Raw genomic sequence first — 72,089 nt, forward strand, 5'->3', positions numbered from 1 at the left:
AGGCCAAATACAAGCTTTTGCATAAAATTTCCAACCTTTGTACATCAGATGTTCTGCTATATATAGAGCTCTTTACATGCTTAGATTCCTCTTCTAGGAAGAGGAAAATTCGAATTCTACCTGACCTGACACCTAATGAGACTCAAAACTAACTATTAAATTCAAATGACACCTAACTAGCAGTCCTAGAGACCTAATACAACTAGGAGTGTAACTCCTTATTATGATTACAACAACCTTATATAAACATTTAAAACATTATTTGACACCTAAAACTCCATGAAGTCGAATTTGATGGTGCTCATAACCTTCCAGCTGGCCCTTGATGACTCATCCTTTTGTTGTTCCTAGAAACTAGGAGACTGTCCATTGCTCTGTTCTGGCTGAAAAATAGGTCTTGGGACAGAGCTCATAACTTCTCGTAAAAAATGTATTTGGAAAAACCGAAGGAGGCTTTTGTGAACCAATCCATTCTGAACAAAAACCTCTCTTGGTTTTTTGAAAAACCTTCACTACCTCCCAGAATGTGTCTTTGAAAAACAGGTGTAAAACAGAGAAAAATCCGTTTTCTGAAAGTAGGGTCTCAATGAAAGCTTAGTATCTACCAACTGAAAACACTTATGAATAAAGTGAGATAGGTTATTGTATCGGGAGAGTTTATGAAGAGAAACCTCCCTCAGAATTCCAAAATACATCTTCTTGTAACCAGAAACGGATCTTGAAAAAGACTGCTAAAACCAGAAGACAAAGCTTGACTTTCAGCAGTTTCGTAGCGCAAGTTTAACCATAAATTTCTCCCACCTCAGAATGGAATTGAAGAAACTGAAAGCGGTTTATGTAGTTTGGTATGTTAGGAATAAAATCCTCTTTCAGTTTTCAAAATTTAGTTTTCAGCTGCTCAGAACCCCTTCTGGAAGTTTACTAGTAAACGCAGAAAGCAGAGTTTTTTATGCTGAAACAGGCTTTTTCAGGGATTTCGTAGCGCACTACGAAAACACTGATTTCGTAGCTAGTTTGAAAATTTCTCCAAAGTAATGTGAGATATGACTTCCAAACTCATGGTGAGGCTTCTAGGACATGGAATGAGGCTGTCAAACTTTGATGGAAAAGAGATATGACCTTGAAAGACTTCTAACCTTATGACCTAACTCTTAAAGCATGAAATGACCTAGAGACCCTTTAACACCATGACTAAAAGAAGGGTTTGTAAATGAGAATGACACTAATTGTGATGAGCTGACTCAAAACTTATAAGACTATGATTAGAAACAAGGCAACTTACCAAAGCTTAGAGACAAAGATTTTAGGGTGATAACAGGTTCGATAAGAAGTTTGCAGGGAAATCTAGCTTCGATGTGGATGACCTAGTTCTGAAATGGGATAAACCCCATGAAGACAAAGGCAAACATAAGAAGTTCCAGTCCCTGTGGATCGGCCCGTACACAGTTCACGACAAGCTTGGCCCACACATGTATCATTTGCGATCACTCGAAGGGAGGATTGACAACCTTCCCATCAACGACCAAGATCTCAAGCATTATTTCCAATAGGTCAGGCCGCGCCCATGCCATGTACATAGTCTGCTTGTTGCTTGTTGTTTTCATTCGGTTGGTTTTTATTATTATCTTTTCTTTTGCTTTGCTTTATTCTACTTACTATTTTTGTTCATGTTCATTTTGTTTGTTTGATGTATTACTATTTTTGTTTCCGGAAATAAGTGTTGCCAACTACTACATTATAACTTTTGAATAGCGTATGTGGCTGAAATTTGAAGAGACTTGTGACACTGCATCACTTGGCTAGTCTTGTGTCCATTTTCTCTGTGATTCGTTACAATCTTCGGCCAATGAAGTCCTGATGGAAAATACGAACTGTCTGTAAGGGAAGCTTTGGTCCAACCGTGAACGTGTGTCCACATTGGGAAACCCCATGCCTGTACTCAGCCTTTTTCTCTCTGTGTTGAAGCTAATCCAATTAATAGAAATAGAGAAGGGAGAATATCTAAACGAGAAAACCTATGTCAAAGGTCTTACATGCTTCTCTGAAGGAACAACCTCTTCTGCTCTCAATAAGTCGAGATCCCTCTTCTGCCCCAAAAATAAATAAGTGCCTATGCACAGGTCTCTTTAAAAATAAAAAGGCAAAATAAGAGAAAGGCTTCCTGCGTAAAGAGGTGAAGCATGCAACTCCACCGGGGTACTGACCAGGCTCGCTGGCAGTGGAGAAATGTGTGTGTTCCTACTTGACTTCGCCGAGGTATTGTCTAGGCCTGCTGGAAGTAGAGAAACACCAGAGATGAAAACTTATACTCTGAAAATCTTCAACTCGCGAGCTAAACTACCCTTCCTAGATTTGAAACACTAAGATCTAAGCTGAACTTTTGATTGTGTTTGACTGAGTCGGCAAATGGTGAACCATGTATGTCCATGGGGTAAGTGGGGAAATTGAAGTAACCTACACATCGATTCAATACTCCATGAAAGACCAAGGCCCTGTGTTAGCATGAACCAAAATAGAGAAGCTCGAGTTCTACCAATGTCTCGCCAAGTGTAGCGGCTACAACCACCCTCCAAAATTTTGGCCTGCACCGATTTCGAATCCTCCCTTCAAGAGTTTCACTTGATGACTTCACACACCCGGGTTCACTCCATGAGCTCATGTGAGTCTTTACATTCACCTTTCTTGTTTATTGCACTCAAGTTTTTGCATGTTGATGTCTAAGTCATGCTTGCAACTGTGTTTTGGTTATGCTCAAATCCTTGCTTTGTATGTGTTTGTTGTGTTCGCCATGAGGAATCTGTCACACTCACACACGGAGTCACATTCACTGTCGCGCAATCGTCATCTTGATCATGAACGATCAATGACGAGTGTCACACTTGTCGCTTGCATCGTTGGTAATTCATGTTGAACATGTGTGTCTAGATGGTTTGGTCATTTCGTCTTCAAGTCATGCAAGTGTGTGTTCGTATGATCACCTATGCATCTTTCGCCTATTCACACACTTAACCAATTTTTGTTGAAGCACTTGCGACCAGACTCCCCATTGACAATCGAACCATCACCATGCTTTCAAATTGAACAACTGTCAACCAAAACAACGCAGAAGTACCAAGCTAGTTCTTTCAAGCTACATTGTCCGCAAGCAACTCTGTCAACACTCACTCAGACAGTCGACCAACTGTTCATCACAGAAATTGCGCAAAGATGATCAACAGACCAGCCTCCTCGCCTTAATGCAATTTTCCCAGCCAACTGATCCGAGTAGCAGACTGCCTATTCCCTCTAGGAATTGCGCAGTTTCTTCTTCCAGTGACTAAGCAGCCAACTAGAAATTCCCTCTGGGAATTGTGTAGATCTGGCTGCCAGTAACCCCAGCAGCCAACTTGAGTTTCCCTCTGGGAATTGCGCAGATCTAGCTGCTAGTGACCCCAACAGCCAACTGGCAGTTCCCTCTGAGAATTGCGCAGATATGGCTGCCACTGACCTAAGCAGCCAATTGGCAGTTCCCTCTAGGAATTGCGCAGATCTGGCTGCCATTCTCCTGGTTAGTGCCCCAGAAAAACTGCGCAATCCCTACCTTCTCACCTTTCCTATAGCCCAACCCATTCCTCTGGAACATTGTGCAAATCTGGTTGTCTAGCCCCCGCTAACTGTTGGTTTCGGAAAATGCACAGAGCAATGTTGCCTTGACTTTCAGTAGCCCAAACTATTCATCCTAAAATTTGTGCAATTTTTCCTCCTAGCTGAGCCAGACCTTACAGACAGTCACTGTCAACTCAGATCGCCTGTCTCCATCTCTCAGTGACTATTGCACAATTTTCATCAGCAGTTTCCCAGAGCCATCATCCCGCATCACATCCCAGTTGCCTCTCCCGGTCACCTGCATTCGAATGATCATGTGTCATGGTAAACTACGAGGTTTTAGATTTGATGTCGTCTCATCATGAGTGACTGCAGGTACATGTACACCAACAAACATGTCAAGATGACAAAAGGGATGAATGAAGGGAGCACATGCAGATGGACAGGTTCACCAACGGACGAACGTGACGAACATGCACCTTCGCGAACAAGTGAGCCTGTCGAGCCTTCCAACCTGAAAGCAAGGAACAACATGCTAGAGATTCATCAAGCGAACCAATGACCATCGAAGACTCGGCACACTTCACTATGCGGAGGTGAAGCTATGATACACCATGAAGACATCCATCACTCAGCAGCACTGTAGCTCGACATGCACTTCAGAAGTAGCATGAATGTACCAGCATTGTCATGTCAATTCATGAGTCATGTTTCCCACATCTCTACTATGAGCTTGTTTTCAATCAATGTGATGTAACATGGAAGTCCAAGAGACCCACTTGTTGAACATAGAGTCATGTAAGTTGGAAAGTCATGGAAGTCGAATGGTCATGAGGGTAGTCGAACAACCACAAGGGTCAGTTTCACCCTTGGCTATAACTACCCCCCTCATTTGTACATGAAAGGACTTTTCACCTCAGCGCCTCCAACATAGCCAAGAGAGTCTATAATATTTTCTTTGAGGAGTAAGTAGTGGATCTAATGCCCCAATGACGGGGTTACTGATGTATAGTGTAACGATGTGTCTTGGAACTTTCGCTTAATTCAAAAGCCTGTCAACAGGCTAGCATGTTTTCACACACGTATTGTATTTGTTGTAAGATTGATCTTTAACACTTGTAATGTATGTTTCTTTAACCAAGTGTTATACATCTGAACTGATTCATTTGTTGTAATGCATAATATATTAATGGAAATGTGTTGTATATGTTGTTAATGTTGTCCTGTCCGTTTCGACTGCTCTGTCGAACATCAGATAGACCTTTCACATGAACCTTGTTGTAACAATCGTTGCACTAGTCTTGGACTGATTCGTGAGTGTTGTACATGTTAGCTTACCTTGTATGTCGTGACTACCACATCCAAGTGGACTGCTCCGCCGGAAGCTATGTATGTCCTTTGCATTGTGTGTTCTTAGCCGAGTTGGGACTGATCCCTTTCAACCTGGAACCCACCTTCACCTTTTCCCCCTCACAGTGAAAAACCATTGACACAAGTACACTTACACTCACCAAGCACGCAAACCTCACTTCTCAAAGACAAAGAGAACCACTCTCCTATGCTCACAAACAAGAGTTGAGGCAAATCCTTAAGGCAATGGAAACTGGGCCATCATACCAGATGGGACTCCCACACCAAACAGTGTGAGGTCTAGTTGGGACTTCATACAAGGGTGATCCCCTGAATGTTGGTGAGTCCAGCATTGTCAACATCACCCGAAGGGTAAGCACACGATACAAGAATATTTTTTTTCTACTAAGCACACCTCTATTTTGAATTGGTATATCTTGTACATTCCTATCATATTTGATTTCGTGAATGCCTCCAAGAAGAACCATTCAAATTTCATTGCTTTCTCCAATACTTCAATGTGTATACATGGGGGAATCAATCTTATGCTTGGTTGTTGAAGCTTTAGTTGGCCTTAGCCTTTATGGGCATAGAGGGAGGAGCCTTAGCTACCTCCAACTTGGAAAAATACACAAAAGTTTCTTCGAGGGAAGACATTTTTGACAAATACAATGAACTTTAAATAATGTTCCACCACCTACATGTAGTCTATGGATGGATATGTTGCAATTAAGAAGGAAGTTATGGTCAAGTGAGTTGGAAATGCACAAAAACCTCTATCTCTTCCTTAAAATATCTATGCTTGTAATATCTCTTGGATCCAAATATCAAACCATATGATTCTACTTTATAGATAATATGAATGGAATATACGACCAAGAAGTTCTGTGATAAAGTTGAAAAGAGGGTCAACCAATGCTTCGATCTTCATTAGACGTGAAGCATGATTGCCATTGCCATCATGGTACCTAAAGCATTAAATCCCTCTAGTTAACATCCTTCCATTATAAGAATTTGTGGACCTTGTTTTGTGCAACTACTAGGTTACAAAGCATAGCAAAGGACAATAGGAATGCACTGAGACCAACCAAGGAACACAATGCCTATCAAAAATTAACATTAGATTGTCATGTGTAAGGTGTTCTACACTTGCTACAAAAGGTTCCACAACTTAAGAGAAAATAAATGTAAAATGATAATATCAATAATATATTTTTAGTTAATAAGCATAGGTGCATGTATCTAGAAATGGTAGCTGAAATTTCTCTTGTTCACACTTTGTAATGTAGGTAGCCAATAATGCTTCAATTACTCGTAATGAAATGCATGAACACTTATTGGTCTATCTCTATGAATTATTAAAGTATTAAATATTTTTATCAAGCTACATGATAAGACCATTATATCCAAATGTAGTTATCCCTTGTGGGCTAACTTCTTTTTAAAAATAAATTACACTGGAAACGTGAAAAGGAAATAATGGAATAGCTTGGAATTTACAATATTTACTAGAAATTAGAAATAGAATGATGAGCATCACCTTCAAATTTCAAAAAGTTTTTCACCTTATATGATATTGATTGAATCATTATATTATTTTTCATCTATCTTGATGCTTTCATGTGGAAAAGTTGGAGGAGTCAACTTGTAGGGTCATTTCTACCAGTGGGTCCTAGTTTGGAGAGTTGAGGTTTAAACCTTTTGGCACCATTTTGAGGCATTCAATGACATTTTTTAGGTGAGATCTTTCTTTCTTTAGCATGGACCTTGGGAAACTATTTGACCCTTAAATAAATTGTCAACATACAAGAATCACACCAATCAGAGTTTGTAAGCAAAATTTATGTCTATTGCAAGTTGACCTGCCATGTTGATCGTCATGGTATGAGTGGATGCCATGTTAGCTCCGATTACTCTTGCATATGGGGCTAGCTAGATGTGGAATTTGAATAAGATTGTTAAAGGTTAAAAGTTGTAACATTACTCCTAATTGGCTATCAAGCTATATTATATATTGAGCCACTAGGAGGAGTAGGGGTTCCATTCTATCCAATTGTATTTTGTGTCATAGTTGAGTAGACCAATTGGGAGTGGGAAGATAGAGAGAAAAAGAGAGGGGGTTAAAATTTTGTAAAACCATAGAGGTCATAGGTCTCAAGTAATTCCATAGATAGTACCTCTTTATTTGTACTTTACACAATTTCCATCATAGGGAAAAGATAACAAAGCAACCTAACCTTCTAACCAAGTTTTCTCCCATAAGAATTTCCTAGGGAAAATAATTATGTTATTTATGGATGATGTGTATATTTATTTCTATTTTCTACATCCCACATTTTAGCTAATATAACTAACTAAGAACAAAATAAACTAACTAAAAAATCTAAAATTTAAAAATAATAATAATGAACATTTTAGTAATTTTATTGCATATATTGTGATGAACTATTCTAGTAAAATATCCAGAACAATTTACAAATCATTATAACTCCTTTCAATTCACATAGATATAGAAATTCCCCATATCTAATCAATGGAACCTTAATAGAACTATTGAAATAAACTCATAATTATGTAATTTGAGTCTTTTTTTTTTCTTTTTTTTTTCTATGTGAATGACACCTAGCCAATTTCAATGTTATTGACTCTATGGTAGTTTCCTTCATGATAACATTACAGGCTATGGAGATGTGAACTTATGTTATTCAAAAAGTGCATTTAGGTACTTATTCTAATACATTAGTCCAGGAAAAAAAATATTAATCATTCTTTCTTTCATCTATATAATTGTTTCTCCTACATTTATTCATCTTTATTTGCAATTTCTCAAAACTTATAATGAAGTCTTAGATATTGGTGAAGTTTAAATACATAGATACACAAAATATATTTCCCATCAAGTTTGGACTTAATATAAATTCAAACTACCATTAATCATAGTGCAATGCACGAGTTTTCACATGACTTGTTATGTTATTGAGTATAAAGTTTACAATCTTGCACAATAAATGTCAAAAGTTTCAAGTGTTTTGAAGTAGGATTGTGAGATATTCATAATTTATTTTTTCAAGAATAGTGACTATTGGTTTTTTCATTGTAAGATGAAGTGATGATGACATGTGAGTAACATCTCATAAATAACAATGAATCTCAATCGAATTAGTGGTTTCTAATTTCCGATTGAATGGTTCTTTATATTCCAATAATTTTTAATTAAAAAAAAAAACACCAATTAAAATTGATTCAGTGATAAGCAAAATTTTCATAGATCTTTTGGCTTGTCTTCTACAATAAGAATTTAACTTGGGAAAATTTAAGGAAACGATCTTGGCACGGCCCCAGCAGATGTGTTCTTTGCAAGATGGAGGAGGAGTCCAACTTCCATATGTTCTTCTCCTGTAGAACATCCCTACAAATCTGGTATGAACTCGCCATGTTCTATTCTTTTCAGCACCCTAACTTCTCTTCTGTGGATGCAACTTTCAAATGGTGGGGACGTCAAGATCCAAAAAAGCGCCCAATCCTCCCTTCAACAATCTGGTGCCTGTGGAAATGGAGAAATTTAATAATATTCGAGAATTCTAATATTTCTTCCAATTATGTGCTATCTTCTGTCTTAGCTCTCCATCCTCCTATCGCTTGACTGCTGATCGTCAGGAAGATCCAGTGCTTATATTTTTCTGATTCTGAAGGTTGTAATAGCTTTGGCTTGGGGTTCTTGTTTCTTTTTTCTCCTTCCCTTCATGGGATCTATGAGACTATGATGATGATATCTTTTATCAGTTTTTTTTTCTCCTCATAATGTGATGCATCAGTTCATGCTTTTCTCAGATGCCTTACTGTCTTCAGTACAGTCAGGTTTCTTACATGTAATCCTATCAGAATATGTTTGTAATATTGCCTCAATATTAATATACGCTTTTCTTTCTGAAAAAAAAAAAAAATAAATAAAAAAATAATAAATAAATAAAATTTGATTTGAGAAAAAAGATATCACATCCTCCCCTCATATGTTTACTCACTCTTATTAAAATATCTTTTGAAATACTCATTTTCCATTTTAAAAAAATTACTATAATATTTAAACATCACAAGTTGGAGATATGTACTTATTATTCATCCCATTATCCATTATTCATATTCCCTTGATTTTCCCACTCACAAGTATGGGCGGATATTATTATTTCATTTAATAATAAACGATACAACTGATTGATGGTTTACTTTTGCTGCCCTAACTTAGAACCGTTTGTTCTAAGGACGTGGCAATACTTCTAAATTTACCGTTAGAATTTGATGTAAATGTAATGGTAAATAATTGCATAATAATGATAACAAATTTATGTTTTTTAAATGCATTCAAGTAAAACTAAGGAAATTAATTAATTTAATAATTTTTTAGTAATGAAAATTATAATATTTTTTTTATAATTTTGAAAGTAAAATGTTTATTATTTAAAAGTTTAATGTAAATGGAAAATAATAATAGTAGATTTATGTTTCTAAAAATGTATTTAAATTTAATTTATATAAATAAAAAAAGTTAATGTTAAAAATTTATCAAATTGATTTTTTTTTATTGTCTTTTCCTAATTTATTATATATTTAATTTGATGTTTTATTTATCTTTAAAAAATTTGGGCGTAATTTTATTTTCTCTAAATATTTGATATAAAAATATAGTTATTGAAAAATATTAATATATATTAACGAGATGTGTATGCATTAAATGTCTTTGGGTTCGTGTTATAAATAAATAGAAAATAAAAATTAAGTTTTAATTTTGTATGATAATTTAGACGATGTTATGAGTCTATATTTTTTTTGAGAAAAACCCACATTATTATACCTCAAATATTAGTGAATCTAGTCAACGACTTTCTACACATAGTTTGGGAAATAATTTAGTTTCTAAAACATGGCAACTTGACAATGTTTGCTCAAAGTTTGTTGGATATATCATCTACGAGTATCAATTTCTTGGCCTATAGGTAGCGTTCAGTTTCAAGTTTCAACTTTGTTGCATATAGCTTGTAGTACTCATATTTTGCACTATTATGGGAAAGTATGCTTCCAAGTTAGTCATTTGCACATTGATATCCAACTGGTAAGAATGCCACGAAAATGGGCATGTAAGTCCATATGTGGTAGAGTAGTGTGTATGTCGGGTTTAATGCCTAGCCCATGCACTTTTCAACATGGATTCATAAGAAGATGTTGAGATTGATTAGCATTACTTAATTGCAGTGGCTAGGAAGCTCGAGTCAACATTTAGCTTGACAACGAGTGTTTGAAATAGTAATAAAGACCTTGATATAAAAAGAGTAGGATCCCCCATATTGAAAAATGTAAAAATTGTGTTCTAAAGATGTTAGGACAATTTTTTTTTAAAATAAGATTATATCAATAAACCATAGATCTAGGACATAATCTAAGCCTCTCTTTAACCATTTTCATACTAAGTAAGAACATCAACCATGAAATATACAATAAAGTCTCTATCCATAACAAATAAAAACAAGGAGAAAAACCATGGATTATAGAAAACATTTTGATTGTATTGAAGACAACAGATCATTGAATTAACAACCAAGTTTCGTACATCATTCAAGGAATTTTTAGTAAGTTGTTTGTATTTAAAAGCATGTTAATATAGTCAAACTTATGATGTGATACGCAAGAAATGTAATAGGACTTTTTTTCCAAATAATCTTTCCCTTCGTTTTTAGAGAGTTGAAAGCATTATAGTCTATGATCACTGACACATGTTATTGTTGCATTCAAACCTAACAAGACACATGTCATTTTAAATTGCCCAACATACAATAAATTACATTTGGCAAGCCAAAGTTCATAGATACTCTAAAATTTTCATTTCAATAATTTCCAAGAAACTTTAATGTAAACTTTGAATGCTCTATTGATTATAATAAGAAGATGCAAATCTCTGACTCAACTGATGATTCAAATCAAGGTCATTACAGTAATCAGGCACACTTTTGTGGCTTGGGTTTGATTGGAGTGCCTAAGAATAGAAGTGAGAGCGATGAAAAGAAAGTTGATACGAGTAAGAATAAAAGAAGGTAGTCCAAGGAGCCTAGAGATGATGGGGAGGATAGGCCTAAAGATCATCCTTTCATTGTCACTAAAGCAGGAGAATTGACAAGAGGGGAGAAATATTTTCTGGATTATCTTTTTGATCTCTATGAGTAATCTAGGAAACTTTTATTAGAAGTACAAAGGATTGCTAAGGAAAAGGGAGAAAATTCCCAAAAATTGTACTTGATCTCCTTAAAATGCTTCTTCAAGACAACTTGTAATGTTGTTCCATGTTTATGTATTTTAAGAAAACTATACTATATTGTTGAAATTTTAAGATCATAATGAATCCTTTTAATGAAAAAGGAAAAAGTTAATTATGTTTTGAATTGAAGAGAATATTTTCACTGAGAAAAGTCTAGGTGCATTAAGCTTGACCCTGGTGGAGGTGGGGAAGATCCATAAACTTTTTTTGTGCCTGTGTAATGATTAAGTTTAAATGGTGCAATGTGTGCATTGAATATGGGTGGTAATCCATCTAAACGTAGGGTCTAATATGCATCAAATTAGAAAGCTCAAGGATGGATAGGATATATATGTGGAGTTCACACAAATGGCTGAATTTGAGATATGAAAAGTGAAAACTCAATTTTACATGGGTTTGCACTAACTATTTACTCTTGGCACTACTTGGCATTCTCACGAACATATATAAAAGTGTGAGTATAGAGCACCACTGTGTGTAGAGAACATAGTTGATCTTGGTTGACCAAATACAAGAATCATTGGTAGATTAGTTTGTATAATTACAACTTTTGTTCTTGTTGCATGTTTTAAGATAAAAATATGCTAAACATTTTGATAAAGATCAGAAAAGCTATGAGAAAGGCAATTTTCCTCATGGATAAGGTTCAAGTTAGAGATTACACACACCCTCATTGATGGGTTTTATATTTTATACAAATGCTACAAAACCGTATTCTAATTCCGAATCATCTGACTAAGAGAGGATATGATAAATTATTCCATTCTATCCTATGTTTTGTCTTGAATAAACTTTAATCATCGTTTGCATAAACTTTTTTACTGAAACTTTTTCCGTTTTAACAATTACTTAAACAAAATATCATCCATGTCTAAGCAATACTTGTTTTATGAAAATAATAGATGATTTCTATGAAAATTTGTCAGCTTTTACAATTCTTTCTATGGATCCATGGTTCTAAGTGTGGGTGCTTGATTGATCACTCTGGTTGTAGATTACAAATCAAGTGTTTAATCATGCCAAGCACAATGGTGTTTTCTACATAAACAAACCTAAAATGTGAATTATGTTCATTGCTATGCTTTACTTTTCTTGGACAGTAATAAATCCAATCACCTCAGAAGAATATGTAAGAAGTGGGAAGAAAATGTTGCAGCATGGCACCAGGAATGCTACTATTCCCTCGTGGCCATAACAGGAGAGAATAATTGTGATATTAAGGGTATATTTAATAGGAACAAAAAGCTTAAGATTTGGTATGTTCCTACTAAACTTAGGCAATTGTGTCATATGAGAGAAGCAAAGAATGCCAATAGTTTTATTGGGATTAATGTGTATGATTTAACTTAAGCAGTTGTGTCACATAAAGAGAAGTAAGGAGCGCTGATAATTTCATTGAGATTAATGTGTGTGATTTGAGCTTCTTTATCTGCATATGCAACTCCATGATTATTGAGCATTTTAGATCAAATTCCAATTGTCCATTGTCAATCCTTGTGATTGGTAGATTGCTCGAGAACATGCCAATTGGACAGGGAATTTCTCTCGACTAGAACATACTCTATTGTTTGATTCAATGTGTCTATATATTATGGTAATAGGTGTCCAAGTAGGAGGTATGTTGTTTTTGAAAGAACAATACATTTTGTTTCATTTTATTTTTTAATTGTTGGATTTGTAAACTCAATCTAAAGAGTGCCATTTCCATCTTTCATGTATGTTTTGAAAATGGTTTCGACACCGATGACCAATCCATCTTGTATATCATAATTTACACCTCTTAGTTCTACCAAGGTTCCTTTTTTAAGTACAATAGTAGAAGGAAAATCCATTTTTATGTTTCCGTAGATTTTTTTTTTTTTGAATCTATTTTCTTGTCAATTGATTTCAAAGTGATTGTTTATGAGTTAATGAGAGATAGCATTTTTGCATTGTGATATTGGACATCTTTGTTTAAATAGAAGAGATATGGGAATGTTGGGTCATTTGGTGGTTGTATGTAACACTGTTTATTTAACTAAGAAATGTTGTTCTTCAAACATGTTCTAATTTTGTTTAGAATTGATATGAAGTGTTTGTTTTCCTTTCACATGGCTTTGTGAAGCTCAAAACATCTGACAATGTCTCTACAAAAATTGTAAGCAAATGTCATAGTCTTACAACATGTTTGTTCAAATATCCATCGATCACTTATAGGATGTGCTTGGAAATATCACCACAAAATATAATATCAATATTTCCAAATGGTGTTGTTGGTGTATGCATGATTTCATGGAGCCTTTTGTCAATGTTGTATAACATTTGAGATCCTATTAATGATGCCTCATCTATGAGAAAAAGTCTAAGTTGTTCATATTCTTTGGTTAATAGATCCAATGTATTAGAGCTTAATGGCATCATATTCCATGATGACAATGGAAAATGCAATGTTGAATGCATTGCAACGTCATTTGCAATATATGCAACTTTGCCGATAAATGCAACAACAAACCCTTTTTTTAGAGGATCATTTTGCAATTTTTTATTGTAATAACACAAAAACGCATGATATATTTATTTTGCAGTAAATGTTAAGAGGCACATTTATAATTGTGCCAATTAGCCTATTTGGGATCTTTTATAACCAAGCCAACATATTTACGCAACATTCATTCTTGGTCCAATTATCTTTTCTTCTAGAGGTGTTAATAATGTAACATATTCAATCTTTGATTTTAGCGAATATGCAAAGGTGATGCAAAAGAAGGTATTTTTTCATTAGAAATAGCATTGTTACAAGATAAACAAATTTAATCATTGATATTGATCTCCTTTGAGCCTGTGCAAGGTACAAGGGATCTAAAAATGGACAATGTGTTATTGCAGATGGCTTGTATATATTTTTCAAAGTGAAATCTCTCACAAATAGAGCATGCAAATGTAGGTATGTCTTGAATTGATTGCAAATATGCCTTAGTTGCTTTGATCGAGTTTACATGGTTTTTTTGTTATTGCTACAACAAAGAGCCATGAATTCATATTTTTTTTTTTTATATCATGGCAGGTGAATGCAAGATTTTCCATCATTGTCGCACAAAGTAGGTGATATATATTTCCTTTTTACTTTGGTCGAAAACAAAGTTTCTACATTTTGATTTAATAGTGTATACAATTTTCTATATTTCAAAGAGTTCTTTTTTTCCATTTTCTAGTTTTGGATAGTTAAAGGCACGGAACGAAGATAAGATGCAGTAGGACAACATGGTCATTGTCAATTATCTTGTGAATGTGAGTGACATGATACTTATTGAAGCTTTTTGTATCTTTTCTACATACAACAATTTCATAAATAGAATGATAACATGTGTTGTTGTCCATATTTCCAATTTGTGAAAGAAATTGGTAATGTCCATGTGATGAAGATATGGGAAAAATGCATCAAGTATAGAACATTGTTTGTAGAACTTGATGGATGAAATACTTTATATATGTTCCTTGTTTCAATATTCCAAATGCATATATTGATGTCAAGCATTTTGGGCAACCACAGATTGAATTTTTTTTTCCTTCTACATGCCCATTTGTCTATGGTAATGCTAAATTAATAATGTGAGTTTTCTAGTCGACGATGCAATTTTATTCTTGAATGAATTTGATACCTAAATAAATTTTCAAATATATTATTGTTATATTGTCATTAGCAATATAGCAATTGTAAAAAGTCTGTGCAATTTCCTTTCTCATAGAACATGTGTCAAACCATGTTGCAAATTTGCAAATGGATTCAAACAATGAATCATGGAAATCATTGGTAATTGTTCCATTGACTAAAAATCCTTGTTCAAACAACAATTGTTGAACATAAAACATGTCAAAGTGTTTGGATAGACAATGATATGAACACTAGTATGTAGAAATTCACATGGGAATCATTGTTTCAGTCCTTGTTGATTGATATAATAACATTGGTTCAAATTGACCACATGCAAGATTTTAGTTGTGGAGAAAAATATTATATACATAAACAAAGACATTGTCATTAAAACATAGGTATTGTTTTCTAGTTGTGTATAACCAAAGGTTTACAAAGACTCACAAGCACTTGGAGAACCATTTTATGCAAAAAACATCTTCCCATAAGCTAATTACAGATGAAACTTGTGTAATGGAATAAGGAGTATACAATCCTTCCACATATGCTTCAATGTTACCGACATTGTGAAGGATTTGAAAATATTTTGAACTAGTTCACTTTGCATTGAAGAAATAACAATCATCTTCACAGCTCAAGCAATATCGGAAGTGGTTCACTATTCCTTCTCGTATTTTTGCTGAGCTATATTGAAAGTGTGAGACAACAAAATGAATCAAATAAACAATTTCTTGAATAATAGTGGAAATGTTGCACCCAAAACAGATTGAAACTATAAATGTTCAAATCAATTTCTTGCATATTTGTCTCGTTCAATGCAAATGTACTTTATGTTTGCATATTTTAGACTCTATTGTATTACCGTGGTAAGTTATTTTGTTGCAAATTTTTTCTATAAAAAGAAGGGTTTGAACTATGTTTTTTTAAAAGCAACAAACACAATAGCAAGAAAATTTAAAGGCTGAACAATTAACTATTTGGAATGTGGTAATCCCCCCCACCACCCAAAAAAAAAAAGAAGTAATTTCCATATGATGGGGCAAAAGCAATAAGACACAGTGTGAAATGTTGCACATGACTAATTTTGCACCAAACACAAAACATCAAAACAAAATCAAGTGGAACAAACAATCAGTGACTCAAATTGTATATGCAACATTTAAGCCATCTATAAAGTTGTAGTTGCACTAAAGGGTTATTTCTTGAAAACAAATACTTTTGCCATGAATGCATAACTGGATTTCTTAAGCCATCCATCTAATCAAAATTAATGAAACATTAGAATATAGACAACAACCTCTAACACATGAGAGTTATCTCAATAAATCTATTTATAAAAAACATCCCCAATACAAAGATTCCCTAAAAAAACATTTGCAATTATACAAGAACATCAATAAAATTTAGAAAAAAAATATCAACAATGTCAAAAATTCCAATTCTAAATATATTTTGTATCAAGAAAAATACTTTTTATACATTTTTAATAGCCTTGCATAATATTATAAAAGGTAATTACTTAATTAACAATAAGATTAACTAATAAACACTAAACTATTAAGCATAACTTATTAATTTTAATGGATTAAACATAGTTAATCTAATTAAATGAAACATTAATGTTAATTATAAATGTTATTTATAATTTTTAAAACATAATTAACACTATAATTAATACTTAAATCCAATTAATTGAGCTTATAATAAAGAAAGATATTTTTTACTTATTTTATAAATATAATTAACTGATTCTATAATAAAATAATCGAAAACAATTATTAGATTTTATTATTATATATAATTAAATATTTTTATAATAAAATTAAAAATGATTAATTAATTATATAAACATATATAAATAAATAAACTATTAAAAAAAATAAAAATGAAAAAAATAAAATATAAATCCATACACTTGTCCTTATGCACAACATGGCTTCCAATTAATTAATTATATAACCTATATATATGAAAAAATATAAAAAGAAATATTAAAGAATAAGAATACTAAATAAAAATAAAATACAAGTCCATACACCTATCCTCATGCAAGATAAGGTCTTGCTTGAAGCCTACGTGCAATGTTTTCCTTTCGTGGGTCCTCGTCTTTATCTTTGTATTTTCCTTTTTGTGTAGGATTGACATTGAAAATTTGTTTTTTCTATGGCTTAACCTAATTCAAATTGATTAAATATCTCTGAGAGAGCGTTTGCAACTAGAAAATGCTTAAGAGGCATATCAACTAGATTAGCATAAGCATATTGGCTGGTTTGGATTTTTTTTTTTATTATTATTGATTTTGAGCAGGAAAGGATCCTAGATCATATTCATCTTCATGATTTTGCTAGTGTGGTCAATGTAGAACCAAATCAGTTTAGGATGAGTGAGGAGATATTTGGATAAAGACTTTGGGCATTATTTTAGTTGTTATATGATAAAGGTAATTATGAAAATTTGATGCTTAGATACTAGAATATAACTATATTGTAATTCATATGGTATGCCATTACTAAACTTTCATGTAATGTCTATGTTCAACAAGTAGGTTTTCCACTATAAGCAGAGATGGATAGTTCTATACTCTTCTAGAACAAAATATTTTGGAATGTTGAACTGAAGGTTCCTAATATCAGGACATGGATAGCTTTATGTTATTCTAGGAAAAATATTATGGAATGTTGAGTGGAACCTATAAAGTGATTTCTTGTGGATAGGATCTTTATAGCCATCTACACAGTAGTGTTATTCATCCTTCGAACCTCCACAAATATCGCTACATTTGCAGCCCTACAACTTTTTTATCAACTAAAAACATAAAGAATCCCCCAAAAAATGAGAAGGGCACAAAACATTATTTTCATTCAAACTCAAGAAAGAAAGAATTTAATCGACAATGTACTTAGAATAATATATATCAATGTTGAAAAACTTGGCTCAATAAAGGACTTAGTGAGATTGGAGCTTAATATTTCTACATAGACTGCCAAAACCTACAAATGATTGGCATCAAAAAGCCTTCAAAATGAGGGTGTTTCTTCTTTTTTTTCATTAATTTTTTATGCCAACAATTTTTCTATCCACCCATGAGTTAGGTCAAGAACATAACAAATAGCAGTATTCTCCTTCTATCTCAGACCTTAACTTGCAAATAGATCCATGAGCTACTTACAATTCAAGGTCTGAGCTACGAGTGTCCATGGATCTGAACTATTGTTGTTGGATTGGGTGGTGGAAAATCAGATCCAAGATTGAATTAACCCACCTTACTAGGTAGAGTTTGACTTCAAACTACTTGGAATATTGCTTTCTTTCAACTATGGAAGAAATGAAAAATAATAGCTAGATGCATGTCAGTTGTTGCATGCAACCTACAATGGGAGCTTCCTTCCATTGGTATTCATTTTAAACTATGAGAGTGACATGAGATGGATGATACAAGATTGAGGTCTCAAATTTGGAACCATGTTTTCCCTGAAACCATACTAAAATTTGATTCAATATGACATAACAAAACATCATTTAGCTAAATTCAACACAAAAGATAATTTATCAGTTGGATCTGATATCACATTCCAAAATTTCCTTAGGATCTAACATCTTTTAGTAGAAATATTTACATAATGAAAAATATCAATAACTACCCCCAAAAGTTCATAACCAAAAACAAGGCAGTAATCTAGAAAAATAAATATTGAGTTGCATTGCAATAGTTTTTTGGGCATTAATTCGTAGATTGTTATTATTCGTAGTAGCATTCAACTAGAACATTGTTTGTGGACCAAAATGCATAAAGAAGCATAGAGAAACAACAATATGCAATCACATTGATAGAAAACAATAACATAAAACATAGTCTAATTAGATGTTAGGTAACCAAACAACAACATTACTTTAATTTTAATGAATGGTTCTTGTCAAGTCTTAAATTCCGAGTAGGCCCAATCAAATTAAAAACCAGTAAACCTACTGCTACACTGACATTCAAAATTTCAAGTTGGAAAAAACTATTAAATTATTCACCATGAAACCTATCCTTGCTCAAATAAATATCAACAGATATCGATACAATATGTGGAAGAGTTCTTGGTATACTAATCAATTGGGAGAAAGATCTACTCACAAAATGTCCCAATCCTCTTGCTTCACTGCTCAATACTAGTATTGTTGGAATGTCCTATGCCACCTCATTCAAAGGTATTGCATCTTTAGACACAAAAGCACCCAAAACTCGACATCTATTTATCAGGGAGGATTCTAGTTCTTAGAGTTTCATAGCTATTAAAGTCAGCATTCAATTGAGCTTTAACATACAAAAATAGTGACAAGGAAGTTGGGAAATAAGATAAAAAAAAATAAAAGCAACCTCCATCATTGTATTAATTTTCCAACCACCAATAAACTATACCAATAAATATTGTATTATACGTTGTTGTAATTATTGATGTCAGTATTATTTCACTGACTAATAAATAAATAAATAAATAAATACAACTCCTGAACTTTTTTATATAGTTAATAAATTGATTTAATTCAAACATTTATTCAACCTTACTTGGCGGGAGGATTTCCTTGCTCCAATTTGAAACAATAACCCCACGCGTATCTAGGGTTGTCGACCATCCACTTATTTAACAATGTTTCTTACCAAATGAGTGTAAATCCAAGTAATATTAGGGAAGATATCACAAGCAATAGAGATGGAATAATATTAGGGAAGATATCATGAGTGATAGAGATGAAAATATTATGGGTGTCGCCTAATGGTGTGGGTCTCCTCATAGTAAAAAGTCTCGCAAAACTGCTAGGGCGAGGGATATATTCCAATAATATATGCCCCCAATCCAGTTAAAACAAAGTATTCCTCGAGAAGATAGTTTTCTTAAATTCTTGACATGTCTTGCTGCACGTCGGCCCCGTGACACAATTGATTTCACTTGCCTTACTTCTCACCATGAAACTACTTCTAGTTCATCTATTAACTATACCACAGAGCATACCCCATAGTTACAATTACCTAACCTCATGGAAGTACTTGTAAGTTGTTATTACTTGATAGGAGGTCTAATTGAGCTATATTAAATTTCCAACTACCAATACGTTGCACTAATAAACGTTGCATTAAATGATGTTCTAATTATTGGTGTTGGTATTATTTTAGTAACTAATAAAAAATATAAAAAAATTATAGCTCACGAACTTTCTTTTTTGTACTTAATAAACCAATTTAAATGAAACATTTATTACGCAGGAGGATTTCCTTTCTCCTCTTTGAAACAAAAAGGCCACACGTATGGGTTGTCTGGGGTCGTTGACCATCTGCCTATTTATTTAAAAATATTTCTTACCAAATGAGTGTATTATGGGTGTCACCCAATGGTATGGGTCTCCTTATAGTACAAAATCTAGAAAACCCGGAAGGGAATACTATAATGACTTTATATAAAAAAAGGAATAATAATTAAGAAACAAGTTAACCAGTAGATCTGAAAAATCGTTGTGATATAAAATAAGCTATTATGTATAATAGATTATACAACTTCATCATAACAGTGAAACCTTACCTTAAAATTTAAACTTGTCATAGGAGAGCCCAAATCCCTTAGTTACGTAGATTTTATTTCTTCCATTGCTCCTCTACACAAATCCTACCCTGTGTTAGGTCTTGGATTATGTATCACATGCAGGAATAACCTCTATCACATGAGTAATTTCCAGAGTCTACATCCCTCAAAACCTTCTAAAATCGTAAGAGCTTTCCTTGTTTTTAGGAAATCATGTTAAGATAGAAATTTTACACAGTGAATGCATCTATAACCATTCAAATCCCTAAGGAAAATTAGGCAATCTCGAGGGAGGACATAAACCCTGAATCCCAAGCCCTAAGTGATGGTGAATCAGGCAACCTTAAGGGTGGATCAAAACACTAAATCACAAGACTAAGCAACGATGAAGAGGAAGAGACTATGCATTTATGGAATAAATTTGAAAAATCCCTAGGAAAATGAAGCGGAAGTTGGTGGATGTTATAAGTAAAGATGGAAAGTCCTTGAAAAGGGCGATGCATACATAGAAAAAACCATTACTCAATTGGTTGTTCAAATGACTTCACAACTCATAAGGATAGTATTGAACGCAAGAAGTTTGTCATAGTTGGCTTCAAGGGTTTTTATTTTTTGGTGGGCCATACCACAACCTAGAATTTAAGATAACATTTTGACTTTTGACAAGCTTGTCAATGTTCTTAGTCACTACAGGGACATTGGAACAATACAAAGTTCTCAAGCAACTTGGTGAGGGTGGGGAGTTTTTCTTAGTGCTTAGAACACTGCTATGGTTGGGATAACTAGATTTCAGTGTGACAGAAAGGAATACCTTGAGTTTAGGCTCAGCATAGATACACCCAAATGGATCATAGATACCCCGCAGGGACATAATAAATAGATAGAGTGACTTAGCTTAATTCAATTTGCAACAATTTATATTCTCCCATTGGTGGTGTAGAAAGAAAGCTTGATGAGAGATATCGTTTGGGGATGTGAAGCACACTTGTGAAATGGCATCAAAGAAATACCTTGTGTTGGACAACTTTACAACATACTTCTTCTAGGCATGTTGAATGGTCATGGAAAAATATATTTGGAAAGTTCTAGAAAACACTAGAAAGCCTTGGGGAATTCGTTAGGTTTTCAATTTAATGTTTATCATTATAATCCCCTAAGAAGAAAGAGAATTTTTAGTGGAAAATTTTAGATTAATTTCCCTTTACAACATGATTTACAAAATAATATCCAAAGCTAATACTAACTTACTAATGCCCGTCATATCTCTAGCTGCTTCTTAGGAGTAAGGTGGATACATAGAATTCATTTGATAAGAGATGTGATCATTATGGCTCATAAGGAAATACACTCCTTAAAGAAAAAGAATAGAGTAATTTTGATCAAGCTAGATATGTCAAAATAATTTAATCTTCTCAATTGAGAACTTTTAGGGGCCTTTGGTTTTAGTCAAGAATGATCAAATGGGTAAGAATTATGATGTTCTCCTCTTTCCTTTTGGTTCTAGATGATGTCTCTCTGACTCTCCCTTTGAATTTATCTAGAGGTATAGGGGGATCCCCTATCCTCTTTTTTTCATATCCAAGGAAAATGGTTTAAGGGGGAATATTATACAATTTGTAGAGTTAGGTGGAGATCTCAAGGGTCTAAGGGTCTAAACCTTCATAGGGACACAAATCCTCTCTCCCACCTACAATGTATGGACAACATGACATTCCTAGGATCTCCTACAACTAAAGAATCTAAATATCTCAAGGAAGTATTGGACACCATTTTCCTCTCTTCCACCATTCATCTTAACAAAGGTAAAATTCTCATTTTCTTTCTTAATACTTCCATGAATATTTAGAATAATATTTTTTGAATTCTAGGTTTCTAAAGAGATTCTCTTCCCTCTAAATATATTGATGTTCCTAGGGTGGAAATGTTGTAATAAATGTCTCATAGGAGGATCTCCTAACAAATTTGGAGTAGAAATTAAATAGTTGTACCTCTTGGTTTCTTTATTTAGCAAGGAGGGTGCTTTAAAAAAAAATATTCTACATGAAATGTCTTCGTATCTTTTCTTGGTGTTAGAATATACCTGTTGGGTCCCTATAATACTAGTGATTACCCCATTACTATTGTAGTTATACCCCTTATTTATATTGATGTACCCATGTAGTGCCCATATTGTTACTATTGTGCCACATAGAAGCCCACTATTGTTATTGTTGTGCCCTACAATATTATTGTTATGTAGGCTTTGATTGTATTGGGACCACTTAGACTCCTATATATAGAAAGGAGGTATTTTCATTTGTATCATCCAAGAATTATTCATTTATGTAATGTAAAGGAGGTTGCCCCCTCGAAGAGGCTGAATTCTAAGTCGTGGATCTCTCTTTTCTATCTTTTTGTGAGCTGGTTTCATAACATTTGGTATCAGAGCTTTGGATTCTAGGGTTTCGCTGCTCCAAACAGGTCATTGTGGCATTTTCGCTATAACTTTTTTTCTGTGACGTTTCAGAAGTCGCAAAAAAAACCCATTTGAGAAGAATTGGTGCTGAACCTTGGGTCCGAATTTCAGAACTTTTCTCGCGATATTTTCGGAGATATGATCTGAGGAAGTGGGTCTTTTTGCAGACTCCTGAATTACATTCAAAACAGGTGACCTGGGGAAAATCGTCATAACTCTCTCTCTGAGGATCGGATTGAAATTTCGTAAAAAGGTACATAAAGAGGACGGACTGTAGTTTTTTGTGGGTGAGTTTCAGATTCAAAGGTGGAAACAGTGACTCGTGGCACGTCGTACAAGTTCGCTCTACTGAACCAGTCTAAAAGCAAGTCACTGTGGGAGATTTCACATAACTCTTCCTTGGAGAATCCAATTTGGCTCAGACTTGTGGCATTGGAAAGAGGACGCAGAAGGCTACTACAGATAGAAATTTCAGAACTGGATGATCTGAAATCACAGAGATACATCAGATTCAATATCAGGCTTCTATAAAGTGAAAAAAGGTGTGTAGTTTTTTTTTAAATTTTTGTGTAAGCTTGGTTTAACGGAATTCAAAGGGCATAGTAAAGCATTATTATCAGAAACCGATGCCCCGAGGAAAGAAAATGCAAACACCTAGTAAGGAACCTGAAAGCTCTAGCATGACTCATGAAGAAGAGGAAGAAATGCTACATGATATATCAAAATTACAAGAACAAGTGCAACAAATGTCACGCTCACAAAAGCTAACAGAAGCTAAGATAAGTGGCGTGGAATCTAAGATAAATGGCGTGGAATCTAAGGTAAATGGCGTGGAATCTAAGATAAAGGGCATGGAAGCTAAGATGGATGGCATGGAAGCTAAGATGGATGGCATGGAAGCTAAGATTGACGCTAAATTTGATGGCATGGATGATAAGATGGATGAATTGAAGAAGTTGCTACAAGAAAGGGTCACTAATGGTGAAAAGGTAGTAAAGGAAACTCATGATGAGAATAAAAGAAATGTTAATCATGATTCCATAGACTCTAATGTTGGATCGAAGACTCACCATGTTCCAAAAATCGATGTGAGGAAGTTTGATGGCAAGGATCCCGCCACATGGATATTACAGATGGAGCAATTCTTCGATCTCAATAATGTGCAAAACACATAAAAGGTACGTATGGCAACTTTATATTTGGAACCAAATCAGTTTGTATGGTATCAATGGCTTTGTTCTCGTAAACAATTTATCACTTGGGCAATTTTTACGGAAGAATTGATAGCACATTATGAGGATACAAAAAGCAACACTTTTTTTAGCCAATTGATGAATCTCAAACAAAAGGGTTCAATAATGGAGCACATTGAGGAGTTCCAAAAATTTAACATAAGGATAAAAGATATTCCAGAGGAGCATAGGATTGATGTGTTCATAGGGTCTTTAAAGGATAATATCCAACACGATGTGCGCCTTTGGGAACCTGATTCATTAGAGAAGGCATTCAGGTTAGCAAGAAAAATGGAAAGCAAAATTATGGCAACTAGGAAGCATACCATTCACAATTATAAAGATGGAAGTGTTGTTGCCCATAGTCTTCCACAACCTACAAGGTTGACACCGCAACAATTGGAAGAAAAAAGAGCAAAAGGGCTTTGTTACAATTGTGATAGCAAATACACAAAAGGTCATAAGTGTGCTGAGAAGAAATTATTCTACATAGATTGTGAAGAGGAAGAAGAAAAGGAGCAAGAAAGGTCAAAAGAAGAGGATATATTCCAGGAACAAAGCCTAGATGAAGAACAAATAAATCCGACCATATCTTGTAATGCATTGGCGGGAATTACCACTCCTCAAACCATCAAGATAGAAGGACAAATCAAGAAGAAAAAGGTGATAGTGTTGATTGATTCAGGAAGCACCCACAATTTTATTCATTGTAGGGTAGCAAAAGAATTGAATTGCTTCCTATATCCAGCACCAGAGTGTCAAGTGATGATTGCAAATGGAGGAACAATAAATTGCTCTGGAAAGTGCCATAATATCAAGCTATCCATGGGAGAATATGTATTGACTAGCCCAATGCTTTCCATTCCAATGGGAGGTGCTGATGTTGTACTAGGAGTCCAATGGCTACAATCCTTGGGTACAATAGCTTTTAATTTTCAAGAACTTTTCATGAAATTTTCTGTGGAAGGAAAGGAAGTTGAATTAAGGGGTATTGCAGGGAAACCAGGAAAGATAATCAGCTCTAATGGTATGACAAAGCTTCTAAAAAAGGAGCAAAGGGGTGTAATTGCACAATTATGTTCGCTAGATGTTTCCACATTAGAATCATCTATTTCTCCAGATCTCCAAAAAGTCCTGGACAATCATTCCAAGGTATTTGAGACTCCCAAAGGTCTCCCACCTATGCGTGATCATGATCATGCTATTCATCTGATTCCAGGAAGTGTTCCTCCAAACATCAGGCCGTACAGATATCCCTATGTCCAAAAAAGTGAAATTGAACGTATGGTTGCAGAAATGCTAGAGGCTGGTATAATTCAACCGAGTCAAAGTTCTTTCTCTGCTCCAGTAGTATTGGTGCACAAGAAGGATGGATCATGGCGCATGTGTCCGGATTATAGGGAGCTCAACAAGCTCACTATTAAAGATAAGTTCCCCATTCCTGTCATTGATGAATTACTGGATGAATTGCATGGATCAATTTACTTCACCAAGTTGGATCTTCGTTCAGGATATCATCAAATCAGAATGAAGATTGAAGACATTCCGAAAACGGCATTTAGAACTCATGAGGGTCATTATGAATTTTTGGTCATGCCTTTTGGCCTTACCAATGCACCTTCAACATTTCAAGGTTTGATGAATTCAATTTTCAAACCATTCCTTAGAAAATTTGTGTTAGTATTTTTTGATGATATACTTATCTACAGCAAGTCTTGGAAGGATCATGTTGAACATGTCGACAGGGTGCTACAACTATTGGAAGAGAAACAATTATATGCCAAAAGATCCAAATGTTTCTTTGGAGTCCAGGAGGTGGAATATTTGGGTCATATTGTATCTCATGAAGGAGTTAAGGTAGACCCTACCAAAATTAAAGCCATTAAGGAATGGAAAATCCCCACATCCATAAAGCATTTGCGCAGATTTCTTGGGTTGACAGGGTATTATCGCAAGTTTGTTAAGAATTATGGGAGAATAGCAGCACCTCTAACAACATTATTGAAGAAAGATGCATTTTCATGGACTCCGGAAGCAACAAAGGCCTTTGAACATCTTAAAGAGGCAATGTGCCAAGCACCGGTCTTAGCTACACCGGACTTCACAAAAACCTTTATTGTGGAATGTGATGCTTCAGGAAATGGAATTGGTGCTGTTCTAATGCAAGATGAAAGACCCATTGCCTTTGAAAGTCGTCCAATCAAGGGAAAGTTTCTAAGAAAAGCTATTTATGAGAAGGAAATGTTGGCAATACTCCATGCACTTAAGAAATGGCGACCCTACCTAATGGGAAGACACTTCAAGGTAAAAACAGATCATGATAGCCTTAAATACTTTTTAGAACAAAGATTATCCTCTGAAGAGCAACAAAAGTGGGTCACAAAGATGTTGGGTTATGACTTTGAAATCATCTACAAAAAGGGGAAGCAAAATGTGGTGGCAGATGCACTCTCAAGGAAGGATGAGGATGTGGAAGCATTGTTGTGCGCTATTTCTATCATCCAACCAGATTGGATAAATGAAGCAAGGGAGGAATGGAAGAATGACGAAGAAGTATGGACACTTATTCGAAAGCTACAACAAGATTCCAGTACGTCTGATACATTTAGCTGGAAAAATGATTCGTTATGGTACAAAGATCGCTTATACCTCTGTAAGAATTCCCAGCTAAAACAAAAGATTCTTATGGAATTACACACTTCTCCCTTAGGAGGGCACTCAGGATTTTTAAAAACTTACCACAGGGTTAAGAAGGAATTTTTTTGGGATGGCCTTAAATCAGATATTCAAAAGTTTGTGGCAGAATGTTTGGTTTGCCAGCAAAATAAAGTTGAAACAATTAAGACACCGGGTCTATTACAACCTTTATCCATTCCAAGCCAACGTTGGGAGGAGGTATCAATGGATTTTATCACAGGTTTACCCAAGTCTGAGGGAAAGAGTGTCATCATGGTGGTAGTTGACAGACTTACCAAGTATGCACACTTTTGTGCATTATCACATCCATTTAAAGCCAGTACAGTTTCTACTGCATTTATGGAAACAATTCAAAAGCTACATGGAAACCCAAAGATTATTGTAAGTGACAGAGATCCCATTTTCACTGGAAATTTTTGGACAGAATTATTTTCTTGTCTTGGTACTCAGTTAGCTCATAGCTCATCTTATCATCCTCAATCTGATGGGCAAACTGAGATAGTAAACAAATGTTTGGAAGGATACCTTCGTTGCTTTGTATCTGATAAACAGACACAATGGGTCAAATGGTTGCCTTTGGCTGAATGGTGGTATAACACTTCCTTTCATACAGCAACAAAAATGACCCCATTTATGGCACTTTATGGGTATCAATCACCATCCATCACATCATATTTAAGAGAAAATTCTAAGGTTCAGGCAGTGGAACATCACATCGAACATCAACAACAAGTCCTCCAACTCTTAAAGGATAACCTTGTGTTGGCACAGAATAGAATGAAACAACAGGCAGATCAGCATCGCAGTGAAAGAAGTTTTGATGTAGGTGATTGGGTATTCCTACGGCTACAACCATATAAGCAAATGTCCCTCAAGCAAGCTAAGAAGGATAATAAATTATCACCAAAGTATTATGGTCCGTACAAGGTGTTGCAAAAGATTGGTACTATGGCATACAAATTGGAGCTTCCTGCAGCTTCTCGATTGCACCCAGTTTTCCATGTTTCATGCTTAAAGAAGGTTATAGGCGACAAGCTCCCGGTTCAAACAATATTGCCAGAACTTGACGAAGAAGGAAAAATTATATTGGAACCGGAAGCAGTGATAGAAACAAGAACTCGACAGCTACGAAATCGATCAATTTCAGAGTACCTTATCAAGTGGAAGAACTTATCCGCTGAAGATTCCACATGGGAGGACGAGAATTTTATGCAGAAGTATCCTGAACTACTCAAGCGTTGAGGACAACACTTTTTTGAAGGAGAGGGGCATGTTGGGTCCCTATAATACTAGTGATTACCCCATTACTATTGTAGTTATACCCCTTATTTATATTGATGTACCCATGTAGTGCCCATATTGTTACTATTGTGCCACATAGAAGCCCACTATTGTTATTGTTGTGCCCTACAATATTATTGTTATGTAGGCTTTGATTGTATTGGGACCACTTAGACTCCTATATATAGAAAGGAGGTATTTTCATTTGTATCATCCAAGAATTATTCATTTATGTAATGTAAAGGAGGTTGCCCCCTCGAAGAGGCTGAATTCTAAGTCGTGGATCTCTCTTTTCTATCTTTTTGTGAGCTGGTTTCATAACAATACCCCCCTAAAATCATCAAGGCTATCAAAGGAGTCCAATATTATTTCCTTAAGGAAGGTTGTAAAAAGGAAATTAAATGGGATTTGATGACTTGGGACAAGATATGTATACCTAAGTGATCTAGAGGGTTAGGGGTATGGTGTGTTTGGTAGCATATGAGTCCCAAATCCACCTTCCTTGTAGCTAGTTGCTTCCTACAAAGAAATATACAAGAAATGAATGTTGTTAGTGATTAAAAATGGACTAGAAAAGCATTGAATTAACTGAAAAAAATAAATAAACTAAACTAAAATAAAATAAAATAAAAAAATTGAAACAAGCCAATGAAGCAAAACAAATCAACAAAGGAGTAGGAAAAGGGTCATGTTTATTGCTTGTTGGTAACGGGAGAGTGACAAATGAATTTTCAAATACACTTGAAGAGAGTTGATTGAGAAATGGTGCTCAATAGCTCGCAACACAGATTTCCCCTTCTTAATCTATTTTGCAAGCTCTTGCTCTCTCAATGAAGCAAAGAAAATTCTCTCAAATGGAAGAATTATCCTAACATTGGTATGCTTGATTGTTTTGGTGCAATTTTGGTAGTACAACAATACAAAGCTTTTTCTTGTTATTTCCTCTCCCTGCTCTTTCATTTGTAGAATTTTTTGAACATTATCTCCCTCCTTTCGCTCAGCAATGATGTTGTTTGACTCGTAAATGAGATGAGAGCTACCATCCTCCTACCATTAAGGCTTCTTGGGGCTCAAGGCTCAAATGGTGAACCCATCACATCAATATTTTGAGTGTTTTTCATGCAAATGCACCTCCCAAGGCACTGATTGGGCTTTCTGCAACCCTCATTTCTATCGAAGAAAAAGTTGTGAGGGTGAAATTAAATGTCTTTGGAGCACCTATGAGGGTTGATTCTTTAATTCAACTTTAGGAAAACATTTTGATTTTTTATTTTCATAATGTTTCTAGCTCAAAATAAGTCCTTTGTAAATGTTTCTTACTGACTCTGAGTGCCTTATGTTGTGTGCAAGTGAGTGTACTATTTTTTCCCAATAACAATTTCCCCATAATGTGTGAGGTTAGAAGTAAGCGTATAGCCAAAATACATCATGTTTTGTTATTCCTGACAATGAGTCATGTCTACTTCTTAAGTGAGAGAAACTTGTTGTTGAGATGATTAAGGGAAAATACCTTGACTAAGAATTGAAATAAAACCATGCTCTAAAGAAATGTTTTTACAAAAGTGTCTATACGAGGTGGGCATGTCCCATGCTCATTATGATGATTTTAACTAAAATATTACAGATACATAGGAAATTCCTATAAAAACAATGTTAAAGTGGTTGATGTGTTGTCAATTGAAGAAGATAAATTCTTTCACCCTCAAGGGCATCTCTAGAACATAAACTACACTGGGCATCCCCATGCTTTAGATACAAAGCAATATTGAAGGAGGTGTGATCTAGATACATGGGTCTTTGACTAAATGAGAGAACCACAATGTTCATAAAGTACAATACATCCTTGACGTGAAAAGTTATGTCAGTATCGAGCATTAGGGGGACTGGTGAAATTAGTGGGAAATGAGGTGTCCTAATGTTCCACTTGAGACTATCCCTAAAAAGGTGGGGAACAACCAAGATACTACTTCAATTTTTTAAGATGAGTGTTGATGTCAGTAGAAAAGAAGTTTCAATTGTCTGAAAATTGATTTTGGGAAATCCAAATGAAGCTAAGGTGGGTATTGTATTATTATGGGTCTAAGGTGTGATAATAGAGATTGATAATATACAAGGGATACAAAAAATTATCCAAGGTTGGAAATATAATGTGAATGGCGAAAATCAAAACAAAAACTTTGAAGGATAGGTCCCTATGATTGGGAGGATGTCCACGGAGGTATATGTATGTTTTGATTGTCATGGTGGATGAGTGAACACATGGTGATCAATAGTTTGGATAAGAGGTGAATAAAAAGTGAGCTCCAAACAATGGTGACTACGGACTGTCGCTAGGTAATTGACACAAAAATATGAGTGAGAACCCCTTTCCAAAAAAAACTTTGTACACTTCCCACAATAATTTAAAAGTGGTTTTGGATGTACAAACATGGAGATGGGTGCCCCAAGAGTACGGTGGCCTACATAATGATGTAGATGGGTATTTGTAGAGGGTGGGGTCCCCATTGGTTGGTCTCAGTGTGAGGTGAGTGGAATGGATATGCTAACTTAGATGGTATAATGCAATTTGAATGGATGGTAGGTCAAGTTCAGAATGCAGTGGTGCATTCATGACGATCTGAAAAGAATGGTGGCCTAAGAGGAGGGTGGTGAGTAGGAAGGTGAAGAAGAGAGATGACTATTATCTTCAAATCATGAAAATGAATGCCTCCCAGGCCTAAGAAAATGGTCATGGATGCCAATAGTGTTATGGGAACTACTGAATGGGGTAATCCATGCGGGTGAAAGCTCTATCGACCAACATGAATGTCCACCGAGTGCAAGTAGATGGTGACAATAAATGTGACCGAGATGATGGACCTTATAGTTAATTTAATAGAAATGATTTTAGGATATGCGAATTTTCTATGGAAACCTATCATGCTAGTGAAGAATGATACCTTCACTTTCAATTGGTGCACTAGGGGACTGAGTTCAATGTAGAAGCTATTAGTGACCTGCAACTTAAAATCCAATACCCCAAGTGAAAGCATCTTCATGCAATAACATATATACTGGAAATATTGAAGAATATGTATCCAAAAATATGGGAAGGCACATTTGGTGAGTACTTTGAGTGTGAAACCAGCCCAAAAATGAAAACTTTTAATGAATTGAAAGGAGGGCACCATGGTGTAGATGAGAATGTCATGGTCCCAATGCCATTGACAGTTTGGTGAAAGGAGCTCGTGGACTCCCATATGATCATCCATAAGAATGGTGAAAATGGCATATATAATGGCCAATGACTATTGAGCTTGCTCATACCATTGGAATAGGACATCATAATGGAGAAGGTAGAGAAAACCATGATCATATGTAGTGTAATTAGGAATAAAGTGGGGTAAGAAATTGGCCTTACCCTGCAAGATTTGTAGTTATTTCACAGATGGCTTGGAATTTCAGTGGGTCAACTCTAATACCTTGTTTGGAGATAATAAATCCCAACAATATTCCCAAATTTAGGAAAAATACACACTAGAGAGGGTTCAAGTGTAGTTTATACTGCCGATGACACTGAAACAAAAGGCAAAGATCCTCTAGATGATCTAAACGCTTCTTGGAACAGACTGTAAGGTCATCCAAATAGGTGAGTATGAGATGAGCCAGATCATGAAAAATGTAATTCATAGCATGATGAAAATTGGCTCTAGCATTTTTAAGGAAAAATGGCATAATATGATACGCAAAAGTACACCAGGGGGTGGTAAAAGTGGTTTTCTATTAATTTATATGGTGTATCTAGATTTGATTGTATCATGAAAAGTTTTCCATGAAGGACAAGGCTTCGAGCATCGCATAAGCATCGATGACTTGATCAATAAAGGGTGTGAGGTGATCATCCTTAGGGAAAGCATTGTTCAAATTGTAGAAATCAGTAAAAACAAGTATAGTTCCATGTTTCCTCATAATGGTTGTGGGGTTGGAAACCCAAGATGTGTACGAAATAAGGTAAATGAAATTGACCCTATGTAGCTTATCAATTTCTTGTTTAATTTCCTCTTCTTTGGATGGATGGATGGAATGGGAGATGTTTTTTCCTAACAAGGTAGGTGTCAAGCCATGTGTTGATGTGCTGCTCTAGAATGGTAGGGCTAATGACAGGAATTTCAAAATATGACCAAGCAAAGACATACCTAAATTCTTGGAATAGAGTTTCGTAGGATGCAACTTATTTAGGAGAGCATATTGGAATGAATAATATCTCTTCAACAATGTTGGGCTTGGTTGAGATATCTACCTTAAAAAAGGGTGAGATACTGCACATGTTCCCTTCTTCAAATGCGTCAAGTGTTGGAATGGGATTTTTAAACCAATCTACATGGCCCACAAGTAGGAAATATTCGGGTTCTTATGTGCAAATGGCATTAGTTGGTGCATAGGTATATGTGAATGATTTTTCTGGGAGGAAGAAAGATTGATGATGCATGAAATCCCATGGAAATTTAGGTTCCGTCATGGCCTCCAAGATGTCCTCATCATAAAAAAAGAGCTTAGAAAAAGGTGATGAATGGGGAGATGGGTCACAAGGTATGGGTTGGAATCTGGAAGTGATAATTGAAAAGCATGGGAATGATTGTGTACTTGTTTATGTAGAAATAAGAGATGTTGATAATGCATAGATAGGTTAAGTCCATGCGGTCATGGGTGGTGTAATCTTCACAACAGGCGAACCAATCTCGAACCATGGAATGATGATTAGATGACTTTAATCATGGTTCCTACATAAGAAGAAATGAAGTGAATGTGGTGTTGCATGTCATCAATGTTAGGGGATAAGAGTATCTCCCTGATGATCACATGAGGATAATAGAAGAAGAATCTTAGGAAGGTGCTAGTGTGATATGATCCAAAGTGAGAGATTCGTCCTCTCTAGGATGAAACTCTTCCTAGTTTTCATGCGAGCGGTTTCATGCTATGGTAAGCTACCCAAATATCTAAAGAAGTAGACATGTGGTTGAGGCATGGGAAGTGTCGGTGTGAAAATATCACATGGGTGTAAAGAAAGTGGTGCAAATTCTGAGGTTATGTATTAGATAGTATGTAGTGCATCTTCACCCATATCTCTCAATGGTGAGTTAGGGGGAACATCCAACGGTGGTGTGCCTATAATGGGTACATGCCACCAGTGAATCCTTGCTTTATCAAATGTGAGAAGAAGAACATATGATTCCATGCCATTTTTTTGTAACATATCCCATCCCTCTCTAAACCTAGAGAGGTGTGGGTAATGGTGTGTGTGGTGTGTATGTTTTGTGCATATATAACAATTGTGACATTTGCACCTTAACTTGGTTTTGTGCACAAACCAAGGGGTTGCAGAAAAAGAATGGAGAAAATATAAAATTTGTTTCAAGATTGGACAATGATTGATCAAATGTCCTATTTATCTCATAGGTCACATGAAGGGGTTAGTTTTGAAGCATTCTATTTTGTTTTCTTCTCCTTCATCCCGGTGGGGACTGACGTAGAATGGTTGATGTGATGGAAAGAAGAAAATGGGTGTGCTACGTGCAAGATTTCTTCCTCAAAGACACAGTAAATCGTTTGAAGTACATCCTTAATAGTTGGGGTGGAGGGAAGTGATGGAGTAATCATATTGGCCTTGTGAAGGGTGAACAATGCATTCTGATATTTAGGTAGATTGGCAAACAATGAGAATAATGTTTGTGATATCCACAAATGGCTAACAAATGGGTTTTTGTAATCCATTATTGCACGATGTGGTGGCCTTCTCTCCTCGGAGGGAGGGGGAAGGTAAGGGTTCCTTTGGGGCATGAAGAAGGGATTTCAACTCTTCTAATGATGGACATTGGTTGGTAGGGTGCCCCATTACATCATATAATGCACATGAGGGAGGTACCCTAGGAGAAGAGGTAGTTGGAGTGTCATTCTTCTTGACTTTATTTTTATCTTTCTTAGTGGTGCTCTCTGTTGTCAACGCAAGTGATAGTATAGGTGGTAAGGTTTTGTAATGGGGGTTTGAGGTAACTAATCTAGTAAATGTGATAACTAATTTCTTACATGGATTGGGGTTCCAAATACTCGATGAGCATCCCAAGAGCCATATTTGGTAAGGTGAGAGTTCCCATGACTTGGTGCGAAATGAGACTAGGTGGAGGATACAGGAAAGGGGTCTGAGTAATTGTGTAAGGGAGTAAAAAAGGTTCACTCTTCACAATGTTGGGTGTTTTCAAATTTGGTGGTTGAGGGCCTTGATTCTGGTTACCAAATGATGTGGTCATCATGCATACAAGAGTTGCAGAAACTTGTGTGGCGATTGTTGGGTATCACGGGTATGTTCTAAGGAAAGATGAATATTTGAACATTCATGGGATGAATCTGGTCAAGGAAGGGACCAATTTTTTGTGGGACCCAACAAAGCGTAACACACTATTTGGGAATGAAAACATCCTTGTCCCATAATGTGTCAATTGGTCAATGGTAATGATTTTTGCAAATTGGGGGAACATCATGGTGTGAAAAACTGATAATTCCATCACCTTCATGGCATACGTATAACTCCATCCAAACAAGATGTTGTAATCAAGAGTGGGATCAAGGACTTCAATATCTAGGAGAACTATCTTTCCATCAAGTTCAATGGGGACATTCTGAATGAGTTTTACATATGATGATGGGTGACTGTCATATGTTCGTAATGGGATGGGGGAAGTAGTGAGTTCAGAGGATCCTAGTTTCTGCCAAACTGACTTTGACATGATACATGTGGATGCCCTCTCATTAATGATGCAATGATGAATATTGACTTTTTGAATGGTTAGTAGAATCTGGAATGCGACTATGGAGGGTATCCATGGTTCTAAATTGTCCAAATCAAAGGTAATTAAGCATGAATATGAAGGGTCAATGGCACCTAATATCAAAAGGAGTGATTTCCACTAAGTTGTACATATCCGGAGGAACTCCAACGCTAATATGCCTGATGGTGATTGCGTGAGGTCATCAACAATACTATAGTTATAATCTTTCTTTGAATTATTGGTTATGAGGCACAATGGTCCTATTGTAACTTATTTTGACACCTTGAAAGTTACAAACTTAAAAAAAATTATATGCCACCTTCCTTCAATTTTATCGAATCCTTGACAAATGCCTTCTTTTAAACATCATTCCATCTAACCCTTTCTATAATTTAGAGATAAGGAGGAAAAATCCTTGACAAATGCCTTCTTTTAAACATCATTCCATCTAACTCTTTCTATAGTTTAGAGATAAGGAGGAAAATAAATTATGAACGGGAACATAAGATTTGGATAAATTTTTATCCAAATGTTTTACAAGAGTAAAAGGGGAAACTAAGAAATATTTTACACATCATGGAAAAACAACACATGGTTTTCAAAACCATGGCGATGAAATCAATTAATGGTTTTATGAAATATGTTTATGAATTTGATTTATTCATAAATGTATAAATGAAGGGAAAACAAGACATGGATTTCAGAACAGGACATGGATTTCAAAACAAGACATGGATTTATGAGATGAAATTATTTGAGGAAATATTTTGATATTTCATTTACATGTTTAAGAAAAATATTTTGAAAACATTTATTAAAATATTTTCTTCTAAATATCTTATGACAATGGTGAATCACTTTAAAAAGTGACATAAAATCATTAGTCAATTCAAGCATTGGAGATTCAAAGGACACCTAGCAAAACATATTAGTCAACCAGATTATAGACATGATTTTAGAATTTGAAGGAGGAAGATCAACAATCATTCTTATTCAGATTTAGAGGCAGAGATATCAACATTTAGAGGACACCTAGCAGTAGAAGATCAACAAACTGAAATCAAAGTGCAGTTTTCCAGTAGATAGTTTGAGCAGCTGAAAAGTTCAAGGCAGAAGACTTGCAAATAGTTCAAAGTTTCCAACAGATAAAATAGAGATATTATTTTATTTTTAGTTCACTGTTTAGGATTTTATTCGAGAAATATTGTAAGAGTCATGAGATATTTATTCTATATATATTTGATCATTTATAATAAACATGGGTTGTATTTTTATGCCAAAACCTTTCAACGTTGTAAAACTTTGATTACATAATTCTTAATTGAAGCCTTCTTGCTTCAATTCATGACAAAACTTGTGTTTCCTGTATGTTTTTCTAGTGTTTTCATACCTTATTTCTGCACATGTTCAAAGTAACAATAGATTTATTATCAATCTCTCTTAAATCCCCCGCAAAGTTATAATCATTTAAAGAGATTAGTTTATTGGACAGTTTATCTGAGATAGCTCCTCTACTTCTTTTAATTGTTGCCTCTTGTCATCTCTTGAATGTGTCTTGTTTTGCTATATAAATCTTCTACATGCATCTAATTTTGCCTAGTTGATTAAGTATTCAGTATAATTTCTTAATTATCAAGATTTTCCTTATATTCTGCTTTCAAATCCTTCAAAAATCATGTTATTATGTCAAACTAGATGATGACACTTTGACCAAGGATTCTGCAAGAGAGGGATTTATTCATGAATAAAGGTTGGTAATCACCAGAAACCACCCAAATTATTTGGCCATTGTGCTTCATAGGTTGTGGTCTAGTGACAGTGAACAATGTTAAACAAGGCCTCGTAACATTTGAAGGAGCACCCTCTGGTTCAAGGGCCAACTTGAACCTAAAGACTGGTCGAGTTGGTTTCTCGACATAGTTTTTGTAGCCAAGGAATTCCTACAAGAAACAAGTACAACAAGTCACTTAACCATCTTGGAGATAGCTTCATTGGGAGGCCGATGTATGGTCAAACATGGTGTAGCAGTGTTAGCAATGGGTACTATTGATACCGAGGGATTTGGTTTAGGAGTGGATATGTAATCATGAATTTGTGTTTGAAGAGGGACTTCCATGCCTTTCATGTAGATGTCACAACTAGATGCATCATTGGAACTACCTCCTATTTGGTTTTGATATTGGGGAGGACCAACCTCATGCTACATAGATACTTCTCCTTGATGGGGAAATAAATTTTTCATTACAACAAGCGACCGGTTTGCTCCCCCTGCCCCTGGCCTCTCTCATGTGTTTCAATTTTTGGATTTGATGGAAATTATGAGTACAGTGCCCATACTCTCCACAAATGGAAAGAGAGTGGTTAGTTTGAAGACTCACATTCTTGTTTTACTTTTTGTGGAATATTTGTACCCTGATTTTGGTTTTGGTTTTGATTGGGAGATTGCCGCTTGTTGTTTGCCTAGGTTTCTATTACGGCTATTGGTTTCCTGTTGTCCTTGATTTCTTGTTTATTCTTCCCTTTATTTTTGTTAGTATTAGGTGCGTTTGTAGTGTTGAGCTGTTCAAATGATTGTTGCTACTAAGGGAATGATAGTTGAATGAAATTAACTCCCCCATTTTTCTAAAGTGGGGGTTATTCTGTTGTGGTGTTGGGAAAGGAAAACAAGGATTCTCTTTATTAGGGTTTGTGTAAGGAGGTTGGGAGGTCGATACACCTTTAGAAGCATGTGTTGGATATTGATTCCCTTGCATAAGAGGGTTTTGAGGAGGTGCAAGTTGGTTAGGATAATATATAACATTTGAGGGCGCTGGTGTTATGGATGTTCTGATGCATGATTGAAAATGTGGTTATGTACCAAACATATTTCCAAATGATCCAGGTGGCTCTAGAGACACACACAGGATAAAGAGGGCTTATGGAATCTCAAAATTCAAAGTGTTTAGATTATGCTCGAACTAGGTTCATATTAAAGATCTCGTCGTCGTGATCACAGTGGTGTGAACGGTTCGTCAATCCGAGTCTGGATGAGGAAGATAGAGCTAGTCAAAGCTTTGGTTCACTTTTGCTGACAAAGTAGTTTAATGGAGACATGATCTGGATTTTTTCCGGCGGACAGAATGTGGTCGACGCCAGCCAGATTCCGGGAGAAATTGTCGCCTCGTTAAAATGACTCCTTTGGCCAAAAATCTGAATTTAAAAAAAAAAGCCTCATGACTTTATAATATTAAAAATTAAAAAAATAATAATATAAAAAGGAGGTGGTGGGCCACCACCCCCACCACCCCACACCTCCCCTCCATACCTGGCATAACCATTGAAACCATGGCCGTTACCATAAAAGATGGGTCGGTCCTTGGGGTGCAGAACCATCCTCAAAACCATGCCACATTATGTGCATGGGCCACCGAAACAAAGGGACAAGTGAGGTGGGTCCAACTCGACCTCCCTTCCCATTAAAAGAACTCGTTATGTAAAAAGGAGGAGGTGGGTTTTGATCGCCCAACCTCCTCTGTAACAAACATATCCATAACCAATGCGCCAACCAACCCCACGTGGGAATATCCACCCGGAAACTTATATTAAACTTCATTTCATCAGTGCGCCCAAGCATGGATGAACCAGGTGTGGGCATGAAAATCGAGACGATTTTTTTTTAATTAATTTATTGCAGGTGGAACCATGACTAAGTGAAATTTCCAGGAGAGTGAAATTTTTGCAGTGTCCAAATTGGACAAACTTTATGTTGATCTTACACCTCTCGGCGACATGAACCCGATGGCGCAGTCAGTTTCCTGATTTGAGCAGCCGATTTGCAGAGGACCTAGAGGAGAAAATTTTTGAGGATTCTAGGGGGAATCTAAAAGATTCCTTGAGCCCTAGATTCTCACTTTATCAGAATTCAGAAATTTGATAGTCAATTTTGCACTATTTGACGCCACAAATTTGATGGTGTGTTAAGATTTTCCATTTTCTCATTTTATTTTTTGACTATTTTTCTAAGTGGAGTGTAGGTGTCAGCATTCATGTGTGAACAGTCATTTCCATGCGATTCAATGTCGTGAGATTGATGGTACGAACAACTTCAGCAGCTTGAAATCCTTTTCTTCAGATGGCCCTAGGATGTGAGGTATATGCAATGTGTTCATGTACTTCTTTTGCTATGCATTGTGTTGCACAAATCCCTATTTGATGTTTGATGTGGGATCTTGTCTCTTACTTGTTTTCATGATTCCTGCTTGATGTGATGCAGAATCATCTGCGTGATGTACTTGTTGTCACGATTCGTCATGTTTTATGACCCCTTTTCGTATGTTGATGGGATACTCATGTTGTCGCCATGTATGTTTGCATTGAGATCCTTTTTATGCCATGTTGGCGAGATGCTCATTATCATCATGCATGATTTTGTGTCATACTGATAGGAGTCCTTTAGACTGAGAGTTCCTGTAGCAGATCATCTCTTGGAGTCACTCCTGCATGAGGGCATTTTCCTTGTATGATAGCGACGTCACCTCATATGCACATCATCACTATTGACAACACTTAATGCAATGGCCTACACCATCTTGACACTAGGGACCAGAGACGTAGTCACTCCTGGACGAACTCGTTATCAATGATTTATGTTTTTATGTTGCTGATGATTGACATATTCCTTTTCTTTAGACCATGCACATGTATTCATTTATGTTCTTTTAAAAATGCAATCTAACACATCACGAAATCAAATGGTCTTGGAAGTGTCTTTTGTCACACCTGGACCTGGATCAAGTGGTATCAGAGTGGTCTTTGCGTGGATGTGAATTGCAAGCATGAAAAATGGAATGTTCAGTGATAGTGGATGAAAAAGTGATGTATGAGACTATGCTCAAAATTTCCAAGAGGGTGAAAATCATGTATGAAACTCTACATAAAGAGACAGAGGAAAAGGAGTGATTGCAGCTTTAGTTGCAAGCCATGGAAGAGGCCCTGGAATAACTAAATCACAACAAACATAATCTTCAAACAGAGAACGCTGAATTGAAGATGCGTCTACAAGAAGAGAAAGAGGAGAAACATAGTTTGCTACGATAGCTGCAAGCAAAGGACAAGGCCTTGGAAAAGCTGCAGCGTGACCATGTGAGGTAAAAAGTGATTCTCTGAATTCATGTATGTGTCCTAATGATGATTTCGCTGTTTTGAAAATCATACCACAGGAATTGGCTCCAAACTGATGAAGAAAATGGGGTATGAAGGAAAAGGCTTGGGCGTTAATGGCCAAGGCATTGTCAACCCCATCAAAGTGGAGGAATTAACCTGTCAGACAAGACTTGGGTATGTTAGAAAGGAAGTCGGGAAATGCGCCGAGACAACTAGCGAACCACCTGCAACAGATGATGAGAGGCCCTCATTAGTTCTTTCCAAATCGATAGAGGAGGTAAAAGATGCTGATTTCCTTTCAGTTTCATCTTCACATAGTATGCTTTCCATTGGAGATTTGGAGATCCCAATTACAGGGACAAACATGAGGCTCCTTACAAGGACGAGGCACGAGGAGGAAAAAGAACTTGGTGTTAATAACCAAGGCATAACTCAACCATTGGAGTTTGTGCAGAGACCTCAATTTTCAAGCTTGAGATACACCGAAGGAGAATGCTCGAAGGTGTCCGATTCTTCCGAGACATCGTCAAAATCGTCAAGGAAAGAGAATGATGGGAACACATTCCCATCATCCCATGGCAGTTTCCATGGTAGAAAAAGAGCTAAGGCAAGCTCTTATCACCATAATTACACCATGGACAACAAGGAAAGGCATAACTAGTTTCAATTTTCGAATGTTCATATTGATTATAATCATGTTTTTAATGATGAACGAAAAACATGGCATCGAAAAAAATGTACCTTTTGTGGATTACTTAACCATAGATTTTCTAAGTGTTGGAAAAGAATGGTAGCATACAAAAAGATGAGGCATGAAAGATCCTCTCAACAACAAGTAAAAAAACATGTTAAGAAAATCTGGAGGAAGAAAACCTATTGCAGTCATTGTGACAGAAGGGGCCATCAAAGAGCCACTTGTTGGAGGATCCATCTAGAGCAGCGCCTTAAAGACAAAGCATCGGTGCATGAACCAGGTGAAATAATGGTTCGACAAGCAAAACCACCATAGGGAGGCGACCCATTCACATTGATAAGTGAAAAATGGTTTCTAGATATGTTAGCGTTTCACGGTCGTGCTTTTGTAAATCATTTGTTGAATTTTAAAATGTAAAAGTGATGATGTTTTTTCGATCACTTGTTAAGCAACAATGATGTTTGGTCTTATTTTGAGTTACGTGATAAAATATGAAAGTGATGTCGGGTTTCCATCACTTGTCAAGGGAAAATAGTGTCAGCCTTATTTTGTAAATCATGTGTCACAGTGATGAAGTGTTTTTCATCACTTTGAAGCAACAATGATATGTTGGCCTTGTGTTCGTAGCTGGGGTATTGTGTCCATTTCGATGTAAAATTGACCACCGAGTATGTGTTATAAACTCGTGGCAAGTATGGGATGCTTGGGTCATTAGATGGTTGGTGAGCTCCAGTATTGTAGCAATAATGCTACAACTCCTGGGGCTTCCTGTCTCTTAATTTTATCAACCCGGTAGTTCGTACAAACTTGGAAGCGACGGTGTTGTATGCACAAGTACTAGCCCTTGTCGCAGCTGTCACTTGGTCAGCTGGCACAAGTCCGCTAGGGCTTAAGCCAACTTCTATAGGCTCACAGAAGAAGCTTTATCAATGATGGACGAAAGTTAACTTCAAAGAAAGGCTACTCTACTTGACAAACTGAATCAAAAGCAACTTAAAGCATGTAAATCTATGAAACCCTAATTTAACTAGTCTATCCTCTATAATGCAAAGAATGTGGGTGCAACTCTTATGAATGCTGTCATTGCCTCTAACAAGTATGAATGCATGGGTCTAAGCTACTGGCATCATGAGAAATGTGTTTTTGTGTTTTTCCTTTAAGTGTGTGGAATGATGGTGATCTTGAGCTAACTAGGGTTTGGTTGTGCAGATGGGATGGAGAAGGAAGGAAAGCGTGGGATAGGTTGGGGAGGCTAGGAGAGGTCCCTAGGGATCCTTAGCACCCATCCACAGAGGTTCCTCACATTCAGATGCTCAGCAACCGAGAGAGTGGCCTCCTACAGGATGGCTGTGGAGAATCCTACAGGATACTCTGTTTTCTACAGGATGTCGAGAAATGGCTACAGGATGACCTACTGTGAATGTTTGGAGTGATGGAGGGATGGTGAAATGGTAGGGGGAGATGTGGAAGGTAGGGATGAGGTTGGTGATGGCCTTAGAAGTGAAAGATTAGGATGGGAGGTGAGTGTAGGAAAGAGGATGGAAGGTGAAGGGCTATGTCAACGAAAGGCGAGAGAATGGAGACACGTGAGGAATGCAAGACTTGATGAGGTAACAGAGCGGAGCAGGGGTCAAAGAGATGTCTGCATGCGTGATCAAGATGGAGGACAAAGTGATGGAACGAGAGAGAGAGGGAGAGCAGTGTAAGTGAAACAAATGATTATGATTGTTACTTAACCAAAAATGCATCAACCTAAACTACTTGTGCTTGTAAATTCAATGAGCAGCAATCGAAATGTGAAAGAGAACGTGCATGAAGCTGTGGTAAGGAAGTGCAGTGCATGAGTGGATGACAAGGAAGCATCTAACGTAACAGTGACTGTATCGCAGCAATCATCAAGTGAAGAAATGCGTGTTTTTGGTGGCTAGCTTTGGGCTGCACCCCAATCTTCACGAAAGATGGCAGTGAGTCCTAACAGCCTTTTTGTTGGAGCTCCAATGGACTCTATCTATCCTCTGCTACACTAAATGACTGTAAACAAACTCACCATAAGCAAATCCTATCTACTCATGAAAAAGACCAACTCATCAACTTGTAATTCGAATTGCATGTGTAAATGGAAAGCTCACAATGCTGCAATGAAATGGAAATAACACTACAACAGAGGGGATCTATGGCTCTCAGGTTGGGCCCTAACCTGAGAGCTATAGTCTCCTTAAGGAACTCAGAACTAGATCACAAACTGTCTTCTTTATTCATAACTGATATCATGCCAAATTGGCTTACAAAAGAGAACGAAACTTGAGCTGTGCTCCAAAATTACAATAGTAATACGAGAGTTTCAACAACCTAACCAAGGCTAAGGCTTCTATACTTATACAAAACGATGCTCCAACAGATATCCATGATTCTAGGAGCTCGGCTGTTCAATCTATAGTTTAACTGCTGATCCTGTAGGATGGTCATAAATGCTGTTTCCTGTAGAGCAGTTTTGAACTGCTGTTCCTGTAGAACAGCTGGCCGTGTATTAAGCTCGGAGGGAGGCTGAAGTGGGCTCGGAGTTCTTGGTGAGGATCACGAGGAATGTCCCCCAAAACTGTGGACAACCTCTCCTTATGTCAGCAATGCCAACTCGTTGTCTCCTTGCCACCTTTTCGTTGTCTTTTGCTCCCTTTTAATGCCAAAACCTGGAATCACAATGCATTAGCTACGTGGATAAAGTTCCTATCCTTTCTCCTACAAACAACATGAATAAAATAAGAAGTGTATGCATAAACAATAAAAATGAATGGTTTGAGCAAGCAAAATAGGCCAAAAATGAGCCCAAATTGTACCAAAATTGGGGCTCATCATCACCCCCCAGCTGAACCATTTGCTCATCCTTGAGCAACCTAGTCAAGATCCTCATCCTTCATGGCCTTTACTGCTCCCCTTACATCCCAAGCTTCTGTGGTGATGTCTTCATGGTTGATATGAAACCCTGCTGTACTTTCCACTTTTTCCCATTGTGCCTTTCTTCCTTTCCTGCACCTCCTTCAGCCAATCCTAGCAACAATGGAGGGCTGAGTTTGAGGCCAACCGGATCTCCTAGTTCTGGCCGAATATACAGTGGTTCACTCACTTCCCGGTTCATGACCAACTTCTCCTCAGTGGCTCTCTGATCCTCATGATTCAGCCAAGATGCAAAAGCCATTAGTTGCATATCGCCCAAAGCGATATTGGGATCCCAAGAGACCTCATTGGGCAGAATTAGATTGTGGATATAAAATTCTGCTAGCTTAGCTTTATCTTCTGCTGAGCTAGTGTTGCATACTTCAGTAAACTGTTGTGGGTCATGAATTTGCTCAATACCTCTTTGTGCTAGGGTGTTGATCTGGAATTGTAGCCACTGATCCTTTAAGTATAGCCCATAGGACTTTGCAGGATGTCTGCACTGCAAGGCTTCCATGGCCCAACTAGCCATGCAAGCCAATTGCGCCTCCTTTTGTTGCAGCTGCTCCTTCAAGGCCTGCACCTCAATTCTTAACTGCTGTTCTTCTTCCTGTAGAACTGTTTTTGGTCCTTCAATATTGGTGGCCAGCTCCTTCTTGCCTTCTTGTTCAGATGTGATGCCCTTGGAGGATAGTCCTGCCTTTGCCTGGAGTTCTTGCAGCTGCAACCGTAGCTTTTGGTTTTCTTCCTGTAGAAGTGCCTGCTGGCAGCTAGCCACATGTTTAGCCATAGTGAACTCGCTTCTGACCTCCCTGAGCTGATTTTGTAGAGGGCCTATGTCCCCTACCCCCTTTGATTTGGCAATTTGCATCCAGGTATGGGAGCGAACTCTTTCTTGCTCCAATTCGAAGAATAGAGGTACGGTGAATTTTTGTGGGATGATCTGGCCTGCCTCCAAGAAAGTGTAATATGAATTCAGATTGGGTGAAGGACTAGGTTCAGGTATATGCTCTCTTGCTTTTTCTTGAGGGGGTTCTGCCTCATCCGCCCTGGGTGATGAAGGTCCTCCTTCTTCTTTCTGTTCGGTTTCCTGTAGTCGAGCTAAGGTATCCTGTAGGACGTTCTCAGCTTCCTGTAGCCGGGTCTTCTCGTCCATCAGGTCCACTCGGTCTTGCCATGTGCTCTTCTTCGGGCTGCCCTTTTCATAGGTAACTGTGACCTTTGAGGGAGATTTGTCTTTGGGAGAAACAGGGGTGTCCTCAATGACAATTGGGCTGCTGGACTGCTGCTGTGGTTTCCCTGTTTTTATCCGAACACTCCTCTGTGCTTTGAAGTAGAGAGGAGGGTCCCTCTTCCTTTTTCCCTTTTGCTTAGGTGGCGTACTGAGGCCAGCTAATACGGCCGCTGCTTCTCTGGCTAAAACATCCACCTTTTGCTTCTCAGATTTTGGTTGTGCATGGCTTCCTGTAGAAGCCTGTTTTTGCACCCTTGTGCTTCCTGTAGACGCTAGTGTCGAGCTTCCTGTAGAAGCCTTGGTCTTTGCTTTTGGGCTTCCTGTAGAAGCCTGCTTTTCCCCCCCTGTAGCGGTAGGTGTCTTCCCTTTTTCTCTTTTTTCTACGGTGGATTGATCCTTTTGCTTGCTTGCGAGTGCTGGATAGGTAATTGGGCTGACGTGGCTTTCCCCGACTCTGTCTCTTCTGCTTTTTGACCTTAATTCTCTTGCTGACAGGATGGGGGAGTCAGCTTTGTCTTTATCCTCTTCTTTCTCAGCCACCTCTTCCTTGTCTTCAGTGCTGGAGGAGCCACTCTCTTCGATCAGCATTTTAATGTCTCCATCTCGTGTCAGATTCCTAAACGACTCCCAGGAGAGGGGAACTCTATATGAGTGCAAGGCATCTTCCACAAGCAATTTTATTAACCCATGATGGGCTATCTGATCAGGGATGCCCTGTCTTAGTTTGGTAGCACACTCCATGAGGGACTGTAGAAGATAATAAGGGATGCTTAGTTTTTGGTCTACAGGATCGTCAATTCCGTGCCTTAATTCAGTGAGGAGCCGGAAATGATATGCATATACTATACTGAACCGGCCTTCACACGTAATATACTTCATTATTTGCAAACTGACTTCATTCCACGGTGGTGTTAGGCTCGTCCTTCTTACCCCATTTTTATCCTCCGAGAATTCTTCCTCAGGTGTGAAGAAATCCTTCTTTGCTTGCTGGCTCATCTTCCGCTCGTCTTTGTCCCACGGCAGACCCATGGGCAACTCTGTAATCCGACTGATATGCTCGGGGGTGAGTTTGAGGCTGAGACCTCTGAAGGTTACCGTGGCCAACGTCTGTGATTTAGGCTGCAGAGCCTGCAAAAATTCCTCGGCTACTTCCTCATCGTAGCCCTGTAGTTTATCACAGAAAGGCATCCATTGTGCTCTAGTGAAGAGCTCAACCACTGCCGGGTTTCTCCTTAATGCATTTGAATTAGTGGGCTCTCGCTTGATAAACCCGCCAGGCATGATGAACACAGTGTTTGTACCAGAGGTGGTGGATACACAGGAAATTCGGTCTTAAAGACAGAACATGCAATGAATTTTCAAACCACAGTGTGATTATACAGCTATCCTGTAGGAGCGATAGTATAGGCACGGCAAACCAAATTTTTTTTTTTATGACCACACTGTGACTAATTGCCTTGCCACCTTTTAAAAAACCAATTGCGGAAGGAGTTGCAGGGTTACCTCCTTTCTGCCACCTTTTTTTACGTGAAGACTTCACCTTCCTGTAGAGCCGCGTGCCTGTAGAAACTGCTTCCTGTAGGACGGCGTTCCTGTAGAAACTGTTCCTGTAGGAGCAGTGTGCAGGCTTTGGGAAGAGCTTTTAGCTGGCTGGCGGTCGAGAGGTGCTTTACTAGCGTTCAGGTAGCCGAGAGCTCGGCGTGTCAACATGCAGAGGTAAGCAGAGGATCTACTCGAGTTTTGAAGTGAGGTTGATGGAGATACATGCTTCATCGAGCCGATTAGATTTTGAATCGGCGCAGCTCGTGGCGCGGGGGTGAGCTGTCCCCGCCGGACCGTTGGGTGACGTCACCCCTCGTCCGCCTGCACATTCGTTTGTTGCCGCATTCATTCCCACAGATCTGCCGCCGCCCTTTTCGGTTAAACTTCACTTCTCGGTTGACGGGACTGATCTTCACATGCTTGCTGCGTGTGTCTCTCGTCGTGGCTGCCACCTCGTCCTCTGACTATCCCTTTACTAACTGACGTGGCCCATCACTGGCCTTTAGGCCGCTCAACGATTCACCTTTATGCCATGCAAAACAAATCGAAGTAATAATCATGTAGTTTGATGGAGAGAAGGATTAGAACACTTACCTGCGCGCGGCTGCACATGATTTCCAGATTTTTTAGCAATGGATCCACCTGCCGCATGTGGCTGCACATTCCTGTAGGCTCGTGGTTACAGGATGCTGGCGATGGAGTGGATGGATCTGCGTTCATGCGCCCGTGTTTGATCTCAGATGGCGGTGCTGTGAACGGTCTTCACTTGAGCAGGTCGAACTGTTACAGGATCCCCGCGAGGGGTCTTGTCACCGTTCTTTCTTCTCGGGTGTATGCTGCATGCTGGCGGTTATGGCTTCTCGATCATGATCCCAGCGCTTCTGATGTATCAACATGGATGTGGTATGGTTCTCGGTGCTTAGTTTCTCTTTGACAGGTGCTTTCTCACGAGAACTGATTACTTTGGTGTGCTGCTGCAGGGATCTGGGTTGCATGGCGACGAGGGTGGTGGAGGACGATAATGTCAATGTTCAGGGGTGCCATCATTGACATGCATGCATTCGATCCACTCCTCAGTCGCTAGATCTTCATTTGAAACACATTTCGGCCATCGTAACCTTCTACAGGAAGTTTCCTGTAGAACACAGAGCTTCCTGTAGAAATTTGGCACTTTCCTGTAGAAGATCCACGTCTTCCTGTAGGAAGACTGTCTGTTCCTGTAGAAAAACTGTATCCTCCTGTAGAAGATCCAAAGCATGATAATAACTGCACATACCTTAAAAACATTGCTGTTCTTGGAGGAGGTGCTGATGACATCCTTTGCTAGCATGATGAAGGCCCCTGGCTTGGAGTGGAGAGGCTTCTTCTCCTCCATAGAACATCTGCATGCAAACCTTTTTATTGTGTTGATTGTTTTTTTTCTCTTTTTTTTTTTTTTTTTTTTTTTTTTTTTTTTTTAGAAAGACAATAGGAGCGCCTCGATGAGGTTTTCACCCCCACTGCCTGCCTTGGGTGCCTCAGAGAGGTTTTCACCCAAGGATCTTTATTTTCCTCTTTTTTCTTGAAAGACAATAGGAGCGCCTCAATGAGGTTTTCACCCCTACTGCCTGCCTTGGGCGCCTCAGAGAGGTTTTCACCCAAGGATCTTTATTTTTTCCTTTTTTTTTTTTTTTTGTTTTTTAGATCCTTCAGGGTATGCCCAAAGTGGATGCAGAACCCTTCTCTATGACCAAAACAGATTTCTCCATAGTGCTGATAAACTCTTGTCTTGAGAGAGGTCTTCTATAGATCTTCAATCGGTGCCCATTTACAAGCATGGGAATGGATTCCTCATCAATGGTTCGAATGAGGACAGATCCATTGTCATGGCACTGTTCCACCACATATGGTCCTAGCCATCTGGTTCTCAACTTCCCCTTGAAATCTTTGAATCTGGAATCATACAACAAAGCCCAATCTCCCGGCTGAAATTGCTTGTCATGGAGATGTTGGTCATGCCACACCTTCCTCTGAAGTTGAACCACCTCTGAGTGAAGGAGGGCCTGCATGCGGTGTTCATCCAGTCCATTCAGCTGCAATAGCCTTTCTTGCTGTGCATGGCTGAGATCTAGGTCCAGCTGAGCTGCCAACCTCAAAGTGTTATACTCAAATTCAATGGACAGCAAAGCTTTCTTCCCATAGACCAGCTCATAAGGTGTGAAACCGGTGGTGGTCTTCCAAGTGGTGTTGTAAGCCCATGTGGCTTCAACTAGGCGATCTGCCCAGTCTTTTCTGCTGCTGTCTACCACTTTGGTCAAGATCCCTTCTAGAGCTCTATTGGTGACTTCCACCTGCCCATTGGCTTGAGGATGATAAGGGGTGGAAGTCCTATGCTTGATCTTGTGATGAGCCAATAGATCTTCAACCAAGTTAGAGGTGAACTGGCTCCCTTGATCGGTCACCAGCTCTCTTGGGTAGCCAAACTTGTAGAAGATGTTCTCTCTTAAGAACTCAACCACCTTTTCTTCAGTTGCTGCTTTGATTGCTTTAGTCTCTGCCCACTTTGTCAAGTAGTCAGTACACACTATGATGTAGGATCTTTGCCTCGAAGAGGGATTGATTGGGCCCACAAAGTCCATGCCCCACTTCTCAAATGGCTCGAGAGTCACTTGAGGTTGGAGAGGCATCTCATCCCTTTGGGTCGGTTTCCCCATTCTTTGGCATTGGTCACACTGGCTAACATATCTTCTGACATCTTGATGAAGTGTGGGCCAATAGTAGCCTGCCTGTAGGATCTTGAAGGCAGTTCTCTTTGCCGCAAAATGTCCTCCACAAGGCCCATCATGACAGGTGAGGAGAATGTCAAAGACTTCCTCCTCCCTTACACAACGCCTTAAGATCTGATCGGGGCCAAGCTTGAACAGGTTGCCCCCAATCCATGTAAATGAGGCACTCTTTCTGATGATTTTGCTCTTCTCTTTTGAAGAGAGGTGCGGAGGAAACTGAGCTGAAACAAGGTAGTTTGCTATGTCAGCAAACCATGGAGAGAGTACTGAGATAGCAAACAGATGCTCATCAGGCATCTGGTCATCCACCGTCCCATCTTCATCTGCAGACAAATCCAATCTAGACAAGAAGTCAGCAACAACATTTTCTTTTCCTGGTTTATCAACAATGGTTAGATCAAACTGCTGCAATAAAAGTAACCACCTAATAATACGAGCATTCACATCTGGTTTATTCATCAAGTATCTAATAGCAGCATGGTCAGTATGTACAAAAGTCTGGTAACCAGTAATGTAATGTCGGAACTTGTTCAGTGCATGAACCACAGCTAAGAATTCCTTCTCGGTTACAGTGTAATTCAGCTCTGCTTTGGACAAGTTTTTGCTAACGAAGTAAATGGCATATGTAAGTTTTTGCTCAACTTGTCCTAAGGCTGCACCTATGGCTTTGTTCGAGGCATCAGTGTGGATGTGGAAAGGTAGGGCCCAGTTTGGACCTCTTAGGATTGGAGCTGACACTAACTTGTCTTTTAATTCATTCAAACTCTTCTGACAATCGTCAGTCCAATTAAACTCCACATCTTTTGCCAACAAACCAAACAACGGTGAGGCTAACTTGCTGAAGTCTTTAATGAACCTCCGGTAGTATCCTGCTAATCCCAAGAAACTCCGGACATCCCTTACTTTTTGAGGAGGTGGAACCCTCTTGATGAGAGCAATTTTGTTAGGATCCACCTGCAATCCTTGAGAAGAAATGGTATGGCCTAGCACTGTCCCTTCAGTCATTAGGAATTCACATTTCTCAGGGCTAAGGGACAAGTTCATCTCGATGCACTTGGTTAGGACCTTTCCCAAGTTGGACAATGCTTCCTGGAAGTTGGCCCCATAAGGGGTAAAGTCATCCATGTAGATTTCCACTGCATCATGGACCAACTCTGAGAAGATGCTCAAGACAGCTCTCTGAAAAGTAGCAGGAGCATTGCATAGCCCAAAGGGAAGGACTCGGTAGGCAAAGGTACCCCAAGGACAAGTGAAGGTGGTCTTATCTTGGTCTTCCGGGCTGATTTGGATTTGATTGTACCCGCTGAACCCATCCAGGAAAGAGAAGAACTTCTTTCCTGCCAGTCCATCCAACACTTGATCTATGAAGGGTAGAGGGAAATGGTCCTTCTTGGTAGCTTTGTTCAGCTCCCGGTAATCTACACAGATCCTCCACTTCCCATTCTTCTTGGGAACCAACACCAGAGGGGACACCCATTCACTATCTGAGATGGGGTAAATGAATCCGGCATCCAACAGTTTTTGCAATTCTTCCTTGACAATGTCCTTAAGGGCTGGATTCATTCTCCTCTGGGGTTGCCTAACTGGTTTACAATCCTCTTTGATGTATATATGATGGGTACAGACCGAGGGATGGACTCCTTTCATCTCCTTATAGCTCCAAGCAAAGGCATCTAAGTGGCTGGACAATAGGCTACACAACTCCTTCTCCTGGGAAGGAGATAGGGAGGAGCTGATCTTCAATGCTCTCTCAGGGCCGAACTCCACATTCTTAACTCTGGGAGTGACAGGGTTGGTTGTACAAAGATCCACTAAGGTGCTGGCTTGGGCATCCTCCACCAATTTTTCTAAAGGTAGTGCACTGGTAGGTGGGTTTTGGATCAAGTTCTCGATCAAATCATCCTTGGTTGGGGGATTTCTTCTATTGGTTTCTATGGTACATAGAGGTGCTGAATACACCTCGTCTTCTTCTCCTTCTTCCAACCAGAGTGGTAAGTCATGCTCTAAAGAGGGTTGGGCAGGAGGGTATAGGACAAGTTGCTTGGACATAGGACCATTTTTGATGGTCATATTTCCAGCACGACAACTGATATAGGCATCTGCAGTGGCTAACCAAGGCCTTCCCAAAATGAGGGGATATCCAGTAAGCTTTGCCTTTGGTTGCAGAACCAGGAAGTCTGCAGGATACTCCCAAGAGTCAATAGAGACCAAGACATCCTCCACAATCCCTTCGGGAGTCACGGTGGAGCGATCTGCTAACTGCAGTACTGTCGAAGTCTTTCTCAAGGAACCCTGAAGATTGAGTTTAAGCATGGTATCCCTGGTCATCACATTGATGGCTGCCCCCAGATCAATCAAGGTGTGGGGGATAATGGTGCCATTGATGTGTACATCTACTATAGGACTTCCAGGATCTAGGTATTTTGGGCAGATGACTTGTCCTAGCATAAGGTCAGATAGTTGTCCTATGACGTTGATAGTTGAGGCATCTTTCTTCCGTCTGCCTGGGTGTTTGAAACACTTCTCCTTAATCAGCTTGTTATATATTGGCACATCCTTGATGGCTTGGAGAAGTGGGATTTTAACACACAATTGTTTGAGCTCACCCAAAAGCTCATCTTCCTCCGGGTTGGGTTGTGTGGTGGCTGTAAGTCTCTCAGGAAAGGGTGGAATAGGCTTTGGTTCACTTTCCTGATGGTCTTCCTCCTCCTCTGGGGGAGGAGGTTGGCGATCTGGAAGAGTCTTTCCAGATCTCAGATTGATCTCCTGGATCTCCACAGCATAGGTAGGGCATGAGGTCTCCCCAGTATATACCTGCTGAGCCTGTCTATTGTTGGGGTTCGGGTTCGGTTGAGAAGGCATTTGAGGTTGCCTTGGAGGAGCAGGAGGTAATGGTTGTGGCTGAACTGGAGGTGGTGGCAGAATGGCGGGAGGATTGCTGTATTGAGGCCTCCACCCCGACTGAGGTGCACTCCATTGAGGCTGCGACTGGGTATGTGAGTGATATGGATGAGAAGTAGGTTGAGTAGGGTACTGAGGTGGATAAGACCATGGAGGAGGTATGGACCAGGAAGGATGAGCAGGGGGACCCTAGGAAGGCATGGGAGTCAAGTGGTTGGGGTTGTAATAAGCTTGAGATGCCCCTTGCATCCCCTGCTGATAAGGTCTAGATCCTTGAGGCCTCCTTTGGTTGATGAAGTAGAGAGGTTCAGTGGGGGCTTCAGTCCCTTGGTACATAGCTTTAAACCCAGGCAAGGTTGGACACTGATTTGTTGGGTGGTCCTCCTCACAAACGAAACACACTTCAACCGAATGCAATGGACATTCGTTCTTAGGGTGTCTTCTGGTGCACCTAGGGCAGAAGACAGCCAAGGCTCTCTCAGCTTCCTCTTTCTTTTGCTGGATCCTGAATGTGTCCAGCTGCATGGCAATGGTATGTCTCACCTCACTCTTAAGATCTTCTAATTGGTTTGTAAGCTCATGTTTGGAGAAAGGGACACCGGTGGAGAGGAGGTTTCCTCTACCTCGTTTTCTAGCTGCCCTGGAATGATTTCGAAACACAGTTTTGATGTCCTCATAAGGCAGTTGGTAAATGTCCCCCCCAGCTAACATGTGAAGGGTGTCTAGGAGATCTTCAGGGACTCCTCGGAGTAGAACCAACTTGAGGGATTCAGGGTCAAGTGTGCACCTGGCCCGTTTATAGCTAAGTTGGAACCTCTCCTCATAGTCCTCTAAAGACTCATCATTCCCCATGGTCATTCGAAAGATTTCTCCCTTGGTTTCCTTGGACCTACAATAATCCCTATACTTGGTATTGAAGGCTTGCTGCATCTGAGCCCAAGTGGTGATGCTATTCCCAGGTAATCCCATGAACCAACGTAGTGCTGCATCCTTGAGAGTGGAAGGGAAAAGCTTCAACTTTTGCTCATCCTCAGTATAGTCATAGGTTCGACAAAGGATAGCAAACTCAAACAAGAAGGTATCCGGATCCTCAGTGGTCAGTCCATGGAAGTGAGGCAAGGCAGAGGGGCTAATGTTTTTCATTTTCATATCCCCATTGGTTTCTCGGATGGGGAAAGCTCCTTCTATTCTCTCATCTTCCCTCCCATTATCAGCCATGGCTTCAGATGGAGTGGTTTCTAACTCTTCTTCGTCTATAGGGTCTTGGTATATCTCGGGATGTTCACCTATAGGTTCCTCTGGGTCACTGTCACCAAAGAAGAGAGAAGGGTGACTTAGTGATGTGGTGGGGGTGTTTGGTAGGAATTTGCATGATCTATCTCGGTTCCTTCGAGGCATGAAAGGGAAAGGACTCTTCTCTGTTTTTAGTGCTTTTGCTTTTTTCTTGTACCTGCAAAACTGAAACAAAGTGATCTACAACTAACTAGATTGCTCAAATGAAATTTGCGGAATTGGAAATATTAATCTAGGAAAGCAGGAAATATTAATCTAGGAAAGCAGGAAATACTAATCTAGGAAAGCAAGAAATACTAATCTAAGAAAGCAGGAAATACTAATCTAAGAAAGCAGGAAATACTAGTCTAAGAAAGCAGGAAAGTCTATGCTACTTTTGCAGAATGGAAATGAAGCAAACTACTTAGCAGAAGGTAAGAGTAGGAAAGTAGAGGAAAAGCAACAGGTGCTAATACTCTGACGCTTCCCCGGCAACGGCGCCAAAAAGATGGTGAGCTCCAGTATTGTAGCAATAATGCTACAACTCCTGGGGCTTCCTGTCTCTTAATTTTATCAACCCGGTAGTTCGTACAAACTTGGAAGAGACGGTGCTGTATGCACAAGTACTAGCCCTTGTCGCAGTTGTCACTTGGTCAGCTGGCACAAGTCCGCTAGGGCTTAAGCCAACTTCTATAGGCTCACAGAAGAAGCTTTATCAATGATGGACGAAAGTTAACTTCAAAGAAAGGCTACTCTACTTGACAAACTGAATCAAAAGCAACTTAAAGCATGTAAATCTATGAAACCCTAATTTAACTAGTCTATCCTCTATAATGCAAAGAATGTGGGTGCAACTCTTATGAATGCTGTCATTGCCTCTAACAAGTATGAATGCATGGGTCTAAGCTACTGGCATCATGAGAAATGTGTTTTTGTGTTTTTCCTTTAAGTGTGTGGAATGATGGTGATCTTGAGCTAACTAGGGTTTGGTTGTGCAGATGGGATGGAGAAGGAAGGAAAGCGTGGGATAGGTTGGGGAGGCTAGGAGAGGTCCCTAGGGATCCTTAGCACCCATCCACAGAGGTTCCTCGCATTCAGATGCTCAGCAACCGAGAGAGTGGCCTCCTACAGGATGGCTGTGGAGAATCCTACAGGATACTCTGTTTTCTACAGGATGTCGAGAAATGGCTACAGGATGACCTACTGTGAATGTTTGGAGTGATGGAGGGATGGTGAAATGGTAGGGGGAGATGTGGAAGGTAGGGATGAGGTTGGTGATGGCCTTAGAAGCGAAAGATTAGGATGGGAGGTGAGTGTAGGAAAGAGGATGGAAGGTGAAGGGCTATGTCAACGAAAGGCGAGAGAATGGAGACACGTGAGGAATGCAAGACTTGATGAGGTAATAGAGCGGAGCAGGGGTCAAAGAGATGTCTGCATGCATGATCAAGATGGAGGACAAAGTGATGGAACGAGAGAGAGAGGGAGAGCAGTGTAAGTGAAACAAATGATTATGACTATTACTTAACCAAAAATGCATCAACCTAAACTACTTGTGCTTGTAAATTCAATGAGCAGCAATCGAAATGTGAAAGAGAACGTGCATGAAGCTGTGGTAAGGAAGTGCAGTGCATGAGTGGATGACAAGGAAGCATCTAACGTAACAGTGACTGTATCGCAGCAATCATCAAGTGAAGAAATGCGTGTTTTTGGTGGCTAGCTTTGGGCTGCACCCCAATCTTCACGAAAGATGGCAGTGAGTCCTAACAGCCTTTTTGTTGGAGCTCCAATGGACTCTATCTATCCTCTGCTACACTAAATGACTGTAAACAAACTCACCATAAGCAAATCCTATCTACTCATGAAAAAGACCAACTCATCAACTTGTAATTCGAATTGCATGTGTAAATGGAAAGCTCACAATGCTGCAATGAAATGGAAATAACACTACAACAGAGGGGATCTATGGCTCTCAGGTTGGGCCCTAACCTGAGAGCTATAGTCTCCTTAAGGAACTCAGAACTAGATCACAAACTGTCTTCTTTATTCATAACTGATATCATGCCAAATTGGCTTACAAAAGAGAACGAAACTTGAGCTGTGCTCCAAAATTACAATAGTAATACGAGAGTTTCAACAACCTAACCAAGGCTAAGGCTTCTATACTTATACAAAACGATGCTCCAACAGATATCCATGATTCTAGGAGCTCGGCTGTTCAATCTATAGTTTAACTGCTGATCCTGTAGGATGGTCATAAATGCTGTTTCCTGTAGAGCAGTTTTGAACTGCTGTTCCTGTAGAACAGCTGGCCGTGTATTAAGCTCGGAGGGAGGCTGAAGTGGGCTCGGAGTTCTTGGTGAGGATCACGAGGAATGTCCCCCAAAACCGTGGACAACCTCTCCTTATGTCAGCAATGCCAACTCGTTGTCTCCTTGCCACCTTTTCGTTGTCTTTTGCTCCCTTTTAATGCCAAAACCTGGAATCACAATGCATTAGCTACGTGGATAAAGTGCCTATCCTTTCTCCTACAAACAACATGAATAAACTAAGAAGTGTATGCATAAACAATAAAAATGAATGGTTTGAGCAAGCAAAATAGGCCAAAAATGAGCCCAAATTGTACCAAAATTGGGGCTCATCAATGGTCATGAAAGTCAAGCATGTAATTTGCAAAAAAATGTGCTACAGGTTGCGGAGGTTGTAGGTGTCGGCTCATCGCTTAAGGCTCCGAAGAACAAAGGTGAAGGAGATGGAAGCGAGACCTTTCAGGACACTTGTGATGCAGACAACGTACAAAGAAGTTGCAGATTATTGTCATGATTTTGGAGGACCAAAAGCTGCTCAGTGGGTAGGATTAATCCAGGTGGCTCCAGAGACACACATAGGACAAAGAGGACTTATGAAAGCTCAAAAATCAAAGAGTTTGGATTATGCTCGAACCAGGTTCATATTAAAGATCTTGTCGTCGTGATCGCGGTGGTGCAAATGGTTCATCATTCCAAGTCCGGATGAGGAAGATAGAGGCAGTCAAAGTTTTGGTTGACTTTTGTTGATTGGGCAGGTTAATGGAGACACAATTTGGATTTTTGCCGGTAGACAGAATCTGGCCAACTTCGGACATATATATAAAGGAGGTGGTGGGCCACCACCCCCACCACCCCACGCCTCCCCTCCATACCTGGCATAACCATTGAAACTGTGGTTGTTACCATAAAAGGTGGGCCGACCCTTGGGGCACGGACCCATCCTCAAAACCACGCCACATTATGTGTATGGGCCATCGAAACAAAGGGACAGGTGAGGTGGGTGGGCCGCCCGAGGTAGCTCAGCCCGACCTCCCTTCCCATTAAAAGAATTTGTTATGTAAAAAGGAGGAGGTGGGGTTTGAACACCCAACCTCCTCTGTAACAAATGGATCTGTAACCACTGCGCCAACCAACCCCACGTGGGAATATCGCCCGGAAAATTATATTAACAGTTCATCAGTGCGATCAAGCATGGACAAAGCAGGTGTGGGCACAAAAATCGAGACAATTTTTTTTTTAATTAATTTATTGCAAGTGGAACCATGACTCAGCGAAATTTCCAAGAGGGTGAAATTTTCGCAGTGTCCAAATTGGACAAACTTTATGTTGATCTTACACCTCTCGGTGACATGAACCCGATGGCATAGTCAGTTTCCTGATCTGAGAAGCCGATTTTCAAAGGACCTGGAGGAGGGAATCTTTGAGGAATCTAGGGGGAATTTAAAAGATTCCTTGAGCCCCAGATTCTCACTTTCTCAGAATTTAGAAATTTGACAGTCAGTGTTGCACTATTTGATGCCACAAATCTGATGGTGTGTTCAGATTTTCCATTTTCTCATTCTATTTTTAGGCCACTTTTCTAAGTTGAGTGCAGGTATCAGCATTCATGTGCGAACAGTCATTTCCATGTGATTCAATGATGTGAGATCGATGGTATGAACAAATTCAGTAGCTTGACATTATTTTCTTCAGATGGCCCCAAGATGTGAGGTATATGTAGTGTGTTCATGTAATTATTTTGCTATGCATTGTGCTGCACAGATCCCTATTTGATGTTTGATATGGGGTCTTGTCTCTTACATGTTTTCATGATTCCTGCTTGATGTGATGCGGAATCATCTGTGTGATGTACTTGTTGTCATGATTTGTCATGTTTTATTTGAGACCCCTTTGTCGTATGTTGATGGGATACTCATGTTGTTGCCATGTATGTTTGCATTGAGATCCTTTTTATTCCATGTTGGAGGGATGCTCATTATCATCATACATGAGTTTGTGTCATACTGATAAGAGTCCTTTAGACTGAGAGTTCCTGTAGTGGAACATCTATTGGAGCCACTCCTACGTGAGGGAATTTTCCTTGTATGATAGCGACATCACCTCGTATGTACATCATCAATTTTGACAACACTTAATGTAGCGGCCTACACCATCTTGACACCAGGGCTCGGAGACGTAGTCCCTCCTAGACGAACTTCTTTATCAATGACTTATGTTTTTATGTTGCTGATGATTGACATGTTCCTATTCTTTACTACATGCACATGTATTCATTTATGTTCTTTTAAAAATGCAATCTAACACATCATGAAATTAAAAGGTCTTGGAAGGGTCTTTTGTCACACTCGGACCTGGATCACCAAGTATGAGAAAAAACTCCATGGTTGATTCTGGGTGAGGGTCTCAATGGGAACAATGCATAAACAAAAATAAAACTAAACTAAACCAAACAACTTGAAATAAGTCAATGAAGCAAAAAAAATCAACAAAGGAGTAGGAAAAGGGTCCTCTTTATTGATTGCTAGTAGTGGAAGAGTTACAAATGAATTTCAAAGACACTTGAAGAGAGTTGATTGAGCAATGGTTCTCAATATCTCTCAACAAGGATTTCCCCTTCTCAATATTTTTTGCAAGCTCTTTCTCTCTCAAAGAAGCAAAGAAAACTCTCTCAAATGGTGGAATTCTCTTAACATTGGTATGCTTGATTTCTTTGGAGAAATTTTGGCAGCATAACAGTGAACAACTTCTTTGTGTTTTTTCCTCTCCATTCTCTTAAATTTATAGATTTTTTTGAACATTATCTCCCTCCTTTGGCTCATTAATGAGGTTGTTTGGCTCATAAATGAGATGAGAACTACAATCCTCTTGGAATTAAGGATTATTAGGGATCAAGGCTTGAATGTTTAACCCATCATGTCAAGAGTTTGAGTGTTTTTCAAGAAAATGCACCCCTTGTGTTTTTTGGGTTTTTTTGCAGCCCTCATAGCTATTAAAAAAAAGATACAAGTGTGTAATTAAATGTCTTTGGAGCACCAGCGAGGGTTGATTTTTTAAGTCAACTTTAGGAAAACCTTTTGATTTTTACTTTTTATAATGTTTCCAGCTCAAAATGTGTCCTATGCACATGCTTCTTACTGACTCTGAGTGCCATCTGCTATGTACAAGTGAGTGTACCATTTTTTCATAATAACACTAGGAATCAAGAATCTCCATATAATGAGCAAATTTATCAAAGGGAAATTTTCGTGGAGATGTATAAAAGGTGAAGAAGATCTACATAAATAGCTATGGAGAGTCTAATATAATATGTCTATGATATGATAAAAGATGATATTATATGAATAGTAAACATTGTTCAAGATTTATGATCTTGAATAATGCATGAAAAACAAAGGTTTGGTGCAAACACAATTCTTTTGGGAAGTTTGATTGGGGACTTTGATTTCTTTTGGAAGGATTCATGAAAAAAAATTAAATGACATGATAGGCCGCTCTTTAGTAGAATATAACGTTATTAAAATCCCTCAATTAAATCCATATTAATAATTATTATTGTTACAAGGTGTAGGACAAAGAATAGGAAATAGAAAATGTGGAAAATCTACAGAGGTTTAGAAAATAGAAATATTAGAGTAAAATTTGAAAATTTTGGAGAGAGTGTTGAGTGGTTGGGAAATATAGTATAAATAGGGTAATGATATTATGATATGGGGGTAACTGGGAATAGGTACATACATCATTAATACACTTATGTGTTAGAAGCTAAGAATGATGCTCTAAAAAAGAAAAAGAAAATTGCAATAAATTTGGAGTATGGTGATTTGGCCAAAATTGCCACCTTTCTTTAGATGCTTGCTAGGAGAAAATTCCTCACTCAAGGAAAAAAATTAAGGAAAGGATTTTAAATATGCTCAATTTTCCAAATGTGTAGGTGAGAGAAAGAAATAACTAAACGCCTCTTCAACCTATGTTAAAAAGAAAGGGACTTATGGGATAAAAGAACATAATTTTTTATATAGTGCAATGGGAGAATGAATAATATCTTAGAATTATTGGAAAATTTGAGATCCTTCCTATTTAAGAATTCAATTATAGACAAAAATGTAAATTATTCATGGGATTCCTCCTTTGCACTATATGGAAGGAGTGTAAGAGATGACATTAAAAAATAAGCAATGAAAAATGATTGAATTATAGTCTAATGTTGAACAACAAATTAAGGAAACAATATATGGAATGGGTTGGAAGGAGCAAGATAGAAAATGTTTAATTAGATAAAGAAAAATATTATAATCATGGGGCAATGATTTGAGTAGCATTTTAATCCAATCCTAACCCATTTAGTTGCAAGCACAATATTTACAAGAATGATAAATGTTGATAACATACTTCATCAAGCCCAACTGTGATGGAGCATTTAAGGTAAACCTTCACCCATCATTGATTGGAGGAGTCTTTAGGGATTATATTAATATATGGAATATTATAAGATATTTTGTTGGTTTTAGAGGATGGGTGTTGGTTTATGGGGCTTTGACCCAGGTTCAGAGTGTGTTGCGCACCAACAAAATCCTCAACCATTGGCCCTTTCGGCAACGATCTGCAAGTAGATTGCAATCTCACACGAAGCAATTATGGGAGGTTGCAAAACTAGGTTTTTGAAGCCATAGGGATATGTGCGTTGTGGCATCTACGCGTTCACTTATGTCTTATATCTACCTACAACTTTGTGTACATGAATAACTTCATGCTGATGATTAACTTCATAGGTTGGTACTTAATGAATAGACATAAGAGAAAATAGTATATGTATTATTTCACATAATTCAGTAAAAAGAATGCATAACGATATCAAAATCAATAGAGAATTAACACATAAAGATACACAATACTTCGCAAAAACTTCTTCTTTATTAATAAGGATCTTCATTACATGCTTTTCCTTGACTTGTGCACCAAGCTGCAGGTGGTCTACGCACTCAGATGTAGAATCTTCAAGGCCTCCATGCACTCAGCTGCAGAGCCTTAAGGCCTAAAACTACAGACTACAAATACAAAGACTCAATTCGATTATGATACTCTCATGACATTATTGATATTGAACAACGCATTACATCTCCTTATATAGGTTTCGATGTTACAAAACAATGGCCCACACACTATTGATACAACAAATATAAATGACTAAAACCCAATACTCGTTACAAAATAAGGGGTTTTGACCAGCCCCAAAGCCCCTAAAACACCTCACGATGAATATAACTTTGTCGTCTCCGCAAGCTTCACTCCTTAAAATGTGGAGTCTTTGACCCAAAACTTGGACCAAGTTGGGCTATGCCCAATAGGCCCCCAACACTCACCTATGACTCCTCTCGAGTCACTTAACTATGGATCCCTTGATTTTCACTTCCATTTTAGATTGCATTATACTGTTGGATTGTCTCTCCCATTTGTTTCTCATGTTTGCACACCTCCTCTAGCAATGACTATGTGGTTGGGCCAACAACCTTTTGTAGTATTTATGCCTCCCTTTTCTTCAACTCTTTGAACCTTTTTTCCACTTCCTGAGATAGTTTGAGGGTGTCATCCTACCGCGACTAAGTCCTCACTTGCAAAATTTTCTCCTTCCTCCGAAGATCATCTATCTACTTTTGGATGTTCTTCCCTTTAGTAATACTGGAGAGTTTCTGTAAGACTAGTAGGGTCTTTACAACTGCCAAGATTTCGTTGCGCTGCTTCTGCTTCATCTATAATTCCTCCTCGTTCTTTTGAATGTTCGGATCCTCCTACAGTGAAGTCCAAATCTGCATCGAGTCATCCAATAATTTCCCATAGTCTGCCACTATGTCGGAGATGGCTTTCAATGTTGCCTTTAAGTCTCTCGGCCTCTGCTCCGACACTTCTCGTGGTCTAGATGGGTACAACCTTATTTGCAGCTCTGATATATGCACTTCATACTCAAATTTATCTTTTCCAGTGTGTTCTTTGATTCCTTAATCGCGAGGGCGAGCTTCGTGACCTTTTCTATTGGTGGTTCATCCTCACTGACCTTCACATCTGAGACTGTGCTGCAAATATCTTCGATCGTTTTTTCCAACTATTATTGTCACTGACATGCTTTGTCTCTTTGCTTAGACACATACTACAGTTCCTTCTTTTGTTCATATTTCTCCTTTTCCACCTGCATTGTCAATGCCAAGGTTCGTTGTTTCTGCTCCTCCAACTCGATTTTTGAACTTTGATGGAATTCGTGCATCATCTGAATAGGCAGTGTGAAAATATTTGTGCTAATAATCATCCGTGCTTTAGATCATTCTTTGTGATCCGGTGTGTACCATTCAATTGCCCCAGCTGGCACCTGCAAAATTCTAACACTGCATTACGTTTCCTTCTCTACCTAGAGTGGCCGAGTTGTTTGTTTTGGTTATTTTTCTACTTGCAGAAATGCATTTAGCTCTGCGATGCCCTGTTATACTTCAAATAAGATTGTTCTATAACAATCATAAAATTTTTCCTACGTCTCCACTGTGCTCTCTTGGATCGTCTCTCTAATCTCTTCGATGTCCCCATAAGCGAGGACAAGCATTTCTGCGCCCTTGGACTTACCTGCTTTTTGCTTTTTCCTCTTGCATGCTGTAGTTTTTGTGCCTCTCCTTCTGACAAAAAAGGTGACTCCTCTAATACTCCTGCATCATTGAGGGGTTCCTCATTCTCTCGCTATGCTTCCTATGTTTCTATCTTTTGATCCTTTCTGCTTGTACCTACATCCTGTGGGGTACCCTTCTCTGTTGCAACCACGCCACCAGGTGGAGTAATCCATTCTTTTAGCCTTTTATGTACTACGATGAGAAAATCATCTTCAGTTACTAAGTATGGAAATGGGTATCATATCCCACTCGGGTCCTTCATTTCATTCACATAGGTTCTGTGGAAGTCTTCTTTGAACTCTGTAATGTGGAAATACTGCTTATATAAATAAGGTGACAACCTTGGATGATGATTCACCACCATGTGAAGATCCATTGCCATCACCACAAAGAAAATCCTATTCTTTGTTGCATGCATCGGCTCCTCAGTAAACCAGAGGGAGGCATACCTTGTGGCCTCACAAACATCTACCTCGACAGATGGAAATTGTGATTCTTCTAGTTCTTTCCACGCAATTAGCGAAATGAGTATTATCAACCAAGAGTAGTGGAATGTATTCCGCTCTTCCTGTGATTCTGCAATGTGTCAAAAATTCTTTGCACAGATAGGTAGTCCAATTAAACTGGACTCCTGCACTACACTACACAGCCAAAGATACTACAACTACAGACACCTCATCGGCCTTGGACTTCCTCATTATATTACCTTCCAAGATGTGCATGAAGAAACACACTCCTTGGTCATCAATGGAATTGATGTCATATCCCTGCGACTTCTTCACTAATCCGAACTTTTCCTTCATCATTTGTGCCATCTCCTTGTCCTTATTTTTTCCCACAAATTCTTCCATGGGGTCTTTTCCTTGATGAGGCAACACTGTGATATTTCTAATTAACATCTCCTCAATCAAGATCCTTGTCCCTAGCCAAATGCATCCATCATGTACTAGTGCAAGGAAATGTCATACACATATTGTATTGAATGTGTTTTAGCTGAAGTGTGGCACATTTAACATATTCAAGAGGCCCACTCTCTACAATCCTACAACCCACTGGAACGGATCCAGTCTCGTGACTCCACTTTCTGGGTACCGAACCTGCTTCAAATATCTACTTGGTTCAAATTTAGGGTATTTGATCCGATCATTAAAGTCTCAGCCTTCCATCTTTAGTTGGGGGATCTTCCCCAACACTTTGCTCAAACAACACTTCCTCCAACAACAATGGAGTGTATGTGGCATTTTTGCCCTCTTTTTTCCTTTATCCGCATCTATGTCTATCATGATGTCAAGTTTAAGGAACCATTTGTTGGTTTAAGGGGGCTTGACACAGGTTCAGAGTGTGTTGCGAAGCAACAAAACCCTCAACCACTGGTTCTTTTGGAAACAACCTGCAATCAAATCACAGTCTCACCTGAAGCGGTTATGGGAGGTTGCAGAACTAGGTTTCTGCATCTAGAGGGATATGCACATTGTGGCGTCTGTGTGTTCACTTATGTATTATATCTACCTACAAATTCAGGTACAAGAATAACTTCACGTTGATGATTAAATTCATAGATTAGTACTTAACGCATAGAAATAATTGAAAATAGTATAACATGTATTCTTTCACTTAATTTGGTAAAAAGCATGCATACCGATATCAAAATGAAGAGAGAATGAATAGAAAAAGATACATAATACGTCGTAAAAACTTCTTCTTTATTAATAAGAATCTTCAACATGATATTCCCTGACCTATGCACCCAGCTGCAGGTGGTCTGTGCACTCAGTTGCAGACTCTTCAAGGCCTCCGCACACTCAGCTATGGAGCCTTGAGGCCAAAAAATATAGACTATAGATACAAAGACTCAATTCACTTATGATTTCTCTCATGACATTATTGATATTCGACAAAATTTTACATCTCCTTATATAGGTTTCGATGCTACAAAAAAATCACCCACATACTATGGATCCAAAAAAAAATGACTAAAACCCAATACCCATTACAAAATAAGGGGCTTTGACCCACCCCAAAGCCCCTAAAACTTCATCAGCTCCGCATGGTCCTCTCCTCTAAATACAAAGTCTTCGACCCAAAACTTGGACCAAGTTGGGTTGCGTCCAACAATGGGATACCAACTGTTATGAAACCAGCTCAAGAAAAGATAGAAAAGATAGATCGACGCCTTAGAATTTAGCCTCTTCGAGGGGGCAACCTCCTTTACATTACATAAATGAACAATTCTTGTATGATTCAAATGAAAAAATCTCCTTTCTATATATAGGAGTCTAAGGAGTCACAATATAACCCAGCTGACCTAACAATAATAATATAAAGCCACAAAAATAACAATAGAGGGATTCTATGGGGCACAGAAATAACAATATGGGGGTAATAGGGGCACAAAAATATAAATAAGGGGTATAACTATAATAGTAATGGGGTAATCACTAGTATTATAGGGACCCAACATGCCCCTCTCCTTCAAAAAAGTGTTGTCCTCAATGCTTGAGTAATTCTGGATACTTCTGCATAAAATTCTCATCCTCCCATGTGGAATCTTCAGCGGATAAGTTCTTCCACTTGATAAGATACTCTGAAATTGATCGATTTCGTAGCTGTCGAGTTCTTGTTTCTGTGACTACTTCCGGTTCCAATATAGTTTTTCCTTCCTCGTCAAGTTCTGGCAATATTGTTTGAATTGGGAGCTTGTCGCCTATAACCTTCTTTAAACATGAAACATGGAAAACTGGGTGCAATCGAGAAGCTGCAGGAAGCTCCAATTTGTATGCCATAGTACCAATCTTTTGCAACACCTTGTGTGGACCATAGTACTTTGGTGATAGTTTATTATCCTTCTTAGCTTGCTTTAGGGACATTTGCTTATATGGTTGTAGCTGTAGGAACACCCAATCACCTACATCAAAATTTTTTTCACTGCGATGTTGATTTGCCTGTTGTTTCATTCTATTTTGTGCCAACATGAGGTTATCCTTTAAGAGTTGGAGGACTTGTTGTTGATGTTCAATGTGATGTTCCACTGCCTGAACCTTAGAATTTTCTTTTAAATATGATGTGATGGATGGTGGTTGATACCCATAAAGTGCCATAAATGGGGTCATTTTTGTTGCTGTATGGAAGGAAGTGTTATACCACCATTCAGCCAGAGGCAACCATTTGACCCATTGTGTCTGTTTATCAGATACAAAGCAACGAAGATATCCTTCCAAATATTTGTTTACTATCTCAGTTTGCCCATCAGATTGAGGATGATAAGATGAGCTATGAGCTAACTGAGTAGCAAGACAAGAAAATAATTATGTCCAAAAAATTCCAGTGAAAATGGGATCTCTGTCACTTACAATAATCTTTGGGTTTCCATGTAGCTTTTGAACTGTTTCCATAAATACAGTAGAAATTGTACTGGCTTTAAATGGGTGTGATAATGCACAAAAGTGTGCATACTTGGTAAGTTTGTCAACTACCACCATGATGACACTCTTTCCCTCAGACTTGGTTAAACCTGTGATAAAATCCATTGAAACCTCCTCCCAATGTCGGCTTGGAATGGATAAAGGTTGTAATAGACCCGGTGTCTTAATTGTTTCAACTTTATTGTTGGAAATAATACTGAGAGGGGGGGTGAATCAGTATTATCAGATTAATCAAACTTTTTCAATGCTCAGAAACATATACGCTACTTCAGTTAAGTGAACCAGCGTGTACACGCTACTGTGACGAAGTAAAACAGCGTATAAGAAGAAAACTCACAATTTAGTTAGCTTGTTCTTCAATTAAGTGCATCAGGACATTATTCACCACATTAACAGTAAATATGTGCAGTATAACAGAACAGATAAAAAGACACACGCATGAACACCAAGATATAAGGTGGAAACCCAATGTGGGTGAAAACCACCTGCTGCAAGTTGTCTCTATCTTTCCTTAATATGAAACTTCAGTTTACAATCTTTTGTACTGGTGCAGCCTTATACCAGTACGCAGGCTACAACCTGCAGAAGGCTACAACCTTCTCTCGTTCTCCAAACTTCCTTGGAAGGGAGCTCCAACCCCCTTTGCTCTTGTACTAGCCAAGATACTAGTACGTAGGTGCTGACCTACAATCTTCCTTCTTTCAGGTATCACTTTTCATACATTTTCAGACTTGGATATTCCTAAAGCACAACATTACAATCTGAAGACCACAATTCATTCAATTTCCACAACAGATCATTGAAGCATAAAACAACCAAACTTTGAATCACTGAACCACTGAACCCTGTCAATCACCAGTTACCAGAACACAGAGCAGACTACAGAACTCTGCAATAACAGTCAGACCCCACTGTAAACCCAAAATCAAGCTTCAAAAGATATACGCTACTTCAATGAGCAAAACCCGCGTATACACGCGCTTTTACCGAAGCCAACCTGCGTACAGATCTAAAAAATAAACTTTCTCAATTTGCAGCTGTACCAGACATTAGTTAGACCCAGAACGTAACATTGCGACAATATGCAGATCTAGAAATACGCATAATCAACCATATCATGATAGTGCATTTCAAACCATTAGATCCCGATCTATCCTTAGATCTAGTCTTCCATCAACCGATGTGATCTCTCCTTGGCTTAGATCAAGCAACTCAGAACCTGCATATCAGATCTCTTTCTCTTTTAGATATTCAAGCCTTGTCGAAAGATGATTTTGCCTAATGATCTTCTTCTCCTTATATAGTCTTAGGCCTAGCTCAATACCAAGAGCCAAAACCATAGTAACACAATACCATCAACTTTAAAACTAGGGATCGACACGCCCGTCGAGACATAATGGTCCGAAATCATAGGCACAATCTTCCAAGGACTAACCACCATGGACCAAAGGAACCTTTCCACATACACGCGCTTTTTCTGAATCGAACTGGCGTGTACACGCGACTTGGGCTTAACGAAACGGCGTGTATGAGCTTCCTTGGCATGCTGTACTGAGATCTGTCTTCTGATTAAGTTGCCATCACCTCTGAGTGAGTTGCCATCAAGGACAACACTTAAATCATAATGCCAACAATCTCCCCCTTTGGACTTGATGGCAACCACCACACCAAGTCACTCTCCCCCTTTGACATCAAGGGCAAAGGGCTGTGCTCCCCCTGAGGACATGCTGATACCTCTGCTTGGCTGTGCTGACTCGTGCTCCCCCTGACAGTAGGCCAGATCAGCAAAAGATGTTCTTCAACAAGAACCAAGACTTATACACCATAAAGGACCGTCCTATCACCAAAAGACTCAATACATACATCCATACTCCCTACCAAGAGGGGACATATCAGAAACAACCAATTATATTACAGCATTCATCCCAGGCATAGTGGGGAAACCAACATAGGCCGTTACATGACCTTGACACCATAAAAGAAATATGACAAGAGAGATACATGACATAGAGACAACAGATCTAGACCAAGACTTAGGAAAGGCACCAGCAGCATCTGATAAACATCTTGTTAGATCAGCAACCAGGATTTCTTTCTGAGCTCCTTCTCTTGAAACCAACGACCAAAACATCTGAATGCCAACAATGCTTTATGAGACTTTTAAGCTGCTCCCCCTGAACCTGTGCCTGTTGCACTCCCTGAAACTGTGCCTGAAGAATTCTGACATTCCCATTGCTGTTCAGAACTCCAGAGTTTTCCCTTGCTGTTCAGAACTTCATATACGCGATTTTTCCTGTATAGAACAGCGTATGTACGCGGATATACTTTCTGCAACAAGCGTCCAACATATACGCGACTTACCCATCATGAAACCGCGTGTATACGCGCATATCCCTTCCGTAACCTGCGTATACCAACTTTTCTGTAGAACAAACAAACTTCAACAACAGGATGAAGCATCAACTACTCCCATCTTTTGTCTGAGATATTCAAAAGTTTCCCTGGGCAGTGGTTTTGTGAGAATATCAGCAACTTGCTCCTTAGAAGGAACATACTCCAACTTGACCTTCTGCTCAAGCACTTGTTCCCGAAGAAAATGGTACTTGATTGGTATGTGCTTGGTCTTTGAGTGCATGACTGGATTCTTTGAAATGCTGATTGCACTTGTATTATCACATAAGATAGAGACAGGTGGAGTGCAAGTGATTTGAAAGTCATGCAAGGTCTGCATCATCCAAAGAAGTTGTGTGCAACAAGATGCTGCAGCCACATATTCTGCTTCAGCTGTAGATAAGGCAATCGAACTTTGTTTCTTGCTGAACCAAGATACTAATCTGGAACCCATGAAGAAAGCACCTCCACTTGTGCTTTTCCTATCATCCACACTTCCAGCCCAATCTGCATCTGTGTAAGCATGAAGAGTGAGATCTGTATTTCTAGGATACCATAAGCCATAGTTTTGGGTCCCTTGAAGATATTTGAAGATTCTTTTGACTGCCTGAAGATGAGTTTCCTTTGGGTTGGCTTGAAATCTTCCAACCATTCCTACTGCATGTGTAATATCTGGTCGAGTACCTGTCAAATAAAGCAAACTCCCAATCATGGATCTATAAGTGGGTTGGTGAACTGCTGCTGATTCATCATTTGCACTGAGGCTACATCCTGTAACCATGGGTGTACATACTGGCTTTGACTCTTCCATGCCATACTTCTTCAAGATCTGCTTGAGGTATTTGGTTTGAGACAAGAAGATACCTCCTTCATTTTGTTGGATTTGCAATCCAAGAAAATATGTCAATTCTCCAAGAAGTGACATTTCGAATTCTTTCTGCATAACCAAGGCAAAGTTTTGACTCATGGTCTCTTCATTGCTGCCAAAAATAATATCATCTACATAAACAACAAGAATTAGCAATTTGTTATTTTCAACTTTTATATAGAGATTGCTATCTGCTGATCCTTTTGAAAAGCCTTGTTGGTGAAGATATTTGTCCAACCGATAGTACCAAGCCCTTGGAGCTTGTTTGAGCCCATAGAGTGCCTTTTTCAATCTGCATACAAGGTTTGGATCATTCCCAAGAATGAACCCATCTGGCTGCTCAATATATACTTCTTCTTCTAAGTCTCCATTCAGGAAGGCTGATTTCACGTCCATTTGAAATACCTTGAAGTTTTGAAAGCTTGAGAGAGCAAGGAACATTCGGATGGCCTCTAGTCTTGCCACAGGAGCAAAGGTCTCTTCAAAATCTATTCCTTCTTGCTGTGCATACCCTTTACAAACAAGTCTGGCCTTGTTTCTAATTACTTCTCCATTTTCATTTAACTTATTCTTGAAGACCCATTTTGTTCCTATTACATTCTTATCTTTTGGTCTAGGAACTAATTCCCAAGTGTTGTTCCTTTCGATTTGCTCAAGTTCTTCATCCATTGCTTTGACCCAACATTCATCTTTGCATGCTTCTTTCACATTTTGTGGTTCAATGGAGGAGAGTAGAGCCAAGTAGCTTGAAGCTTCTGCAAGTGTCCTTCTTGTTTGTACTCCTGCTTCTTTCTGCCCCACAATCTGAGTTTCTGGATGATTCTTTTGGACATATCTGGATGGAGTCTTTTCTTCTATTCTTGTCTGCTCCTCTGGTTCTTCTTGAGATTCTTCTTCTTCTTGAGGTTCTTCTTCTTCATCATTTCGCCTTTGAGAGTAACCTTCATCTTCTTCAATGTCTTCATGATGAACTTGCCTAGGAATATATCCCTTCTCATCAACCACTATATCAATGCTGTCAACAATTCTGCCAAGTCTTTTATTGTAGCACTTGTATGCTTTGCTATGTGGAGAATAACCAAGAAGAATGCCCTCATCTGCTCTAGGTTCAAGTTTGCCAAGTTGCTCATCAGTATTCTTAATATAACATTTGCTCCCAAAGATTTTGAAATGCTTCACGGAAGGAGTTTTACCACTCCAAAGCTCATGAGGTGTTTGAGTGCTGTTTACTCGGACATTTGTTTTGTTAAGAATGATAACAGCAGCATGTGCAGCTTCACCCCAGAAGGTTGCAGGAGTACCTGATTCATCGAGCATAGCACGAGCCATTTGTTGGATAGTTCTGTTCATTCTTTCCACAACCCCATTTTGCTGAGGAGTTCTAGCTGTAGAGAATTCTCTTCTTATCCCATGTTCATCGCAGAAATCAAAAAATTCATTTGATGTGAACTCCCCACCTCTGTCAGATCTGAGGCACTTAATTTTGTGTCCTGATTCATTTTCAGCCAATGCTTTGAAGGATTTGAATTTTTCGAATGCTTCATCTTTGTGCTTCATAAGCCCTAACCAAACAAACCTTGAGAAATCATCAATGAATAATATCAGATATTCTTCTCCTCGAGGTGTCCTTTTCCTAAATGGACCACATACATCTGTATGGACTAGCTCAAGAGGCAAGCTAGCTGATCCTTCCTTCTCTGGAAAGTTAGTTCTGGTTTGCTTTCCAAACTGACAAGATTTGCATATGGTGTTGTCTGGAATTTTGATATCTGGAAGATCGCGAACTGCCTGATATTTGCATGCTTTCCTTATTTGTGAGAAGCTTAGATGTCCCAACCTTCGATGCCATAACCAGTGCTCTTCATCCTTGCTAAGATAGCATTGTTGTTGTCCTTCTTCAAATATGTACAGATTATTTGGAGTTCTTTTGCCTTTGAGAACTGTTTTACCTGTATCAAGATCACGAACAAGACATCCATTCGATCTGAAAATAACCTCGGTTTTTTGATCACACATCTGGCTGACACTTAGAAGATTATGCTTCAATCCATCAACATACAAAACATTTCCAGCCTTGACCTTTTCTTTCAAAGGAGCAATACCTTTTCCTTTTATAGTTGCAGGAGTATCATTTCCAAAAGAAACTTTCTTTCCCTTTTCTAAAGTAGAATAAGATTCAAGTTTTTCTTTATCACCTGTCATATGTTTCGAACATCCACTGTCAATGTACCATAGATTTTCCTGTCCTTCTGCATAAAACGCTATCCCACATCTTTCTGTCTGAGGTTCTTTTATTCTCCATTTTTTGGTGCTCGTGGCTTGTTCCTTTTTCTCCTGAAACCTGCTCCTGCATTCAGATTCTTTATGACCAAAATTATTGCAAATAGAACATTCAACTTCATTTTCAAGAACCGAAAAGTTGTTATAGGTCCTCTTTGTAATCCCTGTCATACTTCTTTGTTTTTGAGCTTCCCTAGTCATGATTGTTTTATATGCAACACATTGAGCTGCTTTGTGACCAAAGTTATGGCAAGAAAAGCATTGTCCATTGAAGAAGCTTCTGCGGTTATTGAATCTACCAGCCAACTGATTGTAATTTCTATTTTCATCTATTCTTGTGCCAAACTGAGAAGATTTTACCTGTGGTTGGTTGTAGCTTTTGTTCACCCTTAAGAAGGATTGTCCCTGATAGTTTCTGTTTGTAATTCGTCCCTGCTTTACCTGATTATCTTCATTGTTCTTCTGCTCATTTCTTCTTGCTGCATCAAGATAACTTTTTGAGGTGGATGCTTGAGAGGTTTCTCCATTATAGCCCAAACCTGTCTTGTTTAGAGGAGACCGCTGCACATTGATAATCTCATCCAAAGTTTCAGATCCTTTGACAAACTTAAGATTAATAGCTTTTGTTTTCTCAATTTCTTTTCTGAGACCAACAATTTCACCTTCTAGTTTTTCAAGATGTTTTTCCTTTTCATCAATTTGAAATTGCAAAGTATCAATGATCACACTCTTTTCTTCTATGCATCTCTTGAGTCTAGTAATTTCATTATAGAGATTATCCACATCTACAGCATC

At 38.5% G+C, this 72,089-nt stretch overlaps 1 pseudogene; it reads left to right on the top strand.

Annotated features, from left to right (window-relative positions):
• The first annotated feature begins 10,872 nt into the window (after positions 1-10,872).
• Positions 10,873-12,589, top strand: LOC149238998 (floricaula/leafy-like protein FL1; annotated as a pseudogene).
• Positions 12,590-72,089: the final 59,500 nt, after the last annotated feature.

This window comes from Pinus tabuliformis, chromosome 8 (genome assembly GCF_031772625.1).
Source record: "Pinus tabuliformis cultivar Carrire ecotype Pingquan chromosome 8, CPIR1, whole genome shotgun sequence".
Classification (NCBI taxonomy): domain Eukaryota; kingdom Viridiplantae; phylum Streptophyta; class Pinopsida; order Pinales; family Pinaceae; genus Pinus; species Pinus tabuliformis.